We start from the raw sequence: 54073 nt of genomic DNA, 5'->3' as shown, positions 1-54073 counted from the left end.
TCAACGAACGAAACAAATGTTTGAATTTGAATCGGCTACTTCTCCGCTGTGCACACACAGAATTCGACGAAGTCATTATGAAATATATGTAAGGGTCTGGATGAGTTTTACATAATAGAGAATACTGGATGGACAACTATGATAATTGGACCAAAAACATTAAGCCGAATAGAGAATAAATGGGGGAAAACGTACAAGTCAAAGAACGGAAAACAATGATCTAATTGTTTTAAGGATACAGAATTTAAAGGATCCCAGCTTAAATTGATGACCATATAGATATTATAAAGCGTTCTAGAGTAGTATGCCGATGACAACTATCCGGTTTAAAAGATGTGACAACCCATCATTTCCCCAGTTTTTTTTTTACTTGACAATATCACATATTACATTCTCTTTCTAGAAATAACATTATATTTTCATTTTTCAGCTGCATTATTTTTCAAGTTCTTATCATGGATATTGAATATCATTTGATATGACAAGAACAGCTTACACCTGTTGTTCTCTGTTCTATTAAAATGAAATCATAAGTGAACTGGTCGGTATGCACTGTTATAAGCAGCACATGATTACTAAAGATGGCGAAGAGGCTCAAATTATCACCTTGTTTAATGCTTATCTTCGTACGGTAACGAAACTATCAATCACCTGTCAATATGTTCTTTCTTGGGCTAGTGCAAACATTGTTCTAGTAACATTAAGGAAAGTCCAGCCCCTTTCTACCATCAGTAACTCAATTCAGTGAACTGAAAGTTTTACTTTTTTTTTAATCTTCATGCAATTTGAACAAGCAATTATCTCACCATAATACATCTTTCCGTTACAGATTCACAGAAATTTCACTCTTGTCTTCCTGAGGTTTGAACATCATGAACTCAGACCCAGCCTTTGAATAGCTTTGCTACATGCATGTATAAAAGAGGGACGAAAGATACCAAAGGGACAGTCAAACTCATAAATCTAAAACAAAATGACAACGCTATGGCTAAAAATGAAAAAGACAACAAAAAACAGCACACATGACACAACATAGAAAACTAAAGAATAAACAACACGAACCCCACCAAAAAACTAGGGGTGATCTCAGGTGCTCTGGAAGGGTAAGCAGATCCTGCTCCACATGTGGCACCCGTCGTGTTGCTTATGTGATAACAAATCCGGTAAATAGTCTAATTCGGTAGGTCACATTCATGAAAGGGAAGGGGATTTTAGTTACGACATAAGGAACATATCTGATATCATTTGTGAAACGGTTATTCCATAACGGTCAACCAACTCGTAATGGCGTCCGTAAAATTTACGAAGGGATGATTTCAACTTCACCATTTGGAACTCTTGGTTTAATAGCTTCCTTGTGAGCAGCAACCCTCAATCAAGAAAGTCATGATAGGAAATGCAAGCACGGGAATATCGTATCAGTTGGGAGATATATACCCCGTATGCAGGTGCTGCTGGAATGTTGCTACTTAGAAATGGAAAGTTCACAATGGGAAAGCTGAAATCATCTCTTTTGTCGTAAAGTTTTATTTTCAACCGACCCTCATTGTCAAATTCTAGATGTAAGTCAAGATATGAGGCCGACTTAACTGTATCTGTGGTATCCTTTATCTCTAGCTCGATTGGATAGATGCGTTCCACAGAGTCACCAAATTTTGAATTATTTAGTGAAAGAACATCATCTATGTAGCGGAAAGTATAGTTAAAGGATATTGCTAACTTCTTGCATGAAGCTATAGATGCGAGGAAAATTTAAAACGGAAAATCCCTAATCATATTGCAAAATCAAAATCTCAAACACATCAAACGAATGAATAACAACTGTCATATTTCTGACTTGGTACATGCATTTTCTGATGTAGAAAATGATGGATTAGTTATAAAGCTAGCTAAACCTTTTACTTGAGTGACAATCGCATAAAATACCATTCAGTATATTGACAACAGTGTTTGAACAATACAAACAGACAAATTGGTGTCAATAATAGGGGTGCAGCAGTGTAATAGTCTTAATCACTACAAAAACAAACAAATATGTCAACAAAGAAAAATAAAAAAAAAAGCATGCAGACAAAGCACATAAGCAAAAACTAATGACACGATTACAACAATTTACCATAGCACGATAACCCAATAACAGTATGTATAAGTACCGAGCTGCGTCTAATGGATATTGCAGATAATAGACTAAACAGTAAAAGTTAAAATTTACAAAGAAAAATAAAAGAACACTATATAACACGTAATTAAGATGTCGATAAAACAACATCAGTTTCTAGAATTTATACTTTAAGACCATCAATTATTATTTTTGTAGTTGATAAGGAAATTTATCAATAAGGTCTTGGAAACTTTAGATGAACGTTTTGAAACAGGACGAGACGTTCTTTGACAACATCAACTTTTTGCTCAGACCCAGGTTAGGTTGTTATAAAGTCTGCAGTACCAGCTACAAGCTCTTGAATACGGCATGAGTTGGAAAATGGATATCCAATAATAATCAGATCTAGATGAAGTACAACTGCTATACTCAGGTGGTTGAAATTAATAATTTCAAAATTAAAATCGTCTCCTTACGTCGTAACTACAATCCCCTTCCCTTTCATGAATGTGACCTACCGAATTAGACTATTTACCGGATTTGTTATCACATAAGCAACACGATGGGTGCTACATCTGGAGCAGGATCTGCTTACCCTTCCGGAGCACCTGAGATCACCCCTAGTTTTTTGGTGGGGTTTGTGTTGTTTATTCTTTAGTTTTCTATGTTGTGTCATGTGTGCTGTTGTTTATTTGTCTTCTTCATGTTTAGCCATGGCGTTGTCAGTTTGTTTTAGATTTATGAGTTTGAATGTCCCTTTGGTATCTTTCGTTCCTCTTTTGTCTCTGATAAGTCCTATGAAGACGAAACGCGCGTCTGGCATATTAAATTATATGCCTGGTACCTCTGATAACTATTTACACCACTGGGTCGATGCCACTGCTGGTGAACGTTTCGTTCCCGAGGGTATCACAATCCCAGTAGTCAGCACTTAGGTGTTGACATGTCTATCAATGATATGTTCATTTTTATAAATTTACTGTTTGCAAAAGTATGAATTATTCGAGATACTAAGAAATTTCTTATCCCAGACATAGATCACCTTAGCCGTATTTGGCACAACTTTTTGGAATTTTAGGTCCTTAATGCTCTTCAACTTAATTGGTAGATTCTTGGTACTTGTTTGGTTTTTAACTTTTTCAATCTGAGCGTCACTGATGAATCTCATGAAGATGAAACGCGCGTCTGGCGTATTAAATTATAAGCCTGGTACCTTTGATAACTATTGTCATAGATTCTGGTACTTAGATGCGCCGCTTATGTCAAATTTAAGGTATAAGTTTGAACATGAGGCAGATCGAGGAAGCCGTGTATTTTTTTTTTTTTTAATTTTTTTTTTGTTATTTCTAGTTCTGGGATATGTATTAATGGAACCCAATTAGTTTGGATTTTTACATGTAATGGAAAGAACGTTATCAATATTTCTGAATGTGAAAATAAATGATCTGTCTTCTTTGATCTTCTTCAGAAATTCTGATTCATACGAAAATAAAAAGAGGACGGCAAAGAAAGGGACACAGTTCGTTTCATTCGGAATGCTAACAATTTGCTGAATTAGTTTACCTCCAAATTCAACAATATGTTGCCAATAAGAAACTCCAGCATACTGATCACTTGTTCCTCTGTGTAGCATATTTTACCTATTTGTTCTCTATTAAGAAAATATGCCATATGGTATCCCAAGGACATATATTTATACCGTATGCTACAATTTTTATGTGGAAAAGCATTGTTAATTATTTCTTGTAGATTTTTCAATTTCACATTGGGAATGCTGGTATACAGGGTAGAAATATCAAAAGTTTTGATTTAACTAATATATATATAATGTCGGAGAAAGATCGAAATATAAATTATCCAGACGTTGTTATAATCCATATATTACAGTATTTGTGAAGACTCTCTTTTACTGCAGATAGAATCTTTGTCAAACTAATAGTTTATTCTTTCGTCAAGCATAAAGATGAGCCGGCAATGTACGGATGTTTGTATGAATTTTGTGAAGTTTAGGTATCCAAACAAGGTATACGTCCTCGGATTTTTTGTTCAGTGTAATGAAGCCTTCTGTAAATTAAAAAGGAATCAAACTCGACTTGATAAAAAAAAGTTGATTTCGTTTGGAGCTTGGATTAAGTGTACAGAATATGATTCTTTGCTTTGAAAATGACAGTAAAAGTCCCACAACAAAAATCTGAACGGGAGCTTTCTTCTATCAATCCCATCGACAGCATACAGTTTTAAATCAATTGATCAAAGCAAACTTAAGTTAATGTGTGATACGAGACAAATAGCCTTAAACTGATGGTGCAAGTCCTGTTATTTGTCCTGTCGATGACTGACAGTATTAAACCCGACTATTCGATAATATCATCAGATACTAGACTTATTCTTTGTTACGTTTGACACGTGTTTCTTCTACACACGTCTCATTACTTGAAAAACCTGACAAAGCTTTGACTTTGTACAGATTTTTGAAAACTTAATACAATCAACAAAAAGATTGCTTCCGCATGCCTGAGATTGATGGCTATTGAGCAAACTGGCGATGCAAAATTTGTAATTACATTCAATTCATTGAAAGATACTGGGGAAGTTTAAAGATTTGTAAAACTCCCGGTTAATATTAGAATGTGCTTTTTCTCAACAATTGCTTGTCAACCTGCAAATTCTTTGAGAAAAGATGTCAAACTTATGTGGTCTGATTGATTGATTATTGGGTGTTTGTTCTACGAACTCAAAGCTGACATAATTTAATCCGTAATCAAATGATTGTTCCCGCAGATAAAGCCCCAAGCAACATAGTTTTTTTCCTGTGTTATCACATTATATATGTTACAGTGAATTTGTATAATCAGTGATTATGTAGAATCCCTGAAATTGTCAGGGATTCTGTAGAATCACTGGGTTGTTTAGGGATTATATATAATCACTTAAATTTTCAGGGATTATGTATAATCACTAGAAAAAAACTCAGGGATTCTACATAATAACTGAAATGAAGAAATAATTTTATTTGTAAAGAAAATTAATTAAAAAGAAAAACAGTTATCCTATAAAATCAAATACAAACATATTATCATTATCATTATAAAGTAACATCAATTGTAAAATGTTAAGCACAATATTTGAAAAAATGAGAACCCCAATTTTTCAAAATGATAGGCACACTCTATTAAAATGTGAAACACAATATATTAAAATAATATGCTTCACGTCTGTTTTATCCACAATATCCACATTTAAAAAACATTTTCCTTCACATATCGAATCAGATTTTTATGACACGCATAAGAGAAATAAGTGTTCAGTAAAAACATCTGAAGGTACCCCCCTCCCCTCCCCCCCCCCCAAAAAAAAAAAAAAAAAAATAGAAAATAAATATGGGAATTTGTAACCTTGAACTGGTTAGTGCAACAAAGATATCATGTTTTGTGTTCAGGCGATATCCTTTTTCAGACTTTTTTTTAACAATTGCCATGGTTATGTTTTTTTTGGGGTTTCCCTTACCGCTTTTACCCTGTGGAATTGCTACTAGAATATTTCACCAAATGCAAGCTTCCTCTTAAATTTTGTTCTATCTGTCAATCTTTAGTTCTGCCTGTTTTTTTTTGTATTTTTTTCTTTACATTTAAATGCCTAACTTCTCACAGTTTGAATTACTTGTTCATTTGAACAAAAAAAAAACAAAAAAAAAAAACACCACAAAACAGATGTTCCCTAATATTCTTCACCATTTGCTCTACATGTATCGCAAATAAGATGCTTTGTGGATTTACAAATTTATGAATATCCATTTGACGCTGGCTTTTAATAAACAAACAATACATGTAAAGTTATCGCTATAAAGGGATTTTTTTTTATATTATTAATTTTGAATTCTTCAACTTTATCTCGAAACCCTGTGTTGGTTATATCTTTTATCTTTTATTCTCTGTGTTTAAAAGCCAAATTATTTCATTTGGCAAGGAATCTGAAAGAAAAAAAATGATAATTTGTCTATATTAAATTTTGTTATCAAATAAAGGATTAGTAAATTATTCATAATCCCTGAAATCATATTAGGGAATTTGTAGATTTATTATTAAAATTTTCAGTGATTATGTAAAATCACTGGTCATTTTTAGGGATTATATATAATTACTAATGATTTTAGTGATTCTACATATTCCCTGAAAAATCAGGGATTTAATATAATCCCTGATTATACAAATTCACTGTAACATATACACTGCTTGAATAACGAATTAGGTATCGACAATTCACTTGGAAGCTCAACGTTTACCACCACGATACTTACTAAGGTGGAAATCCTGAGTAATCTGAAGTCTGTTTAATGTTTTATGTTCCTTTGGAACTTCAACAAAAGAGGAAGAACTGGAACGTCCTTTGCTGTATTAGATAACTACATAACTGTCCTTACAGACAACGATATATTGCTGGCCTTCCAAGTGCTCCACGTAACCTCTTTATAAATTAGTAAAATCAATTTTCTAAGCAATCAAAGTACTTGTTTGTACTGACATGAACAACACCATGCTTATCCTTTTGGAGCACCTGGGATCACTCCTCGTTTTTGGTGGGACTTATGTTCACAGTGTGGGAACGGAACTGTACGGTTTTCTAATAATTTGGTCATTCGGGAGACTGTCAAGCGGGGCTCCGACATTTGCAAAATAACAAGTTGCTTGATGGAAACTTTGACGAGCTCTTATGTTCCCATTTAACGTTTCTGCTTCAAGTTTTGATAGCTAAAATATTCTTTGTGTAAATATGAACCAATAAAATAATAAGAAAGATATATGCATCCAAACGTTTTCCTTAGAATGGTGGAGCTCCGTGTAAAACGATCAAAATTGTCACACAACAGCGATCAAAAATGTCAAATAAACATCGAAAAATCAATGTTTGCTACCTGAATTTTCCCATGTACCTTTTCTGATATATAGTCTTACCTGTCTGAAAGTTTCAAAGCCATTGTCCCGGTAGAAATCCAAATATATTAATTTTCTCCATGTCGGATATTTTTATTGACTGTACAATCGCTTGCAAGTTTACTGTAATATCACTCGGAGCCTTCCTGTACAATCGCTTGGAGCTTTTCTTTTCATTGTTTGGCCACCTAGACTTTTCTGAAAGGAGGGTAACATACTTTACCTTGTTATGACTTCATGGTCCAGGTAGCAATCAAGCTAGTCAAAGGTATTACCTTTACCTACACACTCATTGCATTTTGCTGTAATAGTTTCTAGTGGCATATGACTAGTTATAACTCTTAAGTAGATAGTGCTTACTACTATCTCTTCTGCCACATTCATGATCAGTTTATGTTTTCCATGATACTTTTGTCATACAAATATTTATTAAAAAAAACTGCAATCCAATACAATATATGTCTGGCTTGATTTTTCTCTCCTTTTTCTGTTATGATTTAATAACAGTTAATTATTTGGTATTGTTATCATTTTTTTTAAACCTAAATTTCACGCTCAAAAGTGTTACTGATGTTTGAAGATTTTATTTGAATGGATGTAACCTGCATTAGCAGATCCGGTATGCGGGGAGAGGGAGTTTTAGTGGTTGAAACCTCATTTTCTTTCGATATTTTTAATTTTGTGGACGTTTCAGGGTGTTCCGTGGTTTGGATCCCCCTTTTGCAGGAAGGCGGGATCCGCACCTGGTCTGATATCGTCAATGATAGTATTAAATGATGATCCGATCATTCAACTGATTTAGTGCATCGGACTACTAACACAAAAGGTTCCTGGTTCGATTCCCGTTTGGGATGAAAATTTCAGGAACTCAATTTTCGGCTCTCCCTTGACACCATCTTCCAGTATGGTCTTGAGGAAACGATGATAGTCCGTCGGAAGGGGACGATAAATGGCTGGCCCGTGTTAAGAGAGAGCCACATCTCTTGCACGTTAAAGACACACTTGTAGATTTCGAAAAAGAGTAGGCTAATGCCGCTACAAGGCAGTACTCGCACCCGCAAAGTGGAAAGGGATTAATATAAGTTGCAAAACTTGTTTCCCAATCCACTATAAATAAATATGTTTAAACTAGATTTTTTAATAGTTTGGTCTTGTGCTGTGCTAGTTTTGGGGAGAAATGAGCGCACACAGACATTTTAACTATGCCAAATTCATTATGTACCTGTTTCAAGTCAATAGCCCGTATACGTAGTTCAGTGGTTGTCGTTGGTTCATGTCTGTCATATATGTTTTTCGTAAATTGTTTTATTATGAATTAGGCCGTCAGTTAAATTCGAAAGGTTTGATTCTTATTTTTCATGTCGGGACCTTTTATGAGGCTTGTTTAGGGGGGGGTATCAATATCCCATATCCCATTAAGTTTTTATCCCAATATCCCGTATCCCTATAATGTTTACCCCTAATATCCCAATAAATATTTTTTACAAATATCCCATATCCCTAAAACTATTTTGAAATATCCCCAAAAATCATTATAAATTCATTCCCAAGCCAATTTTTTTCCTCATCATCACAACGTCAACAATTTTGACTCTGGGAAAACAAACTGTGTTGAAGGAGATTTAGTGTATACTTCTAGTGCTAAATAAGAATATACAATGTATGTGTCAAAAAGAAGAAGTGTTCCATCTTAGAGCCTTGTATAACAATCTCTTTTATGTGATGTTAAACGATAAATTTAGTGTAAGGGGTCTAATTTCAGACTTTTTTTAATTGGTCAAACCGTGATGCATATGACTGTAAAATATAATTTTAAAAGCATTCTTCTTTCATTGATAAGAAACTTCATCCTACACGTTAACCTATGTTGGAAAGAACAGAAGGACTCAACCCTGTCTCTTGTCCAAGATTGCTCTGACATCCAACGGCTGTTTTGCCAGACAAGCTGGAATGTAGGACGTCAGATCACGTCCATATCAAAAAGTGGATATTTAGCATGCAAGTTCAATAACTCAAAATTTAACACAAGAAAGCTTTCTGCTAATGTACCTACATTACACTTAACTGAAAATTGCAATATTTTTACAGCAGGCAAAATTTGCACAGCCCTTGTTTTGCAAAGAAATAAGACAACATTTGACTCTGTGATCTTGACCTTTATGAATTACATAGATCCCAATATTTTTAATACTTTTTTTTTAATTTCCATCCTCACAACACCAGTAATAGAAAGAAAATATATTAATTTACATTGATTATTTAGTAATTATTCGTTATTAACATAGTTTATACAGCGAAATATCTACTTTTTGCTATGGGACGTGCTCTGACGTCCCTCGGCCCCAGCCTCGCTTGTCTGGCAAAACAGCCGTTGCACATCAGAACAATTTGTGAAACGTGGAGACCTCTGAAGATCCTCGCCACGCCACGTAAAAAATAAGAGGTATAAAATATCCTGTAATCATATAAAGCATCAAAACAAATGAAAACATTGACAACAATAAGGCTTAACTCATCAGATGGATACATCTAACAAAAATCTATGAGGGGGAGGACAGGGGTAAGGGAGACAGGGAGAAAGGGGATAGGAGAAAGGAGAAAGGGGGTGGGAAAAAGGAGAAAGGGAGTAGGAGAGAGGAGAGGAAGGCTGGGAGAAAGGAGAAAAAGTTGGAGAAAGGAGAAAAAAAAATATCTCTCCTTTTAAAATTTTTTCTAATATTTCAAGAAAAAATATCTCAAAAGGAGATGTTTTATTCTAATGGGAGAAAGGAGAACGGGGGTAGGAGAAAGGAGAAGAGGGGTGGGAGAAGGGAGAAGGGTACCCCCTGTCCTCCCCCTCATCTATGATTATTTCAAGAAAATTATCAATGCATATGAGCATATAACATAAAAAAATATGTGGTATGATTGCCAATGAGACAACTCTTCACAAGAGACCACGTGACACAGAAATAAACAACTATAGGTCACAGTACGACCTTCAACAATGAGCAAAGCTCATACCTCATAGTTAGCTATAAAAAGACCTGAAATGACAAATGTAGAACAATTCAAACGAGAAAACTAACGGCCTAATTTATGTATAAAAAAAATGATCAAAAACAAATATGTAACACAGTGTAGCAGACAGAGTTATTAGTTAATTTTTAGCTCCCTTTGGTAAAACTCTAAATTTCATATTTGATGTATTTCATTGTTAATTAATTTACATGAAGCTTATTAAGGATATATTTGTTAAATTACATAGCTTTTGCTATTTGAATTCATTGATTAAAGATATTTATTTATATTGTAAAGTTAAATATTTGCATCGTCGCAAAACCTTTGATTACCTTCTGCGAAAGACTTATATATTTTAGATAATTGATTTGAAACCATTATGTTGAATTACCTAGGGATGCGGACATTCAGTCCAATGAAGGAAAGCCAGGCTTTCCAACCACCGTTTAGGTTAGTGCATTAGCTACATGCCTCCTTAGAACTGGTTAATTTGAAGTCATGGAATGCTTCATTTCTACATTATGGCATTATAAGACAAAAGTTGCATTTTGTTAATTAACTTATGTATTGTTTTCAGTTTTTGGTTTTCATTTACTTAGATATATTATAGCGCATCACTTTTGGCATCAGTCGCTTTCCGCACACATCAGTTTACAAACTAGAATTAGCTGTGGTCCGCATCCCCGAATCTTAGGCAGAATTGTTCCTGCTACAACAGCAACAAACGACAACCACTGAATTAAAGACTCTTGACTTTGGACAGGCACATACATCCAGAATGTGGCGAGGCTAAACATGTTAGCGGGATCCCAACCCTCCCCTTAACATGGGACAGTGGTGTAACAGTACAACATAAGAACGAACTATACAAATCAGTTGAAAAAGGCTTAACTCATCAGATTGATACAAATAGAAATACATCTAAACAAAAACAGAGAGTGGACGTGACCGAGTACTTGTACATCCCATCAACAAAAAGACATTAAGTACATATCTGAGAGTACTTGCAGTTACTGACAGCTAGTTCAAAGCCAATTAAAACTAATAAAAAGTAATGCATCTGAGACTAAATTATCAATCATTACACATCCAACATCCAATGGCACGGTAAACAACATCTCCGTAAAAATGAGGATGTGCTATCCCGTTTGAAATAATTTTTTTACAGGTAGAACCAAACTTCAAAACCAAATCTAGAATTTAGTAAAGATTTTAAGTGATTTGTGGTAACTAAATTCCTGACTTAATATTATTTACCAGTAATACATAGATTTCGTTCATTAAAATCCAAATCGTTACAACAGGCATGGACATAGCGGAGGTGTTGTGATATACAAACACTGTAAGATAGTGCAAAAGGAACATCACCATCCAAAAAAGGAAAATTAACAATAAGGAACGAAGTATGGAAAGCAAAACAAATACTTTTAAAAGTATCAGTACATATGAGCATATAAATATCGAAAATAGATCAATACTTTTCGCTTGGGTTTGGATGACTTTTAAATAAAACGACCATTAACTCAATTAAAATCAACAAAGCACTAAAATGACCTTTAATATTAAACGTTTTGGGGCAATTTTATCAAGTGAGATGTAAATATTTCTGTACTTAACTTTTAAATTCCACTTATTTTTTTTCATGTTAAAAAATCAATATCCTTATAAATGCATCAATATCCCATATCCCATTTACTTTTAGGACAAATATCCCATATCCCTAAAATTAAAATGGCAAATATTCCGTATCCCAATATACCCTATACAAGCCTCTTTTATAGCCGCCTATAATTGCTTAAATCCATTTATTTGTTGAGCTTTGACCATCATATCACATCTCCTTACTTTTATATTGAAGATATAAATGTGATTTGTTAAAATGTTGTTCTCACAAAAAAAAAAAAAAACAACTGTTTCGTTCGTTTGTCGGATGCTATAGTTGGGAATATTGAAAAGTTCCTGAATCGTGACATTGATATAAAAAAAATCATGTTGAAGGATTTGTGTTTTCTCTGTTTTTCAGATAACAAGTTCGCTCCCATCCTTGATAACATTTAATTTTACTGGAGCTTTTTCTACCAGTGTCTATAGCTTGTAATAAACAGACATCTCATTTTAAATTATACCACATCTTCTTATTTTAATATCATGTTTATTGACATATACGTGTCTTTTCTTGGATCAGTGGTTAACTACCACCATTCCACATTCGAATTCCTTTATCAAGTTACAATATCCCGATCCTGGGATGAATCTTTGTTGTATTGTTCAAATATGTAATTTTTTTTAATTGCTGTTAAATAATATGTAAATTCAAAATATGCTAATCACTCTTCCAGAGCATCTAGTCACCTTTTCGGTATATATAAATATTTATTTTGTACGAGGATTATTTTCATTTATATTTTAGATGAGATTCTTAAAATATTTTGTACTGTCCTTTCCTTTTTGTCTTGTATACTTATTCAGTGGTTGTTTGTTTATGTGTTACATGTTTGTTTTTCGTTCTTTTTTTGTACATAAATAAGCCGTTAGTTTTCTCGTTTGACATTGTTATTTTGGGCATTTTATAGCTGACTATGCGGCATGGGATTTGTTCATTGTTGACGACCGTATGGTGATCTATTGTTGGTAATTTCTGTGTCGTTTTGGTCTCTTGTGGAGAGTTGTCTCTTTGACAATCATACCACACCTTCTTTTTGATATCTGTTGTACACATTTTGTTTTTGTCCCTAATATAGTCACCTTAAAAGGGTTCCTTGATAGAATCATAATTGTCAAAATGACTGGTTTTGTGCTTATTTTCACTTCAAATACCATAAATGAATATAATAGGACAGCAAGAAACAACCAATGCAATGCATATGCAATATATTTAATAAATTTGGCCAAGCAATTCTAAAGGAAATCTCCAAGCGATTGTACAGGAAGGCTCCGAGTGATATTACAGTAAACTTGCAAGCGATTGTACAGTCAATAAAAATATCCGACATGGAGAAAATTAATATATTTGGATTTCTACTGGGACAATGGCTTTGAAACTTTCAGACAGGTAAGACTATATATCAGAAAAGGTACATGGGAAAATTCAGGTAGCAAACACATGATCGCTGTTGTGTGACAATTTTGATCGTTTTACACGGAGCTCCACCATTCTAAGGAAAACGTTTGGATGCATATATCTTTCTTATTATTTTATTGGTTCATATTTACACAAAGAATGTTTAAGCTATCAAAACTTGAAGCAGAAACGTTATATGGGAACATAAGAGTTCGTCAAAGTTTCCATCAAGCAACTTGTTATTTTGCAAATGTCGGAGCCCTGCTTGACAGTTTCCGAATGACCAAATTATTAGAAAACCGTACAGTTCCGTTCCCACACTGTGATGTTGCTCAGTCTTTAGTTCTCTATGTTGTGTTTTGTGAACTAGTTTTTCTGTTGGTCTTATTCTTTGTTAGCCATGGTTTTGTCAGTTCATTTTCAATTTACCAATTTAAATGTCCCTTTGGTTTTTTAATTAGAATGTCCCTTTGGTATCTTTTGTCTCTGATAAAATAAAATGTCAAACAATGATGATTTCTTTATTTATTAAAGGCAAATATTACAAATAACCATGAAAATTATAATACTTTATTATAGACAAATATAGTGTAGTATATCAAGTTAACAAGCAGTTAATGAAGATGAATAACAAACAATAGTCTTGAGCATGTACTAAGTCTTACATTAGAAGGTAATAAACAAAGTTGGATGTACTTTTGTACAAAATCTTACATTAGAAGGTAATAAACAAAGTTGGAATGTACATTAGAAAACAAGGATCACTTAAAGATGCTCTGCTATGATTTAAAATCATTTTACCACTTTCATTTGCCGCCAATTCTTTTGATAACAACATTAATGACATTTTCATTTGAATGCAAAAGCATTATTTTTTGTATTGTATTATACTCTTGGCTTTGTAAAAAAAAACCTTTTAAGGCAATATAAATAATATTTATTATCAAACCCCTATACAAGAACATGCTATAAAATGTGGCACATGCCAAACTTTACAAAGTATACCATGCAATTATTTAAATTTGTTGGTACCATTATGGAAACAAATAACATCTTTAATTAAGAATCACTAATTTCATAGTTCACTTTTCAGCTTGGTTTTCATCAAAACAAATAATTGAGAAACACTAAGACATGGAATAAATTTGTTAAAGTCTTTAACTTAAATTTTACATTTATTCAGTGTATTTTATCAAACATTGGTTATTATCTTAGATTTCCAATCAGCCTAAAAAACATAACTTAGAAAGTCCTTCAACAATTATAGTATTTTTTTTACAGAAAATTTGTTTCTGATTTGACACCAAATTAAATCAAGAGTAGAGAAAAAATGTTACCAGTAGTTATTATTGCGCTCAGGAAAAATATGTTGTCACCTAACTTGATCTTTTGATTTAGCTTTATTATCTTAATTGATCTTCAGATCATCAAAAGTTTTGGTAAAATGTATGGCCAAAAATTTTCAATGGATATAACCCAGGTAAATTTAATGTTTTCAACAAAACATAATTTGTTTTTAAATTACCATAATCATTTGCGTATAATAATACAATTCAGCAGTTCCAAAATAGAAGTAACCTTAATGCTATTCCTTGATCTTATTCCCTTGACTTACTATGATTAATTTGAATGAAATAAGTACAGGAAAATTTGTATTTTGATAGTTTATTTATTGGTCCTGTCATAAACAAAGCTACAAAAGAATTTCATGATGAAAAATCAATGGAATGTACAAACAGTAAATCTATAGTTATTATTTACATTTTATTCAATACCTTTAAGTTTACAATGTAATAAGATTATAACTTTTATAAACTTAATTTAAGTCCAGATCTATGATGGACCCTCATTAAACCTCTAACTTCATAGTCATCTGTCAAACCAGTTAGCATACTTTACATATAATTATGATCTCTTTAAAAGCAATTTGATTATGTTTTTAAAGAGCAGAATAAAAATGAATGAGAGTTTGTAATCATTTATATGAAAAGACAAATTGAAGAAGATGTTATAAAACACATTCAATGTTTATTCTAATATTCGGTTATTTTTTGTCCACTTTTTTGTAAAATTAAAAAGACAATACAATTTTAACAACTTTTTAATGTCTAAGTTCGTCTATCTTAATATTTAAATGAATGGTCAAAGTGTTTAATTAGATATTTCTAGAAATGACCAAAGAGCATTAAAAATCAATTGTAATTTTTTCATGACATGTAATGAATCATTGATTGTCCCAAGTCAAATATACTTCTTATAAAATTATCTTTAGGAGAGAATGTTATTCATTTCTGGTTAAATTTCAATAATTCTTAACATATAAACAACATGGCAAGGCACATTTTGTGAATTTATATTTGTATGATATTCTAAATTTTAAAAATTGCATACAAAACTAATTTCATACAAATGTTTTACATAAAAAAACTTGATGTCAATATAAATGAAAATGTGCATGCTATACAGAAATATAATTCTTAGTTATTACAATATGAATAATTCAATAAAATATTTTTGTTCTTTTTCTTTTGTACAATGTAAAAATCTTTACACATGTATAAATATATATATATATATAAATATAAAGTAAATGGAATAAAAATCTTTAATAATCTACAAACTGTTTTATAAAACTATTTCAATCAGTAGACAAAAGAAGAAAGTATTTAACATAAATCCCAGACATTCAAACGCCTAACAGTTTTATATCTTATAACTTTTGCCTAGGTATTAACTACATTCTTAGGATTAATGTTATTTGTTCAATTTAAAATATTTAGTTTTTGCCTTGACCACTTGTAAAATCCATACACACACTTGACAAAACCTAAAGCTTTTATTAGTGTTGTTCATCTTAAAGTGATAGTGAGGTCTTCTTGTACTTGCTTGTATACTGAAGTTTTACCCACTCCTTTTAGGAGATAAAATTTCAAATAGATACAGGAATGTTTAATAATATTGAAGTTTTACCCCTCTCATATTAGGAGATAAAATTTCAAATAGATACAGGAATGTTTAATAAATTGGTCCAAGATAAAATTATTTTTTTTAATTTCATATTTTGTAGAAAAATATAAAACAATAGGTGGTAATCGTAACATTGTAACATTTCAAAAAAAAAAAAATGATATAAAAAATGAAGGAATGATTAATGAATGAATTCTACATTTATGTCAAAATGAAACATTTTTACTTTCCAGAAGCAAATACTTTATTTGTTGCATAGTTAAAAAGCATCACAGTTTAAATATAGACATAATTTAATGAATCTAAGACAAATCATAAAAAAAAAAACACAATTCAAATTCTTTTTTTTGTTTTGTTTTAATTTGTTAGCTGTCAGAATTGAACCTGCAATTCTTATAATCTTAACAGCAAATTTAGTATAAAACACAGTGTGTTCAATAGCAGATATTAAGTATATAAAGGACATATTTAGTCATCAATAATCCTATGAAAAGCAGTCATTTAAGACCACTCTAAACCCATCAAGTATAAATCATATGAATACAGTAATAGTTTCTATTGAATCTTTGACATAGTTCTATAGCACTAAAGATGCACTGCAAAAGTATTTATTTACATATTCAAGATCAGAATATTACTGAAATATGCAGATTTAAACTGCAAAATAACTCTGTATCATAGTAGTTTTATTTTTTAGGTTTTCAGTTATGATGTGGGACTAATAAAACTTGTGTAGAATAATGTCCAATAACAGTTAAGCTACTTATAAGTCATGATATTTGAATGTTCTAAATAAACTGTTAATAACTGGCACTTTTCTCCAATTTCACTGAAACACAAACATCTCTAATAATCATCTGTTTCTTTGTAGTTTGGTTCTGCGGACACAAAATAGTCATCAAAGAAATTAAACAAGTATTCAAATGTTGGTCTGTTAGCTGGAACTTTGTCCCAACATTTCTTCATAATGTCATACATAGACTCAGGACACTTGTTTGGCTTTGATTGTCTGTATCCTCTCTCAATCTGTTCTAATACTTCTCGGTTTTGCATACCTTTATAAAAGAAAGAAAAAAGATTGATATTTATGATTGATTGTTTGTTTAACATCAAGTACAGAAAAAAACTTCCATTTAGAAGATTTTCCTGTAACCTGAATATACCAACATGTTTTTTTAGAAAAATAATTGTTTTAAAAATGTAATTAACAAGAATGTGTCCAAAGTACACGGATGCCCCACTCGCATTATCATTTTCCATGTTCAATGGACCATGAAATTGGGGTCAAAAGTCTAATTTGGCTATAAAATTAGAAAGATCATATCATAAGGAACATGTGTACTAAGTTTCAAGTTGATTGTTCTTCAGCTTCATCAAAAACTACCTTGACCAAAAACTTTAACCTGAAGTAGGGCAGACGGATGGATGAACTAACAGACGGACGAACGGACGCACAGACCAGAAAACATAATGCCCCTCTGCTATCGTAGGTGGGGAATAAAAAGTATTTAATATAAATATTTGGGGCATAAAGGCAATTTTTTTTTAAAGTTGAACTTTTTTCTTTGAATTGTCAACTGCAGTTCAAATTTGACCCTGAATGAAGAGATGAATTTCCTCATAAGAAATTGACTTCTTTTGAAGTTAGTCATAGCTTGTAAAAATGTAAAACTACAGGGTATTTGTTTGAAATTAGTACCTATTTAAACGCATTATTATTATATAATCTACAGATATATATATGAAATTGAGTACAATGTATTTAAACTTATTTTGAAAAACTTTAACTATTTTTTGTGAAATTAAGAATAAAAACTTCCTGCCAACTCGTTTTTAAGTTACAGGTAGATGAGATATATAAACCTTTTATTTTTTAACTAGAACTCTATTTAATCATTTTAATATTTCCTTACAATAAAGCAAAATAAATCTTTGTTACAAATTATGTATTTGTTTGTACAAGATGTTATATTTACCAGGATATGGTATTTGTCCATGAGTGACAAGTTCTACCAGCAATATACCATAAGACCATATGTCTGATTTGATTGTAAACTTTCCATATAATGCTGCTTCTGGTGCTGTCCATTTTATTGGGAATTTAGAACCTGTGAAAAATTAAAGGTCCTGGTTATATTATGTATACAAACTAATTATAACAAAAGTTTACCTGCATTATAAAAAATAAAATGAAGTATTCCGAGTGATTTATGTAGAAAGACTTTAATGACAGGAAATCAATTATAATTGCACATAATGTGAATGTAAGATGTGCTTCTTTACAGTATACACTACACCTTTTTAATTATTATTATATTTTTTTTCATACTTTTTCCTTTTCAATTGGATTCAAATTGGTTCTTTTGCAGGATATAAATCTTTGCCTTAAAAAATTAGAGCCACTAACACAAAAGGCCATGATACATGAGTACTAGTCTGGAAAATAAAGTTGGTGACTGGATATATATTGTAACTAAAGTATAGTACCATGTTTTGGGTTGTATTCATCGTCTTCAATAATCTTGGCCAATCCAAAATCAGCTACTTTAGCTACATTATTATCACCAATCAAAATGTTTCTAGCAGCTAAATCTCTGTGAATAAACTTCTTGGCCTCTAAGAAACCCATTCCACTTGCAATCTGTAAAAAAATTGTTTATAACTGATACATGTATACCATCACAATGTTTAACCTTTATCAATATTAATCCAGGTTCAGACATTTATTTCTCAAAAAGATTTCAAAATTACAATCAATACAATGCAAAAGTCATCCTACTCTTTTTTTTTTCTTTTATATTTCTTAAAATATTTACACCTAGAACTAACACAGAACATAATATAAGAGTCTCGAAGATATCGAAGAAACAGTCAATACAAGTTCGTTGATGCTATCAATCTAATGTGAATAAATGCAACCATTTGAAATATAGGCTTTAAAACTTTTTAAATCCTTTCAAAATGACTGAAATTGTGAGAAAACAAATTTGTGGATCCTTGTGTAAGACACTGTGTACAGATAATGTAACACTTTCTAGATAACAACTTTCAGTTTTCTTTGTATCTTATTCTACTTTTCTTTGTTTAATCAGTGTCACTATTATTACCTGTGCAGCAACATCAACTAACTGTGGGAATTTCAACTGTTGTCCTTCATCTGAACGTAGATGTTCCAATAGACTGCCCTTTGACATTAATTCTGTTACAATATATATAGGTTCACCATCAGAACAAACAGCGTATAGTCTTACTAACTTATCATGTTTACATTGCTTCATGATGAATGCTTCAGCTAAGAAAGCTTCAGTAGACATTGTTCCTGGTTTTAATGTTTTTATAGCAACTGGTGTTGTCTTGTTCCATGTACCTTAAAAAAGTAAATAAAACATTATAAAGAAATACAAATATTAACTTACAATTCAAGTTTCTATAACATCATATGGTATTCGAAATCACCGACTAAAAGGAAAGTTTGGGAATGATGGAATCCTCTTGTGGAAAACCCAGCTAAAAAGTAAAATACACAATCAAAGACATGCACAGTGTTCCTTGCTAAGTTTAAGATTAAAATTTTTTTTTTAATGTTGTTTCTTATAAGTATGCTCTATTGCGAAGTATTCTTAAAGATTGGTCAGTTCATAGTTTAAATTTATATTTCTTGATTGATTGACATGTCTCCCTTACCATGTGTTCTGTTTGAGCTAACATTTTAAAAATCTGGTTCTCTTATAAAGCAGGATTCATATCATATCATATATACAAGATAACCTAATCAAACTATCACTTGTAATGTCATTTTTTTGTTACATCAGATTTGTTCTATGCATTTAATATACATAATTTAATCAACATAATTCATTGTTGCTTAAAAATGGAATGAACTGATTGAGTATACCTCTCCACACTTCACCAAATTGTCCAGCACCAAGTTTGATATCCATTGTTAAAGCATCTCTTGAGATTTCCCAGGCATCTTTGGTATCTCTTGACAAATCATCCATTACTGGCTTTGGTTTCTGACATGGTTCCATAAGCTGACGACACAGACCGTCTGGACCTTCTGCAATTGGATTTTAAAAGAAAGAGAAATTAAGTATAGTCCAGAAAGGTATAAAACTTATTCCTAGGTCACTTATATGCCATATTCTAATATGTGTAAAAGCTCTCAATGAAAAAATTATTACAAAAGCCTACAAGATTTCTGCGACAGAAGTCGCAGGCTAGACAAAAACCTTAAAAACCTATGCAATGATGTATAGATCTATAAATTTTGATGATTAGGATTGAGTTTTTTCCATAATTTTGTACGCTGTGTGTCATAATTTTAAGTAAATCCTTATTACATGACATGATGTAAATAAATCCAATGGTGAATCCTTTGACAGGTTGATATATTAGCAGTACATCTTCACTTCCTATCTTTCTTGCTCTAGTCAGATCTTCTGTAGCTTTCAAAATATTTGACAATTATTCACTTTTAGCCCTATTTTCTGTTTTTAGTCAATTATGGTGGCCTTGTTGGTTGATAGATAGCAATGTTGTATAGTACTCACGTGAATAGTGATTTACCAGCTCTGGTAGTGAGCTCATTACTCTTCTTGCCGCTATGTAAAATCCACCATTATTATCCATGTTACGGATTTTGTAATGTTTGACAGTTGGTCCTTTAACTTCGTCATTGTCACGTACAGATAATACATAGTTACCTAAAATATCAATATTTACTGTTCTTATACAGTTTAGTTTTATTTTTAGAATGAAATGCCCTGTGCCTTCGAACTATATCCAAAAATTCTGCAAGCTCTTCGTTCCTATAAGTCTAATCGATGTGGTGTTAATCATTTGCCAGCAAGCCCCAACTTTTTAAGTGTCATTTGATGTATGTGTAATGTGAAAATGTGGATTTGTTATCTTTAGATGCCTGTGAGAAAATATTGTATTTATATTTCTTACAACATTGTGTGAAAAAGAGTTCACAAATTTGACATTGTCAAGTTGGTTATCATGAACAGATTTTTTTTTTAGATTTAAAGACTTGTTTTAACATATTACAGCTAGTGCTAATTTTGTACGTTGTGTGTCAATCAATAAATGTTTTATTTCCTATTTATTTTTATTTAAAAGCCTTCATATGCCAGTAGATTGAAATGTCCAATGTAATTCTTCATTTTTTTAATGAAAATAATAGCTTTAAATGAAGTTTGAATATCAAATGAAAATTATAAAAGAATGCAGCAATTCTGACAAGCTTAATTCAACTCCAAATTGAACAATATGTTGTATCTCCCCTCCCATTACCCTAGAAAAGGAAGACAAATGAGGACATCATTATTGTGTTCCAGCAAAATATAGCTAAAATATGATTGGATGAAGTTGGCATTCCTGCTTATGAAGCATAGCAAAGAAGAGATGCACCACAACTGACAATATAGCATTTTCCAAGATAGATTGAAATAAGAACAGGCTATCCCCTTTTTAAAAAAGAATAAACCCATATTAAAAACAAATAACAGACCTGTAAGTTTTCTTCCAATTTTGTCTAAAAATTTTATAAAGGTTTTTGAATTACAATTGTCTGATTATTTTGTATGTGCTTTTAAAAGTAAACATGAATGTCAGACTACACTGCTAAGATTGCCGCAGACTGGTGTGAAGCCATTAATCAAAATCAGTCCATTGCTGCAGTTCTCAGTTTCCTCAAAATTAACTGATCTTAAATCTTAACAGCAGTTAAAAAAAGCAGCATTCTGAGCAGTTAGGCTGTTATCAACTAAGTTTTGGGGACTTTTATTATATAACATTTTCATCAACAAAATTTTAGTTTTGGTTTCAAACCCTTTGTGACTAATTACGTTTCTGAACTAAAAAAGTTGATGTTAGAACAAATTTTGAAGTAAAATGTTGCCATATGTTTGTTTAGAAGAATGCTTTAAAGAGCATCTTCATATTGTTACTAAAAAAGGAACCAAAAGGGCCCAGAATATGATGTGTTGTCCTTTGATTGGCAATCAGTATCGGTAGATATTGTTTCGCATGTTCTGCTGTTTTAGTGTAAGCATGATTACATGTTCTATTTCTTCAGAAAAAAACTCTATAATAGAGCGTATTGTCTTAAAAGAACAGCTGACCTCAAACCATATTTGATGGCAGTATCAAAACAATTCAAACTTCCAAAGGTTAGATATCAACCATCACAACTTGTTACTCTGAATTTATTTATTTTCCAATTTTACGGGATTGAGACAAACTAGTTTTCCTGTGGACATTTGTTTTTAAGCTTGTCAAAAGTCTGCATTCAAGCTTATAGAAAATTTTCACTCTTTTTAGTTATAAATGTAGATTTGACTTGACACACAGTTCAAATGTATATTCAAAATACGTTTTCAATCTGTGAAAGCATATAATGTTGTATTTTGCCGGCAAAATTTGAATTTGATAAATATTGGAGGAAGATTCAAGATTTGACACTACTGAAAACAATCAGTAAAATGATGTACACAAGAAATACCTGGACTTGTTTCACTTTCTCTAATAAGGTATGATCCGGGAGTGTTTTCTCTACTCAGTAATAATCTCTCCGTTTCTTTTCTTGAGAAGGCTCCCATAAACCACCTAAATAAAATAAAACAATCTTTAGTTAATTAAACCACACAGAAGAAAAACACAATCTTTTAAGTTAATCAAACCAAACAGGAGAAAAACTTTTTATGTTTTACTGTTTTTAATATTTTGTTTGTGTATTGAATTTGAATCATATTTCAAAAAATCATTCATATTTGTAAGTATTGTCTGTACATTATTTAAACTGACAGCAAAAACACCACAATGTCTAACAAAAAAAATAGCAATGAATAATGTACAAAAAATACAATATAATAAGTCTTATCTAATTTCCATATCTGCAAATAATACTCTGTGATTTACTGCATTTAATTTTTGATAACAATTTCATGTTGTGATAAATTCTTTGTCCAAACTACTGCACTCCTACTTTTATTTCAACATTACAATGTATAAACATTACAGCCAACTTCTTTCAGGTGTTGTCTCCCTTGAAATGAAATTTTATGTTGTACAATAATTGACTTTATTGGCATATTTGTTTGGGTGGGTTAGGTATGGTTTGTTGAGAACAATTGCCAAAGTGAAAACAGGATATCATATTAGAATTGATAATATTTATTGATGCAACATATAAAATAGAAATGTAAGGATTAGTCATAAAGTCGATCATAACATATATGTACTGTCATTTCTCTCCCTTCAGGAAGTTCTAAATTTGCATAAATAGCAGAAAAGTAACCTATTTTGAAAACAAGAAACCTGTGTTATTTTCAATTTGTGTGATTCAAATTATTTGACCATTTAATTGTAGTGTGTGTGTCTGAAAAACATTACAGACAGATAAATTTCTATGCTTCATTCTTCTCTGTAACCTAACTAGTAGCCTCCATTTAGAAGAGTAGTATACTTACTCATATGCATAGAGTGAATCCTCTTTGGCTACGTAATTCCTCGGGACATATCCTTCATTTTTATTGTTAGTGTATCGAGGATCTGAATGTCGAGCAAACCACCAATCTGCATCACTGAAATAAATAAAATATTTTCAAAAACTTATTAAATATGTTTTTTACTTAAAAGATTTTTTTTTCACAAAACAAATTTAATCAACTCATTGTTTATCAAGACTTATCAAACTGGTCAGAACCAACATAAATAAACAGATGGAATTAGAGAAATATCAACTTTTGTTACAGTAGTTTCAATTAAAATATCAACATGACTGAATTTTATCTAAAGAAAGACTTACAGCTTTGAAAATCTGTTCCGAAGTTTCTGAAAGTTTGATAGCTTCATAATTTGAATTGACTGGTTTCAGTAAATGTATATACTGAACATTTAATGACCTTAAGTACATGTATCATAATTATTGAATCCTTTTATATTCTTTTACATTTTAAAGTAATAACTTTATACTGGATTAAATATCTTAAAATAAAAGAAACAGGATTTTCTGTTTTAATTCTCATAAACATTACATTATAAAGTACATTACAAAAACATATACGTATACCGGGGTACATATAAGGCAATAACAGTATTGTATCATTTTCAGGATGCTGTGAAATTTCTTTAATCAGTGATTTCAAGGTTAGCTAAAACCACTACTCAATGACATTTGCATCTTGTGAAACCATGAATTAAAAAAAAAAACTTGCTCACAATATTGTGCAAGGTATATCACCACAGACATTAGATATTTAAGAAATGTTTGAAACTTTAAAGTTGGTACGATAAAAATAGAAAATATCCTTCAGCTGGAAATAACTGCCAAACAGATCTGAAAATGGGTTACTCAGTCCAACCCACCATTTATATAGAATGTTCCAGACCAAATATATAAACCATTACTAAAACAGAAGCTGAGAAATATATAATGTCAATTATGTATGTACAGACAGATAGACAGAGGTTGTTGTATTATAAAAATTCACAATTTTTTTTTCAAACACCACCAATAAATCAATCCAAGAGTAAAAGAAGATACATCAAGTTACTTGATGTAACTACCTTTTGGTTTTGATAAAAGTGACTTAAATGTGCAACTGTACATTTCCAGAAGTGGTTTTGTCAAAGTATTGTTCCATTTTAAAAGCAATTTGTGAGAGATTTTACTTCCAAATGAACAAATGACAAAATTCATGCTTTGGAATGGAAAACATATTACTAGTAAAACATTTCTGATAAAAAATATGTATGATGTAAGGTGCCCATTTAAATGTCACCGTTGGATATCGAGAATTTTTGTCAAAACTTCTTTCATAGCAATGAAACTGTAGGGCAGTACCTTGTCAAACTTCCACATACATAGAAATGACACAGTCTTAGCTATGAAAAACCTCCCAAAATAAGAAAAGGTGCAAAAACATGTCCATATGATATGCTGTCATTCTGAAAAGTTTATTGCATGAATCCTATGTAAACTTTTCAACATTCATTGGATTAAAAAGTTTGTCCCTTAATATCATAGTATCATTATATGATGACATCTGTCCAGTTTTGACCAATGCCTGTTTTTCTGGCCTGAGGCCTAGCCCATGGCCATATCAGTCAACTGAGGACCTAGTCTAAAAAGTAAATCATTATTTTATAATACCTTTATCAATTAGCACAAGAAGGTGTTTGATTTTATTATTTTCCCACTCCAAGTATTTCTTTAGTCTGTTTTGGTTGAATATATGTTTGAATATTTAAAGGACAGCAAATGTATTGTAGGCATTTTATAACAGATAATGAGTCCCCTGATTCAGTATTTTTTGTCGAGCCTGCAACTTTTGTTGCAGAAAGCTCGACATAGGGATAGTGATCCGGCAGCAGCGACTATGGCAGCGTTGGCAGTGTTAGCTAACTTCTTAAAAGCATTATATTTGAGAAGGTTGAAGACCTGGATGCTTCATACTTTGTATGCTGGTTAACTTTAAGTGCCGACTTTGACCACTTTGTATATAGATGCCTCATGTAACGAAGTTTCAGTCAGTCACATGTCCAATGTCCTTGACCTCATTTTTATGGTTCAGTGACTTACTTGAAAAAAGTTAAGATTTTTTGTAATGTTAAATTCTCTCTTATTATAAGTAATAGGTAATTTGGTATATGCGTACCTTGCAAGGTCCTCATGCCTGACAGACAGTTTTCACTTGACTTCGACCGACCTCATTTCATGGATCAGTGAACAAGGTTAAGTTTTGGTGGTCAAGTCCATATCTCAGTTACTATAAGCAATAGGTCTAGAATATTCAGTGTATGGAAGGACTTTAAGGTGTACATGTCCAACTGGCAGGTGTCATCTGACCTTGTCCTCATTTTCATGGTTCAGTGGTTATAGTTCAGTTTTTGTGGTTTGGTCTTTTTTCTTATACTGTATGCAATAGATCTACTATATTTGGTGTATGGCATGATTGTAAGGTGTACATGTCTAGCTGGCAGATGTAATCGGACCTTGACCTCATTTTCATGGTTCAGTGGTCAACGTTAACTTTTTGAGTTTTGGTCTTTTTTTCTAATACTATATGCAAGAGGTCAACTATATTTGGTGTATGGAAGTGTTTTATGATCTATATATCAGTCGCATAGGTTTTATTGGACCTTGACCACATTTTCACGGTTCATTGCTCTGTGTTAAGATTTTGTGTTTTGGTCTGTTTTTCTTAAACTATCACCAATAGGTCAACTATATTTGTTGTATGGAAGAATTCTTGCTGTACATGCCTGCCTGGCATTGTTCATCTGACCTTGACCTCATTTTCATTGTTCATTGGTCAATGTTTAGTTTTCTTGGTTTATGTTAAGTTTATGTGACAGTTGTGATAAAGCTTTATATTTAGGACTATCAATACAATAGCAATGATTAGTAAAGAAGGTGAGACATTTCAGCGTGTGCACTCTTGTGTAAAACTTACATTATAATGTGCTGCTCTAATAATAATACATAATGTATGATGCCCAAGATTCACGCCAACAGTGTGTCCAAAATCTTATCAGCAAAGGTAGAAAAGTTCTCCCATTACTTGTGAACAATTAAAAGAGGCAAATCTATCCAAAAATCCTCAGTAAGTGGCAAATCGATAAAGTGGCAAATTTATATATTTGCCAAGGGAAAATGAGATCTAAATCTTTCAACCCTATCAATGTCATGTATCAGATGCCTAGATGGGAAACGTTAAATTAAATGTCTTCCGATTGATCTGTTGCACCAAATAAAATATCTTTTCAAAGTGTAATTAAAATTAGGACTGGCTATATTCAATGATATTTGTCACATCTTTTGTCCTTAGTCACTATTGAACAATAGAACAAATGTATAGTCTTTACACAAAATATGACTTGAAAGTTAAACATCTTTGATCATGTCTTGATTCCTAAGTCCTTTAAAATTGATTATTTATTCAAACTATATTAAAGAAATATGATTATATAAGTATTAAAGGCATTCTGGGTCAACGATATACAATTCAACGTAGACTATAATTTAAATGTACAGAATATCTCAACAAGGAAGTTTTTATGAACGAAACTAATGTTTTTAGTTCCTGTTCGTTATTGAAACTAAACTTATTTAAAAATCATTAGATAATGTAAATGATTTCACAGTTTACTATAGATTATAAGTTATTTGCTTCCTTTATTTTATACAAAATTTGCATCTTTGGTAAAACAAATCTTTAATTATGCTCAATTCCAAACATTGTGAAATGGATTTAAAACATGAAAATGTTGAATAAATATAATTTTTTCAACCACAAAAGTCATCTGGTCTCTTTATAGGTTATGTCTATGCATCACTTTCACTACAAAAATATTCTCTGGTAAATGATGCATAGATTATTATCTATACAGAGGGAAGGATATAATTCAGTGTTGGTTTAATCATACATGTACCGGTACTGAATGAATGGATAAAACCAAATTCCTATTTCTTAGAAAAATTGCTTGATTATTTTTTAAATCTACATTAAATCAACCAACAGATTCTTGCTCAATGAATTGGCTCTAACAAAACAGGAAAACAATGTTCCAGAGGTTCTGAACCAATATAAATACTTGTTAAATCTTTGAAATCTTTATAATTGTACATGTATTAATTTTACTGAAGTCAAATTTTGACGCTATACATTTTGTATTTTTCAATTATTAAAATTTTTTCAACACTATTGTTTTTGCCAAAACTCTAACAAAATTAAACTTTCAAATTTCTGTGCTGTGTCTATAGAATTTCTTTAAAATTCTGATCCAATTCCAGGTTTAAGAATCTAAAGGACTAAGGGTTATTTCATTTTGCAGACCCCAAAATGAAAAAGGTCACATGGCATTAGTAGATTTCCATTGTTTCAGACACTGCTGACCAATCAAATATTTTTGGTGTACACTTTTGAAATGTTACCCATAAGGCTTCAGATTATGATTTAATGAATTAGTCTAGTTTCTGGACTTTCATCCTAGCAGGGACAAACACTAACAGAATCTATGACAAGATAAACTATATTTAACTTCCTTACTGCTTATATCACTATCTCAAATGATTAAAAATATTTTTAAAGGAATCCTTATCAGAGTCTGACATATGCTGACTTAGGTATATTTACTTTATTCAATTTGATTCAAGTATTTTTCAATGATATAGAATGGCAACAAATTAAAAACAAACTGTGTGAAAAATTCATTATTTGATCTACAACATTTTTATATAGCCCTCACACTATTTCCATGCATGTACTGAAAAAGACCAAGACTTTGATTTTAAGACTAAGTATGTAGTCTGATTATGCTGTTCTGTCAATACATTGGCTATGAAAATTTCACAATTAATAACTTAGAGCTTCAATAGACTATCTCGAAATAACTGAGGAACACACACACTGAGTTTATACAAGAAATAACTGAGGAACACACACATTGAGTTAACAACAGAAATAACTGAGGAACACACACACTGAGTTGATACAAGAAATTACTGAGGAATACAAACACTGAGTTGATACAAGAAATAACTGAGGAACACACACACTGAGTTGATACAAGAAATAACTGAGGAACACACACACTGAGTTGATACAAGCAAAAACTGAGGAACACACACATTGAGTTGACAACAGAAATAACTGAGGAACACACACACTGAGTTGATACAAGAAATAATTGAGGAACACACACACTGAGTTGATACAAGAAATAACTGAGGAACACACACACTGAGTTGATACACACAATAACTGAGGAACACACACACTGAGTTGATACAAGCAATAACTGAGGAACACACACACTGAGTTGATAAAAGAAATAACTGAGGAACACACACACTGAGTTGATACAAGCAATAACTGAGGAACACACACACTGAGTTGATAAAAGAAATAACTGAGGAACACACACACTGAGTTGATACAAGCAATAACTGAGGAACACACACACTGAGTTGATACAAGAAATAACTGAGGAACACACACACTGAGTTGATAGAAGCAATAACTGAGGAACACACACACTGAGTTGATACAAGAAATAACCGAGGAACACACACACACACTGAGTTGATCACACAGCAAGAGGCCAAAGGCATTCTACAGAAACCTTAAATTGATCAACCAACAAGAAGTCAAAAGACATACAAAGAATCTTTAGTTGACCAACCAGCAAGACTATATCAACCAATAGAACTACTGGAAAACAACTTTCTTTTCTTTTGATAAAATTATATTTAACCTGTTTTTTATAGTTAGCTATTCCTCTTACTTGTAAGACAGTAAAAAAACACACTGTCATCAGAGGGAAAATAAAACATTATTCTAAAAAAAAATATCTTACTTTTCATCTAGCAGAAACAGCAGATCCCCTTTCTTGAATGACAAGTCATCTTCTGCCCTAGCGTCATAGTCATATAAAGCTCTTAGTGTCCCTTTGTTTGCTGCTGAAATGATAATATATTATTCTGTAAAAATTGTACAACTCTTACATTGAGAGCTGCAATGTCTCATACAGAATACATCTAAACAGTAAACAGAATAGGCTGACAAAGTCAAGATATAATTGGTTTAGTGGTGTATTAGCTGTCAAATTTATGTTCAACTATTGGACCAAAATTCTTGTATTTGATTTATAACATAATAAAGTGTATATTCAAATTACAAGAGTTGTTGTCCATATGAAACAACTAACAATGTATGGAATAATGTTAATGTATCAGAATTTTGCTCATATTTGAGAGTTGGTGTCTCTCTTGTTTTACTTTTTGATGTTCAAATTCTTTTCCTTTCAAATCAATGAACATACTGACCACATGCTGTCAGAACATGTGTGCAATCCATATTCTCTAAGGGTCAAAATAAAGGTTACATAAAGTTGAATTACTGACTTCCAAGCCAATAATACATCAGCCTCAATATCAGTCATGCTTTTTAGCTTATTTTGACTAAATTGAATCAAACTCACTGCTAATGGCCAACTATTATTTCTTTATTCTGCTTTAATAAATATTTGAAGAAAAAAATATGCTGTATTTTTCCCTTTCTAGAATTAAACTATTAAAACAATACAATGAACAGAATGCATATCTTGAATAGGACAAGCATTTATATAAAGTATATACATTTTTAGCTGCATAAATCATGTAAATTTCATTCTTAAATTTATGCTAAATGAGATTCTCTAGAAATTTCAATATCAATTATGTTTAAAAACCATTTAAGAAATAATTCCTTCATGTCATGTTATAACATTGACCCAGTAAGCATAATATTTGTCAATATTTTACACCGAGTGCTAGTGAAGTGTAAAATATAGTCAAATATAGAGCCTACCCATGTTAAAATGAGCATAGAGCATGACAAGAAAGAATTATTTCAGTTCTCAACGGATAAAAATGGTATTTCATAGGTCGAAGCATACAAAAATACCTTCCAAGTGTTTGGCTGTTCCCGTTTCCCCATTAAGTACATACATTGCATTTCATATTTGACAAGAGTGCACACCCTGAATCCCTCAAAGTCACTTGTTTTACTGACCATTGAAAATGAGGTCAAGGGCAGATGAAACCTACCAGGTGGACAATCATACAATACAACAGATATAGTAGACCAAGTGTATATAGCATCTAGCATATTATGGACTTAATCCTGTGTAATTAACTGATCCACGAAATGAGGTCTAGGTCAGATGAAAACTGTCTGACAAGCATGAGGACCTTGCAAGGTATGCACATACTAAATATAGTATTACTCATGATAAGAAAGAAATAACATTACAAAAAAACTATTTTTTTTTTCAAGTAGTCACTGAACCATGAATATGAGGTCAAGGACAATAGACACATGATAGATCAAAACTTCAAAACTTAATATAAGTTATATGGTTCGCTACTGACCCCTACGGATCCATAGAGGGTTAGTAAAATTCCATAGGGGGTGAGCCCAAAGGCTGAATCTCCTATCCATTTTATTCACACTATATGGATCCATAGGGGATCAGTAGCGAACCGTATAATGAATGTTATCGCATGCGGGAGTTTTTCTGCTGCGTTTTTTAGAAAAAAAAAACGATGAAACACAACACCATTTACAGTTGACATCACCATTAACAGTAGACATGACTTCATGAACCCCTACGGTCTCATAGGGGGTCACCACGTGACGGTTTAAAACGTGACGGCGTTAAAACGTGACAATTTACCCACAGTGCGATAAGGCATCTATATACAAAGTATGAAGCATCCAGGTCTTCCACTATCTAAATTTGAAGCTTTTAAGTAGTTACTTAAGTAGTCACCGCCCCACCAGCCGTATAATAGTATCCTTATATCAAGCTTTCTGCAACATAAGTCGCAGACACGACAACAACTAATTGCAGGGTAAATAAATGTTATTTGAGTAGTAATTTTTAATAAATTTTATGTAAGCAGTTAAAATGAATATATTTTGTAAGGATGTAAATGAAAATAACAAGGATGTTAACATTAAGATTGTGCACATGTGTCAAATATATTTTGTGCTAATTAGAACATGAATTTGTTACAAAGTGAAATTAGGGTGTCATATTAGAATAAAAAGTATGCATAATTCACCAGATATATTCTATAAACAGAATTACCATCCCCTAGTTAAGATGCTTAAACCTTAAATATGAGTGTGTTGCCCAATAAAGGAGTTTTTCAGCTTCACAACAGAATAAATCTGACAACAAAGACCAATTAAGAGTTACCATGTTTTCAAATTTAATTTATGTTAAAAAAAGTAAAAAAATCTTAGTCATCTACACAGTCATACTTAACAAGAAAGGGGTTAAAACTTTTTGCATCTGATGCTCTCAAAACTTTTAAAAAAGCTATGAAACATTGCTGCTATGTGGTCAGTGGCTCATTGTTTTTTTCATATAATATTACTGTGACTTGATTGTTAGTGTTGCTCTCCACCTCATGGCATCTTTTGCAGTATAAGCTAAATTCTGATCAAATTGCAATTGGTTATATGAAACCAAAATGTTCAACTAGTTACAAATTTTAACAAACTGCTGTAAAGCATACTTACAATCCTATAAAACTGTAATTGCACTTCATGATATCATGAAAAATAAGACTAACTGTAACTATTCAATTTTTTTTGTAATTGAACGCCTAAAAGTGAAAGGTAGTAATATTTTTTAATTGCTAAAACAATGTTCAAATTTAAGTTTTGAGTTATTTCTAATAGAAGGCATTTTTCTGTGCATGCAACAAAGTTTTCTTGGAATTAATCTACACGTTCAAATATACTTGAAGCTTAAATACATTCTCTAGAGGTTTTAAGGTGATAAGATCAATATTTCAAAAGATCAATGATTTGAGGTTATCTCCCATGGAAACTTATTAACCATGTATTGTAAATTCACATATATATATATATTATCAGTACTGAATATAAGATGTTTTAATTTCAAACGATGTCTGATTCCTATAAAAAAGAAGACTTTTTGAAAGAAAAATTGTATGAAAGCTAAGTTCAACCTTTTCATAACAATTCAAAAATTACTACCTATCATCTTATGATCATAAGAATGACAATAACAATAAAATTCATTTAGAAATTGTTAAGACTAATTTTTCATAATATCAATGAAGTAGAATACCAGTCCATAAGGATTGTAAGTATGCTTTATTTTATCACCTTGCACTTTCACAACTTGACTGTGGGTTTTCTACAGCAGTTTGTTAAAATATCTGACTGACAGACAATTGATTTGGTATCATAAAACAAATTACAATTTGTCAAAATTTTGAATAAATGGCAATAGGCGGAGTGAAACATTAAGTTTGAAGAAATATAACAGTCAAGTCACAGTATATAACCTAAATATCAATAATCATCAATAGGTCAACATTTTAACAATATTGTAAATACATGTATTTATTTATTCATATTTATACTTGTAAAAACAAAACAGGAACCTATTACACCCTAAATATCCTTTCATTTGCATCACATTCCAAAAAAAAAATCAGCACAACTTTCATTTGCATAAACATAAATGACAGGAAAACATCACCCCAAAAAAAAAGCATTATTTTTCTATAGATTAAGGAAAGGCAATAATAAAATAAAAATGAACTAAAACTTCCCCTAAATATAACATTTCATTACACTTTTCCTGAGTAATTATTACATCAATCGTAGGAAAGGGTTAGTGTAACAAGTCATCTATTGGTACATGTCTTTGTACACGAAAGGACATTACTGAATAACTACGACGTATTCATTTATATATATGATTTTTTTTTAGATGCTGCTTGATATAAGTTCCTAAACAAAAGTGAAACTATAAGAAGACCCTTGGATTAAACAACAGCAAACAATTATTTTTGTATCAAAAAACATTTACTTATGTAATTTTATTTTTGATGGGAGTGTAGATCTTTTCAGAAGAGATCTCTGGCAGAAAGTTGTCTCCCTTGCAATCATACCACAACTCTTTACTTTCTATACTTTTATAGATAGCAGTCTCAATTCTACAGAGAGAAAAAAATATTGAAATTTGGTGTTCTCACGGTTCTAGGACTAACTATGCTGAGATTCGATTACTAACTAGACATGTAAAATATGTACAAAGTTTGATTACCAAAAGGTCAGTTTGATATAAAGAGGAACAGCATAAAAGTTAAGACAACTGTATAGTTCTAAAAAAAAAAATAGAGATAAATTACTACAAATTTGCAAATATATTTAAAATTTTTCTTCTAAATGTAGTATAATCTATTCCTAGTCTTCCTACAGGAGGTTTTGGGAGGGTGTGGCACCCTGTCGCAATTTCTTAAACCCTGCCCTTTATTGTAGAATATTTTGGTACCATGCCCTGTCGTATATTTTTGTATTTGAGAGGCAGTTGCATTATCAAGATTCTATTTTCTGAGTTCAGAGTATAAAAAAGAAATTAAATTAGTATCCTAAATTTATATACATATCTTTGTTTCTTAACTAAGTATGAAACAATAATATATTTTGATTTAATCATCCATAAAAGTGCCTTTATAACTATGTAAAAAGTGCAAAAAAAGTGTAGTTCTCAATGCAAAAAAATGCCCTGAAAGTGTAGCCAATCACTCATAGAGTGTCCTCTGAGAAGAAAATTAACTTGCTCTTTTTTTTAAGCTGTAATTTGAACATTAACACTCTACTCCTATATAGAATATAGAGCTTTTTCTGATTTTATCATTCTTATAAGTACTTTTTGTTACTTCCAGTTATAGTAAAAGGTAGAGGGCTGAGTGCTAAAAACCCCAGGCATAAACTAATATCCCTTATGTCAGGCACCGTATCTGTGAGTAGTTTAGAGTTAAGAATTCAGTGATGATGGCAACTTCTGAAAAAGGAGTTAGTTTGATATGGCCCCCTATTTCTTGCTAAAATTTTTAAAAAATTATTGACGAATATCATAATCAATGAATCAACATTATTTTCATGACTTCACAAATAGCCCAACTTGTGATTTTCCTGGAAATTCTATGAAAATGGATGAATATCCTATAAGAAGAATTTAGCATATATGTCAACAAAAAAGAAATTTTGACATTATGTTTGTTTATCAATATACATATATGACTTGAATATTAAAGGCGTCAAATCCTGTGATCTATGTTTCCAAGACTGGAGTAGGATACTTTCACCAAAATCTCTATGTTTGGCCTATTTGGAGTGTAAATGACAACACTTTATAAGAAAAGCTCATCAAAAACAATTATATTTCAATATCTTTCATGTCTACTCATCAACTTGAAACACTTTGTATATGGACAGAATGCACTTAATGTTGGGGGCCAAAAAGGGAAATTACAGAACATACTCCTTTCTTTTAAATTTTTTCCATCCCTTTTCTAAACTCAGGGCGAACAGAGTATGACATACTGTATTGACATAGGTCTTTTGTTGAAAACAGGCATCACTTCTGTAACAGTATTAACCTATGTTTACCCCCTTTTTTCCATCAATGAGAAAAATAAGATACAGAAATATAATATGGATATTGAGTCAGGAGGATTTTACTTTTTACTAGGAGTTTGATATATACTACTACTTATAAAGGCGTACCATAAAATACATATGTATAAACATTAGTTAGAGGTTAATTTTATTTCTTCCTATATATCTGAATGTTAATGTTACCTGCTTATAACATGTATAACAATAATACAAAAGCATTTAAATAATAATTCTGTTTGAAGCAGTTCTTAAATATTTGAACTCAGGTTAGAAGTATTCAGATAAACAAAGAAAGATCTGAATAACTTTAAAATGTTATTTTGATAAAAGGCAAGCTACTATACATGTAAAAAGATTATATAATTGCACTATTTTGGGCTGAAAGAAAATACCACTCACTATAAAAATGAGTACAACTAAATATACTGTTACCAAGCAAAAGCTGGTTATGTTTATATATACAAACACTTTTAAGTCAGCCAAAGCTCTAAAATATTGTCATATATAGATAAAAAATATTACAGGGAAGGTAATACACCGATAACCTCCACACATTAGGTCAAACATTCCTACCTTTATCATCGGATGCTGCACCTATAGAAACAGAATTTTCTTCAATAGCCGTAGATCCATTTGGTATATCAATCCGAGGTTTATTAACCAAGGACTTTTTCTTTTTATCCTCCTTCGGTTTTCGTTTTGATTTAGAACTTTTATTTCCCATTTTTAAAGTTAACACAAAATTCTCCACTTCCTGGTATGTGTAATTTAAATTACATGTAAACCAACAAATCAATACAATATGTGTGTACTCAACAATGACCACTTATTAAAATGTTGTCTATATATACATGTGTAGGCAGACTATTTAAAAATAAGAAGTGGAAAGTTAACTGATACAGGATATTAATCAACTACGGATTACAAGTATCAAGAAATTTATAAAGGTTAAACAGTAAATACTCTTGTGGTCATAAATATACATATATGTTCATGAATTTAATACACCTTTGGACCTTGCAGTTATATTAACTGAGTCAACTAATTACCAAATAGTATATAAACATACTCTCACATTTAATTAATGGAGAAGTGATACAGGTGAGATTTTCATGACAAAATCTGATGAATATAATCACTGTTTAATTAAATTTACATTAAGGAGAAAATAATTGCATTCTTAATATTCACAAATCTTACATTAACTATTAGACAGCTGATCTATATATCAACAATAAAATAAGACCCTGAATAATTTCACTTTTCATAAAAACACTTTGATTTATTATTTTCCACAAGGTTCGAAAAATTACAAAAAAGTCTGTAAATAATGTAAACATCTCTGAATAATAAAATTGAGAATGGAAATAGGGAATGTGTCAAAGAGACAACAACCAGACCAAAGGGCAGAAAACAGTCCAATGAATTGATATCAAAGAATTGTTGAAACAAAATCTTACCAGATGAGACTTCATTGGCAGCAGAAATATTCTTTGGTATTGTAGGGTCCTGTGTATAACGTTTATTCTCCTTTTTCTGTGTATCGTCAGTTCCATTTTTATTTGATAAATCACTAAATTCCACTGGTTTATCCCCTGTAGTTTTCGAACAACAAGCTCCCATTGTTATCAGTTCACATAAGTAATTCTTTGTTACAACCTTTTAGAATCAATCACAAAATTTCAGCTTGGGCATCTAAAACATACAGTTTATAGACATGCAAATAAATGTACCTATTAGAATCTTTGAAAGTATAAATACATGGTGATATAGGTTACTGTGTTTACAAGTATATGTACTACTCAAAATGAAAAATAAAGGTGCATTAATTTGTAATCTAACCAAATAGGCATCAAAAATGTATGTACAAAATATTTTGGTATGAAATGAAGACATTTCTCTAACTCTTCGTCAATTTATCCCTTTCTGCACCCATTGTATAAAAAAATTTAATCAACGTAAGGTTCGTTTGATCTCAGTTCTTCAATGGTTAAAATCATTATGATGTCAAATTTTCTTGCTTTCCTCTGAATTTCCTATTGTGACGGCATGAAAAAAGGCGACCATGCCTGATGACGTCACATAGAAAGAACACACATTTTTGCAGATCATTCGAAAAGAAGGAATATGTTTGCCTGCATATTGTTTGAAAATCATTAGAGAAACAGATTCTACCACTAAATCTCGTGTAATACGATATTTATCCACTCTCGACAGTTAAATTTTAAATATTTAAAACGCTCTGCAAGCTTCACATTTTAAATTTGAAAATTTAACTGTCTGGAGTGGATAAATATTGTACCTTACTCGATGCAGTGGTAGAATCTATATATATATATATATATATATATATATTTTGTCTGATGAAAAATTGTTTTTTTTCCTGATAATTTTTGTATAATTTTTTTTTTTTTATTTGTGTTTAGCTTTAAAAGCAGCTAAACTGATTTTGTAAAGTTACAGCCAAGATATTTTGAGATCAGCCAGGTATTATTGCTGATAGCATTAAATGACTGGCACTATGTTTTGGCTAGTTCTGTCCCTTCTTTTAAATACCTCAGTAATTATTAAGAGAGAAATTATCATGTGCATTTATTATCACAATTTTTTAAGAAAGACAAAAATATGAGTTTAGTTATTGGCATTCATGAAAAACCCACAATAATTTCAGAATTAACAGTATTTTCAGTATTTTCAGTCCATATTCCTTTTAGCAGGAAAACTATATAAAACTAAAATAATTTCAGTTTAACTAACTGTTAGTAACATGTTTTCTTTAAAAATCGTCCTAATGACCAACTTAGAGACATATTTAAGGAATTGAGGTTATTGAAGTATTTATAACCTTTATGAGACATGTTATTACAGCCATTACAGTGATATACATGTGTACCTGTCTGGCCTTCAGCAACATGAATCAAAGGCACAATAGACACATAAAGTGGTGTACTTTCGTAAATGTTCATTTCTAAAGCAAATAGGAATAACTTTTTTTAACACAACATACAATTTCTTCATTGGAAAACTCTTCAATAAAAGGGTTTTGTGAGCCCTCAATACGACCATCTTTTCTTTCTGCACTTTTTTATGCTTTTGAATGTACATGTAGGTTAAACAAGTGCAGAACACCAATTTAACTGTTACCTCTCTTGTATGGCAAGTTTTCTCTCATTCAGAAGGTGTACAATTCTATACAGGAAATCTTCCAAGTTAACTTTTACTTATCTAAAGAGTACAAAAATTCAGTACCCCCCCCCCCCCCCACCCCAAACCCCTTTACTACTGAGTAATAAAAATTAAAAAAATTCTCTAATGTTTGTAAGGATCTGTAAGCTATTTCCCACATTAACAAACATTTCTTGTATCAGACTGATCAGACTGGTCATGAGCAGAGTATTATATGAATCATTGAATCACATTTCCCTCTTTTCTTCCATAATATTTAAATCACATACATGTTTTACCTGCAAATATTCTTTTCTCTAACATGATAGCATTTTGAAGGATACATAAATCTAGAAAACATTTGATATTTACAGTAGTCTATGTTCCTGACACAATATTCTTAATACCCTAAGCAAACTTATATTTGAAGTATAGCTTGCTAAATAAATAAGATATTTCCAAGATTTTTTTTTATACATTTACACATATTATATAAGCATAAGAAAAAAAGGTTAAAAGAGTACATAACAACTCGTAAGAATGGGATATTACTTGATATCAATACAATACTAAACTGGAAAACACTTATTTATTATACAATTGTTGTATACATGAAGATATATAGGTAGTGTAACTAGTTGAGTTAGGGAAGATCTTCTTTGGCTCAATTGGTAAGAGCACTGCCTTTCAGTCCCGAGATTGAGGGTTAAATTCCCCCTGGTACCATCCATGGATTTTCACAACATAATTGGAATTCAATAACTTGAATCAGTAACTTGAGTCTATATCTACTTTTCACTCCTTTGTTATATATGAAACCCATATTTTATCTATATTTCATTAAATTTTGCTTTGATTTTATTAATGATAATTTTCCATCTGAAGCCACTCATCTGATCAAGTGATAATAGTTGTTTTCCGATTAAGTACAGTAAAAACAACATGATGTTATCAGCCAACATAATATTCTAACTAGAAAAATGAAATGATGGTCCATTGTCTTTCAACTTCCGGAGGTCTCTTAGCTACATCTCATCTTAGGTAAACTCCCTCAGGCAAAGTTGGCTATAGATGGATTTGGCTTTTAAATTAAGTAATTTTTGGTCATATATATAGCTCTTCAACTGATTTGGTTCTTATAAATCCTTGGCTTTCTAATATCTGGCTTTGAGTGTTCCTGAGGAAGGCAAATCCAGAAAAGCAATTTGAAAGCATGAAATTTATTGAAAAAAAGTATTGTTTTCATTTTTGAGGGTTATCGCTTTGATGAGATTGTAGCTGAGAAACTTCCTTTGCCTTTCAGAACCCTACTAAAATTACATTTTGTACTAAAAAGTGGCTTATTGTACAAAAAATGGCTCCATGACAATATCTGCTTTGTTGTCAGATACAATTTATTGTATGTAGGTGCATGTGGCATTAATCAGCTTTCAATATTGTGAATTCTTAATAAGGAAACTCAACTTTAACATAATAAGTCTTCAGGCCTCCAAATAAATCAAAAATAATAATTTCAGTATTAAATCAGGGCAAAAATTTAGATTATTAATATAATATTGTGTATTTACTTTAAATAGGAAATAAAGAATTGGATAAAGGACACTTTTATATCAAAACTTAACATTCTGTATGTATGTGCCTGTCCAAAGTCAGGGGCCTGTAAATCAGTGGTTGAAGTTTGTTTATATGTTTCATATTTGTTTTTCATTCATTTTTTGTACATATAAAATTAGGCTATCAGTTTTCTCATTTGAATTGTTTAACATTAAAATTGTCATTTCGGGGCCTTTCATAGCTAACTTTGCAGTATTGGCTTTGCTCATTGTTGAAGGCCGTACGGTGACCTATAGTTGTTTATTTCTGTGTCGAATGGTCTCTTGACAATCATACAACATCTTTTTTATACTCATTATTTTTTACTTTCGTTTTTTCATACTTCTGGGTTACATCTACTCTATATATACTTTTTTTAATACTTATAAGAGGATCTAGATTTGGAGGGTCTTCATCCTTAAATTCTTTAATTTTTTAAGGTTATTCTTCTTAACTCTCTCTACTTTGTGCCCATTTTTTTTATTCTTTATATTTTAGCATCCCATCATTCTCTAATCCGGATCTTGTTTTAACTATTTCTTAATCTATTCCCAAATTTTTGGTCCATTTTTTAAATAGATTTAGCCCATTATTTTCTGTACTGAAAACTCCATCCTCACCCTCATATATTGTTAAAAACTGTATTATAGTTAACCTTATCCCAATGTTTGGTATTATTTCGTGGAAATTTTAACACAAGGACAGTCAAAAAACTTTAAATCTCTGATCGATATGGTCTGATATCAATGAACAAAAATGTGACATATCACATATTATCAGAGATATTTTGAACTTGAAAGCCTAACCTATATATAATACATTGTAAAAAATTATTTCGTAGAACCAAGATTGAAAGTAATCAAATAAGGCAATATGAACAGACTTACCACAAATTTGTAAAAAAATATGTAAAATTGAGACAAATAATATCCCAACAAAATACTGTTTGTAGATGTAATCTCTACTATAGACCAGGAAGTAGATGTTGATAGGAGTGTGAAAGAAATGATAAAGAGGCACTACACATATACATCCTTCAATGGGGATTTATACATGTATCCCATCATATACATGTATTCAAACCTCTTCAAAACTTCATATAGAAATATAAAACGCATATAAACGATATTGATAGGTGACATGGTACAAAATTAAGCACTACATATATTTTATGTATCCTTCAGGCATCCATTGACATTTTAATATATAGTTAAAAGTGGGCTAACATGCATAATTTGAAAGAAAGTTCAAATTTTAGTCACAAAAATTATTGTAATGATATTGTCAATTTGAACTCATAAAAGGTACAGACAGCAAAGAACCAACAACTGGCATCAATCTCCAATAAAACAGCATCTCTCAATTAGATAACTTTGTATGAAGGGTTAAGATGATAGAACATATAAGTTGTAAAACCTCTTACTGGTTTCTCGGTTCTATAAAAGAGGGAATATGCAGTTTATAGATAAATCCCCTTCAAGAGAAATAAATCTGAAAATAACATGAAATATTCCTAACTGCATTTCTACAATTTTTTAACCTTTCTGAGAAGAAAATTGTATCCAAGTAAATTTAAGAAGACATCTTATCAATTGTTTACCTCAAATTTATCCTATTTTTAATTGTCAGAGATGAACTTAAATTCTCAATGATATACTTGTGTAAGTAACATGAATGTAATAAGGATGTAGAATATTGTGAAGGTCCAAACAGGGAAGTTTTTATAACACATCACTGCACATTAACATTTAGATAATATGAGGGCCTTGATGGGTAATCCTTGATATAGTTATTCTTTTTATTTTTCACACCATTTTTCTCTATAATTTATATTTGAGCACCCCATTATTCTATTTTCTACTACTTTTTGTTTTTGTCTTTTTTGTACCTATCCTTTTTGTAGACCTTTTAAGCACTGTTTTGCCATTTTAATTCTCTATTCTGTAAATAACCATCCACACCCTCATATGCATGTACAGATAAAGGCAGGAAACAATATTTTTACAGTCCTGCTGGAATATTCTTAAACATGATTTTTTTTTTTCAAATGAATGTAACTAAATTAAATATAGTCCACTTCCAATAATGTAATTACTGACCTTAATTATAGTTATTCATGTGACCAAATTTCTGACCAAACATGATTTTACATTAATTAAAGATTTCTTTATATGCATTTTGATTAACAGACAATCAGGAAAGGCAAATATGTGGCAGTGTAACATCAAAAATGTTTGTATGAATCAACAGAGATGTAGGGTATACCTTATAAAGACAGCAACACACTAACAAAGACAATCAAAAGACACCAAGAAGGCAACATACATTCATTAACAGAGAGGTGATCATACAGTATGTCGAGCAATAAATTATCAAGAGTCTTGGAAAAGTAAATAAATTACAGAGACTCTATCATTGATAGATCTGCACTAATTTATCAAAATTATCCCAAAAATGTTGAAACAAGTTTTAACATTGTCAAATATTGCCATCAATAGCTCTGTTGCTACCTCTCTCACAGCCACACTAGACATATTTTGCTGAAATCTTGAAAATTTCCTTGATGAAATAATAAAATTGTGTCATGTACAGTACAATATTTTTATTTTCTTGTAAAGTCATTCAGACATTTAAAAAGATATAAATAATAGTATTGTACAATTATTCTATTGTGTGAATATCCAGGGCTCATTAAGCCTACAAAATTTCTGAAATTCATTAATTGGTTAATGGGAAATTATCAAGTATAGGAATATTAGTCTATTGTTCAGAAAGTTTTGAATGCTATTTTTATATACTCTTATGTAATAATAAACATGGGTTAAGAATCATTAGATCCATATAACGAAGGATACATATATATGAATACACAATTTTTTCTTACATATATTGCCCTAAATGTAACCTCAAAGAGAAGAAGTTGCTAATTTAGTAAGTAACTTCCTTTATCTATTTAAGTTAATGAGATGAATTTCTATGAATTATGATGAGGTTAACATTAAATAAGCAAGGATATTTTCTAGATACTTCACTAATTTCCCTTCAGTAAATTGTGTGGAGTGCCAGAAGATTTTTATTCCTATGAACTTTTGAAAATCTAATACTTTTTTTCAGAAATTTTTGCTCTTCATACAATGTTCTTCTTCTGATAAAAAATAAACACTATAATTTAAAAAAAAAGAAACTATCAGATTCTTGAATATTTTCAGACACATCCTGAAATCATGAGCAGAAACAGACCACAACATATGTTAATGAAAATTGTTAAAAGGTTTTAAAATGTGAGGTCCTGCTGCTGTAGCAAGTACATTGTATACACTCAACTTATTATAGTTTCTTCAAAAATACATAAAATGGGAGAATGGTTATATAATCAGGGGCAATAACTCCTATATACTAAAAAGAAGCAGAACTTTGACAATTTCAGCCATATTGACTTATTTGTAGATCTTCTTTTGCATTCTAAAGTTTGACTTTATCTACTAAAGCGTTTAAAAGGAATAAATATGCCAAAATTGAGGAAAACTAACAGTCAGGTGAATGACCCCACTAATGGATGTACACCACTAATTCATGGCCCCATTGCTTTCTATGTTCAATTCCTCCATTTCAAACAGGCACAGCTCTTTGGTTTTAAGTTCAAATAATGTGACAATCATTGCATGTCAAGGCAGCAGTCTATAGTGTCTTGTACTGAAAAAATCAGCATAACTTTAATGGCATATAAGAAAGAACTGGTTCCTTCCTGGAACCACAGATGTACAAAATCAGGTACTTCAGATCTGACAAACAGGCAAAATGTACCCTCTTTATAAAATTTGGTGCACTTTTTTTAATATTCAAAATTATAAGTCAACCAGATGCTCTGCAGGGAGCAGCTTTATACGACCACAGATGTTGAACTCTGAACAGTTGGGGCAAGAACGGACACAACATTCAAGCTTAATACAGCTCTGAATTTGAATTGTGATTAAAAAGTTGACACATAATAGGTTTCTGACACATGAATGTGGTCTAAAAACTTTAAAAAATTAAATTGGACATTTACCTATTATGGTCCAAAATCTAAATACATGGTTAGATTCAGCATATATCAAAGAACCTCAAGAATCCAATTTTTGATGAAATCAAATAAAGTTCAATTTTGAACCACTTAGAAATCAATGTGGACCAATTTGATAAAGGGGCCCAAATATCAAAAATCTAAATTCATGGTTAGATTCAGCATATCAAAGAACCCCAAGAATTCAATTTTTGTTGAAATCAAAAATATTTTAATTCTGGACACTTTGGACCTTAACGTAGACCAATTTGAAATCACGACAAAAACTTAAGAATCTAAATACACGGTTAGATTCGGCACATAATAATAATAATCCCAATAATTCAATTATTGATGAAATCAAACAAAACTTAATTTTGGCCCCTTTTGGCCCTAACTCCTTAACTGTTGGTACCAAAACTTCCAAAATCAATTCCAACCTTCCTTTGTGGTCATAAACTTTGCGTTAAAATTTTAAAGATTTATATTTATTTATACTTAAGTAATGGTGCAAAAACCAAGAAAAATGCTTATTTGTGCCCCTTTTTGGCCCCTAATTCATAAACTGTTGGTACTTGAAAACCCCCTTCGTTTAGTGGTTATAAACAGTGTTAAAATTTTATTGATTTCTATTTACTTATACTAAAGTTATTATCCGGAAATAATCCATCTTCAAACGACGCCGACAACAATGAAGACAGACAATGACAACATGATGCCAATATACGACCAAAAAAAAAATTTTTTGCTGTCGTTTAAAAAGTGTTTACAATGATCACAAGTCATTCATCTTATTTCATTTGATACCAACATTACCTAAACATTCTACATATTTTGAAAGTTACACTCATGTTTAGGAACTATTTTGGGTTAAATATGTACTTCTTTCGTATGTGCTTTCCTGCTTGGGGGAATTAATGGTGTTACACCTATTAGTCCTTTGACAATTTTGTTAAAATTGCCCTATTTGTAGATCTTATGGACTATTGTGCCATATATTCTGAAGTTTCAATCTATATAAAGCAATCATGTGTTCAAAATGCTTGCATGAGAGCTTTAATATACAGAAACACCTTTTCAGGACACCCTTCCTTGGACTGGAGTTCCCCCAAGGCACTTGCCTTGGCTGCATGTAAATATTCCTGAAAATGAAAACCTGTACTCAAAAGATCTTATCCAGAACCAAGATTTTTAAAAATTTCATACAATTTATAAACTGTCTATTTGTGTATCTGTGATTTAACAATTATCAAAACTGATAATTCCACCATGATGCAAAAATGTTCACAGACTTGATTCTATCATTGAATACTTTAAACACAAGTTGTTTCCCTTAGCCAATTGTATTCTGTTATGCTGGGTGTATAATATGTAGCCATGTACTATAGGAATTGGGGATGTAAAAAGGCTGCTTCATGTGTCGAGTGACACATTAAAGGTTCTGTTATGCAGGGTGTATTATAACAGAGTTAAAATGACTTTAAGCTGTGTTTAGCTTTTGAAACTATGTTTGAGACTCAAAGAATTTATCGTGTATATTATATTATCTACCTAGACAATAAGTTACTATATATCTAATTGATAATCATGATAATGGACATTATAATCAAAGTGACAATAATGCCTCAGGGCTTAATCCTTTATCCTTCTTAAATTAGAGATATTGCTAAAAGAGTTGTTTTAATTATTTATCTTTCCTTATCTGGATAATAACTTGTTTATATTTGTCAATACATTATGTATTATTGATCTTAGCTAATTGTTTAATTCTCATATATATATATATTGTAAAATCATTGTAAAAGATATAAGTTTGGAAGTCACAGCATTGGTGACAAGTTCCAGTCTTGGAAATAAATTATATACTAGGTGGAATTAATCTTCTGTGTATTACTGCTAGTTTATGGTGCTTGGTTATTAAGGTTTAACATTTAGTTGTGACCAAATCCTCATATCAGTCTCCTAGATATTAGACTGGATTTCTTGGTTACAGTATAATATGCAGCCATGTACTATCTGGATTGGGGATGTAAAATAAGCTGCCTCATGACGAGTGACACATTAAAGAATCCTTACAACTCTCTGAGGGGTTCAAACATGTACATTTATATTTAGGTGGCCTGTTGCAATAAAACGTTTCTTTTCTAATGAACATACTCTCATTTTCTAGTGGCTGCCCAAATTCCAACCCTTCCTCCTGGTTAACCTACCAATTGAATAAATTGTTAATTTGTCCTTGAATGTGCATCAAATATTCTCCACTGGACATGAAGTAACCAACACTTTATCAATTAATATAACCATCAAAATCCCACAAGTCTGTAACTTCCTAGCTATAGCTTGTCAGCAGCAACCATCTATCAAGGAAATCAAAAAGGAAAGCTGTAGAATTTTGTATGAGCTATTAAGTGATTTATACTCCATATTTACAAACCTGAAAAATGTAGCTAGAATTATCTATATTTATATTTAAGTACCTGTAATCTGTTTTTTCCTCAAAGTCTACTTCTCAAAAAACTCTCCAAGTAGCTTCCTATGTGTGGATCAATAAATATCTACCTACAATTTGAGGTCACACATGTAAGTAAGTCAGTAATTTATATATTTCCTTATATATCTTATGTAAAGAAAGAAATTTTAAATGTTGAAGTTATTACATATCAGATTTTATTCGATACTTTATTATACATGTAGAGATTGTAAATTAACAGAGAAATTTCTTGAAATTTCAAAAAATGTTTCATACCAAAATTGTTAAATTAGAATTTAAAATGTGATTACTATTAATTAGCTATATATATAGACTTAGGGTTAATTACAGAACTGGCACATGTATAAAGTAGACATGTACTGGTCAGTATATTTGCATTTTCATCAATAATAATATCTTCTTGTAATATTCCTTTTGTCATGTTTGTTAAATGTAATTGATTAAAATACTGTAAATCAGAAATTATTGCATGCATGAGAGTTTAAATAATTGAGATTATAACCAGTGTCACACCTTTTGCAATAATAACAAGAAGCTCTCAAGCGCCTGAATTGCTCACCTGTTATTTTTTGCTTAAAATCTTTTCACAATGATAATTTTGCTTTTCAATATATATTAATGAGTGTCTTAAAAATTCCATTTAAATGTTCTTTGTATCTGTCATATTTTCTTCAAAAACCAAAAAAATGCATTTTACCCCTATGTAAAATTTAAGTGATAGCAGCTATGTATCTTGACGTACAAGGAAATAAAATACAAAATTTATACTAGATATTCTAAAACTCATTTAGCCTAAGTTTTGCTGAATTTGATTCAGCAGTTTTAGAGCAAGCAAACTACATGAACAAACTCAGAAAAATTGTCTTTAAAGGGTAGTAACTCCTAAAGGGGTCAACTGACAATTTTGGTCATATAAACTTTTTTGTAGATCTTACTTTGTTGAATATTTTTGCTGTTACAGTTTATCTTTATCAGTAATAATATTCAAGATAATAACTAAAATCTTCAAAATTTCCTTAAAATTACCAATTTAGTGGCAGCAATCCAACAATGGGTTGTTAGAGTCATCTGAAAATTTCATGGCAGAAAGAAATTGACCTAATGAACAATTTTACTTCATATCAGATTTGCTCTAAATGCTGTAGTGTTTGAGATAAAAGCCAAAAACTGCATTTAACCCTAATGGTTTATTTTTAGCTATGGTGGCCATGTTTTTAGACGAAACAATAAATAAAACACAAACTTTATTCTAGATACCCTAAGGATCATTCAGCTAAAGTTTGGGAGGAATTGGTTCAGTAGTTTCAGAAGAGAGAAGAGATGATGTTTGAATTTTTGAAATATAGTTTACACCAGACGAACGATGACGAATGACAACGGACGCCAAGTGATGGCAATAGCTCACCGTTCCTTTGGAATGGTGAGCTGAAAACATCGGAATAATTTCTGAATTTACAGTAAGACAAAAATCAACCTTTCAGCATGAAAAAAAACCATAGTAAAACATTGGGCTAGTTACACAAAAATAGACCCTGAAATAAAGATACATGTGTGTACATATGCAGACTTATCATAATTTTAATAAACTTTCAGTCTCTTTAATATGGACTAAATATAACAGGATATATTAGACCACCAGTAATAAAGCAACAAAAACGATTGAACATTCCATCCAGCAATAAAATTAAAATCACTGGACTGAAAAGACCTTTTCCTGGTCTTGCTTGGGCCAAATAAAAAAGTATGTGTGGTTCCAGTTACATCTGAAAAAAAGTTAGGGTAGGTAGGTAGAGATTTTTTTTTTATTTTATGTTTTTTTTTTACATTGAGTCTATGGGAGCAACATTCTGACTTTAACAGTGCTTAATGAAAAATGACAATAAAATCTTTAGGGTAGGCTATTTTCAAGTCGAAAAAGTAGGGACGGTAGGGTTACTGGAACCACACGTATATTTTTATTTGGCCTTGTTGGACTAGCCTAATTCATAAGGGCTATATACACGACACATGTGTGAAACTTACAGTGTTTATGACCAGACTCATTATAAAAACTATCAGTCACTATCTCGGTCACTATAGGCAGCTTAGATTCAGCTGACAAAAATAACTTCTAACAAATTGAGCTGGACAATTTGCTAATCTGAATCAAAATTGCCTCTGAAAACCATGTTTTTTAAATCATTATACATTATACATGTAGTCCAAAATAAGGGTATTTGGTATAGGACCTTTCAAATATGTCACCACTGCTAGCTTCATATATAGGGTTTGGTTAACATTTAAAATTAAATATTTGGCAATTAGGTTTGAAATGTTGGAAATATATTTTCCAGTGTTTAAATGCAGATTTTTTGCCACCACTTCTTCCATCTAAGAAACAAAGTCTCCCAATCATCTAAAAGTTTCTAAACACAAAAGTCAAATCATGTCAAAATCACCTCTCCATGGTTTCTAAAAAGCCATATATATCCTAATTTTAATTTTATCAAGAAAATGAATATATTGTTAAATCATGTACCTATTGACAATTTCTTAAACTACACTTACTATGAGTATCTACAGTACACTGAGAAAATGTTTAGAGATAGCAGCAAACAATTATGGACACATTAGTTACCATTAACATGGCATTCAGTTCTAGATCTTCAATGGGAGTTTTTGTACTATTTAAATTTATGTTTGTGTTGGGTATGAGAAAAACATTTAAGGTTACAAGTACTAGTGTGGTCACTTATACAAGATTTAACAGAATGGTGCTCCATATTAAAATATACTAGAACACACCCGTGAAATCGCGGGCATATATACAGCTTGTGAACTGTTGTAGGATGATTTTTTGTAAAAGATATTATGTATGGAGAATTTCATAAAAGGTACAAAAATGTATCAAAAGCCCTCTCCCTTTTTCCAAAGTCTGATATTTGTTTCCTTTCTGTTAAATTCAATTGTTTTCATGTTTCTGGCCTCAGACCACATTTATTCTTCTCCTTTGCTACAATGCTTCTTTTGGTAAAAGTTAAATCAAATTAAAAATTTGCACCGTTTCAAACATGAAATAAATGTAACTGCTTATATACAGAATACAGAGAGTCTCTATATATTCAAGTAGTATAATTGTAGTTTACATGTAGATAAATGCGAAAAAATAATTGTCCTCTATAAGGTGGTATAATAGTTGCGGTTCTTGCGACCTAAACACCATGATATTGAGAACGCTCTGATTGGCTTATTTATTTTTCATTATTGTTATCTATCATACGATTAATTGTATTTGTGCATGTTTCAAACCGGAAGCCTTATCTATGACTAAAATTCAGTCTGATGACGGAATCATATCCGCTCTCCTTTTTTGTCGTTTTTCTCCCAAAATAACTCAATCTGAATAATCATAAGAATGGATGACAAATGCGATTATGCATGTTACCTATAGGACACAGAGGCATGATGATTGATTTATTGTTGAAGGAAGAGAAGCAACACACAAAATGAGGTCTTGTTTAATAGTATAGATATACAAATATTTAGGGCCACAATTAAAAATATTTTGGTTTGCCCAAACCCTACTCAAGGTTGAGACAGTGGGTAGGTAGGTAGGCATTTTCTTTCTTCCTTTTTTTTTTTTTATAGAAATTGAAGTATTGGATGTTTATTAGTCTTCATGCCTATCTGATAAAAAAAACTTCTTCAAATCAGGACAATAAAAGAATTTGAGTAGGCAGCTTTTTTCTGGGTAGTTAGGGTTTGCGCAAACAAACTTATTCTTTTTTATGGCCAAGCAAAGCTACATGTACATGCATGACCACTTACACACCATAATGACAATAACAAAGATGCTTGAGGACACTTGATAAACTTTAAAAGTGCATGGACACAGCGAATGTAGGAAAAAAAATCACAGGAAAAAAAGTCACAGAAAAAAAGTCACGGAAAAAAAGTCCCAGGAAAAAAGATCACAGGAAAAAAAGTCCCAGGAAAAAAAGTCACAATATATATTTTTGTATGAAATGGTAATATGGTCTGCACATACATGTATTAACAGGAGAAATTAAACGACTAGCGTTGGAAATTTAGATATAAATTGCAAATCATTTCAATGAATCCTGTACATGCTGGTGTACTATTGATACATGTTTTCAAGAATTTATTGTAATTATTTTTGTTTTATATCTCTTATGAAAGGAAAGAGATGTGAGTTAAACAGCAACAATTTCCTTCAATTTGAATTCAAGTTAGAAGTTCAGTTTATGACTTGACCATATGTTATTTTAATTTTTGAAGATATTAAAGTATCCTTCAATTTAGTGTTAAACAAACAACTCGTTGTCATTAATTATATTAGCTTAGTATTTATAGGGACTGTTGATATTGATGTGTGGCTTCTTGAGGCACCTTCCCCCTTTGTAGACCTTTCACTTCCTGTCTCCGTAGGAAGCCATATACCAATGAAATACAACTTAGGCTCAATATTAAATAAAAGGAAACAATCAGCTTTCTCTGTTAAAAAGTCAATTTTGAAAAAAGAATGTATTCTATTACGTTTTTATATGTTTATATATCCTTCCTTTATGGTTTTTAAAAATTATAAACTTACCACTAACAAATATAAATAATCTGATACAAGTATATTATGACTTTTTTTCGATGCACTAAAAAACTCCAGTTTAATTATTTATTGCATACATGTATATATATACAAAGTGACTTTTTCATGTGCATTCCAACATACTTCTGATAAATAATTTTACTTAAATATATTGTGACTTTTTTTCCTGTGACTTTTTCTCTTCTGACTTTTTTCCCTGTGACTTTTTTTGTCGTTTACCAACACAGCACAGTCCCCTATATTTAATAAATGATCTCATCAAGTAGTGCTTATCAACAAACTTTTCCTGTGAAGTACATATCTTGAAAGGGGTCTATTGTAATACTTTCTGCAGTATCAGATCAAAATCTTAACAGTTTTCTGTTTAGCTCACCGACTGTCACTATCAGATCTCTGTCATCAACATTCAGAAGAGTGGGTGCACAATCCAGACAAATTCAGACTTTTTTTTATCATGCAAAGGATACAATTTGGATCAGAATCAGATTGAAAACAGGATAAATGGTAGAGCATCCTGAACAATATCTGATTGCTGTTGCAATTAAATAAATGTGTTTACAAATTTCCAGCCATTCATGAATCACATGATCTCAATTGATCTAATTATTAGACAATTTTAAGGAATAGTATTATCATGGACATAAATCTGAAGTCAGTATTTGCAATACAATTATTTAAAAATTACTATAAAATTTTTTTTGTACATAAGCTGATGAATAATTATTTCAGGTCTAGTCAGCTAGTGCAGAGTTTTCTTCAGGGCTTTAAATATCAAATGCACCAGTACGTAAGTCTGTGGTATATTCTCAGGGTCTCTATAAACACATTTTATTTGCGCAATGTCAATTCATTCCAAAGTATTGGGGAAGTCCCTACCTGGGAAATTAACAGGTAATGTACCACTGAGGTGTATAAAAAGAAAGTTCATTCATGATTATATCGTGATCATCAGAGACAAGTGTGAAAAAAATATTGAAAGTACTCTCTTTCTTACCTTAGGTCTTTTTAAAGTTCGCCAAATAAAACCCTCTTCATCAATAAACAGAAAAATAACAGGAAGGTTGAAACTTTACCAAAGTGGGTGAAACTTTAACTAGGAAGTAAAACTATATATATCTGTTGTATCTTTTCGATTATTTGTGGTACTTATCTGTACTAAGGGGAAATAACTCTTGATTTTAGCAGGTGCGAGTTTTTTCCGCGCTACAATTCAAATATGAATAGACAAAAGACAAAAAACATGAAACTTTATTGAAAGTCGTTATAATGCAATAAATTACAAGAAAATTTGAGAGTTATAATTGCCTATAGATGACCGTGGTTATTGTTCGACATTAAATACATGTGTGAATAAATAGACATTGGTCTCATTTAAAAATAGCTTATTATAAACAAACTTGGCCTGATAACAGAATCAAGGAATGGATATATTATGTAACCGGTCACTTGCACAGGGACTCGGTTAGCAGATTTTTTTTTAATCTATGTTTTTCAGTATTATTCTGTTCTCGATTCTGTTATACGACCGTTTTTGACGATGTGAATTTAGATGCAATTTTCGTACTCCTCATTACAGAATCATTGATGGTTTGGAGGTCAGTTCAGACCAATTTTTCTATTGTATAGTAAATAATGATACATCTACAAAATAAACACATAATGAAAACTTTTGTCTGAAGCATAAATAAACGTGGGTTAAAAAACTGTTCTAATAGGTGCAATTTGGGTACCCTCACGTTACGGATATGGATAGTAAACTGCGCATGGCTAGAAAAAAGAAAAAGTGATACCAACGTTAAAAACGTTAATAATGTAATACAAATAGACAGGAAATACAAAAAAAATATTGAAAAAACAGAGACATATAATGCTGCACATATACATAGATACATTTTATGCATAATTAGGAACATATAGAGCTGAAACACGCACTACCGTATGAACTTGTCGCATGATAATGATGTTCCGTGCTTGATGACAAACATCTCTCTCAGTGGTAGATCCAGGGTGGGGGTCCGTGGGGATGGAACCTATCTTTTTTTTTGACGACCAATGCCGATGATTTGAGTAGGGACATATGATTGGAACCCATCCTTTTATCCTTTAAGACCCATGTCTCTATCCAGTAGACTTTGCCATCGCCATCAAAACAAGTGCAGTAACTGTCTTTTTTTTTGTTGGTAGGGACAAGGGATGGATACATATACCCTACTCAGTCCAGTCTTTATCTATGTCAGGGACTTTCTATACTCCCTGTTTATTTTTGATGTTTTAATGCCATTTGTACCGATGTTTTTTGGTATGTTGTGCTGTTACACCACCGTTCCAAGTTAGGGGAGGGTTGAGCGCTCATTGCAAACATGTTTAAGTCCGCCACATATTTTATGTGCCTGTCCCAAGTCAGGAGCCTGTAATTCAGCGGTTTTCATTGGTTCTTGTATTGTCATATTTGATTTTCTTAAGTTGTTTAGCTATAAATTAGGCCGTTAGTTTCCTCAATTCAATTGTTTCATATTTTCCATGTCGAGGCCTTTTATAGCTGACTGTACAGTATATGGGGTTTTCTCACTGTTGAATGTCGTACGGTTGCCTGTTATTGCTTTCATCCACTTTATATGAACTTGGTGAATAGTTGTCTCATTTATCATTCATATCACATCTCCTTATCTTTAAACGAAACGAGACAAAATACAGCTATACAAATAATTGTTTGAACTTTCAACGGTAAAACATGGAAAATGAGTCGACATGTATATTATCTAGAGCTATTTAAAACTACAAAACTTTAAAACAGATTACGTACCCTATGTCATTGTAAAGTATTCAATGTTACAGTTTGGGTAAAGATACGGATGTAAACTCGTCATGTTGATGATGTGCAATGAATTTGTATTGACCATCTCTTACGAATAAAGAAGACGACAATGAACAACACATCGACCCCATCAACAAAAAAAAAATGAAAAAAAATTGAACATAAATAATGTTAGTGGAGGTCATGCAACTATATAGACATCTAATTGAAATGTAATCTTTGAATTTGCTAGGCTTATAACTTGACCAATAAGCGAGTTACAATAGATTAAGTCAGATACTTGCTAATCGCTGTAATTGA

The 54073-nt window shown here is 31.3% G+C and overlaps 1 protein-coding gene across 6 annotated transcripts; it reads right to left on the bottom strand.

Moving 5' to 3' along the window:
- Positions 1 to 13598: 13598 nt before the first annotated feature.
- On the bottom strand, positions 13599 to 52091 carry LOC143042830 (proto-oncogene tyrosine-protein kinase Src-like). Of its 6 annotated transcripts, none has more exons than XM_076215304.1 (13): positions 51953 to 52091; positions 46342 to 46423; positions 36525 to 36759; positions 35638 to 35658; positions 29429 to 29531; positions 23536 to 23649; positions 22569 to 22672; positions 20614 to 20766; positions 19956 to 20120; positions 19168 to 19427; positions 18548 to 18701; positions 18037 to 18168; positions 13599 to 17115 (listed from the first exon to the last, which is right to left on the bottom strand). In XM_076215304.1, exons 3-13 carry the CDS (start codon positions 36685 to 36687, stop codon positions 16907 to 16909), a joined length of 1578 nt encoding a protein of 525 aa, XP_076071419.1. In that variant the 5' UTR covers positions 36688 to 36759; positions 46342 to 46423; positions 51953 to 52091; the 3' UTR covers positions 13599 to 16906. The 6 variants fall into 6 exon arrangements, with proteins under 6 accessions (XP_076071419.1, XP_076071438.1, XP_076071443.1 ...); XM_076215323.1 differs by having other exon boundaries at positions 29429 to 29528; XM_076215328.1 differs by lacking the exon at positions 35638 to 35658.
- Between the last annotated feature and the right edge of the window lie 1982 nt (positions 52092 to 54073).

The sequence above is a fragment of the Mytilus galloprovincialis genome, chromosome 1 (genome assembly GCF_965363235.1).
Source record: "Mytilus galloprovincialis chromosome 1, xbMytGall1.hap1.1, whole genome shotgun sequence".
Taxonomy (NCBI): domain Eukaryota; kingdom Metazoa; phylum Mollusca; class Bivalvia; order Mytilida; family Mytilidae; genus Mytilus; species Mytilus galloprovincialis.
The sequence above is the reverse complement of the archived record's forward strand: the minus strand, read 5'-3'. Positions and strand labels throughout refer to the sequence as shown.

Coding starts and splice junctions, on each gene's coding strand:
- LOC143042830 (XM_076215304.1), bottom strand. CDS start 36,687: ATGGGAGCTTGTTGTTCGAAAACTACAGGGGATAAACCAGTGGAATTT. Junction 35,659..36,524: donor TGCCAATGAAGTCTCATCTG/GTAAGATTTTGT, acceptor CTGTTTCTATAG/GTGCAGCATCCGATGATAAA. Junction 17,116..18,036: donor TGGACAAATACCATATCCTG/GTAAATATAACA, acceptor TCTTTTATAAAG/GTATGCAAAACCGAGAAGTA.